Genomic DNA, 72089 nt, shown 5'->3' on the forward strand with positions numbered 1-72089 from the left:
GATGAACGCATCCATTTTTACTTTAATCAGGTCCTGATACAAGAGGAAACACACAGGTACTAACACATGCCCACAGGGGGAAAAAAAAAAAAAAAAAATATATATATATATATATATATATATATATATATATATATATATATATATATATATATATTTATTTTTATTTTTTTTCTCTGTTTACTTGCATTACACCACAAGATCTTCTTTCCTAAAATTACATATTTCAAACGGCACAGTTTGGCATTGCAGGTATTATGAAGATAGGAGATAGGTCTTCTATGGAATACTATAATAGTAGTGTAAACAAAACAGTTTGGTAAGTTGTGATCTCAAAAAAACAACATTTGCTATCTTAATATCAAAAGAAAATACTGTCAAAATCAAATTCATTTATATAGTGATTTTTACAAGAGCCATTGTCTTAAACCAGCTCTGCAGATGTCAGATTCCAAACCCCCAGTGAACAAGCCAAACAGCTTAATTTAAAGCTATGTAGTCATTTGGCCTACTCCAAGTTTCTGTTAGACAGAATACATTAAATATACGATCTGTGATAGTATAATGTATTTGGTATGGTATAATTAATTTGACTGGCAGTGGTAGCTCAGTGATTAAGGTACTTGCCTTGTAATCGGACAGTTGCTGGTTCAAGTTGCCACTGTTTGGCCCCTGTGCAAGGCCCTTCAATTGCTCAAGTTGTACTTGATCATAATTGTAATTTGCTTTGGATAAAGGCATCAGCTAAATGCTGTAAATATAAGCACTTTAAATGTTATGGATCTAATATTTAGTAATTGTAGCTTTAGATCAAATGTGCTGGCAGTGTTTTGTGTCATTTACGTTAATACTAACTAGGTTATTTAAACATTTTTTAAAAATATTTTCTATATTTCTGCTTATAACAGATCCATTGATCACATACAGTGTCAATATCGTGGCCCTTGGGTAAAGTATAGCAATCAGCAGACGATCAGTTTAGCCAGGTCATGAGCACCTGGACAGACCACAGGTACAGGGACAGACACAGAGGGAGACCCAAGGATAGAGAAGGGAACAACCATGGGTACAGAGGCAAACACAAACAGAGACACAGGGAGAGAAAGGGCAACCACCATGGGTACAGGGACAGACACAGTGGGAGACCCAGGGATAGATGGGGAACAACTATGGATACTGAGATAGTCACAGAGGGAGACACACGGACTGAGAGGGGAACAACAGAGGAGCAGGCTTGAAGGCCAAAGGGGCTGCCACAGGAGCAGACTTGAAGACTTAATCAATTTATTAATTAGGGGCATTTGCATTTGCTAGTGCTTGAATGTTACAGACATGAGCACATATCTCACACTTGATGTGCTTTCACATAGCAGCTTCACTCCATGACATGCAACAACATGGTCTGGTGACTGGACTGTAGTTACAACACTTTTGTCTACATTCCATATATTGCTCCCATCAAAGTTGTATCTTTTTATGATATGTCCAAGGCTATTCTAATTCATAAAGAATATGAACCAGTCATCTTCTTCTCATTCCATATTTGTTTGTATTTGATATTGTGTTACTGCCAGTTGATATGCAAACACTCTGAACTAAAAGAAAGTGGACTAGAAAACAAGTACATGGACATAATGTTTCTGAATTTGTGCCTACGCTAGTGTTGAATTCTACTCTGGCTCCCGGTGGCTTACCTGTCTTACCTCACATGTCAAATAGTCAACCAACACTTCCTCCTGCACCTCAGAGAAAACCTTGTTGCTGCTCTCGTAACCTACACTGGGAAAGTCACTGGACTTTTGGTCTCAATTTTTACAGTGATCTGTAGCATCTGCTCAGTGTTGCTTTGAAATTAGCAGGGAGAAAATTGCATCACATTAGTCCTGATAAACTACAACTTGATCTAAGTCATATAATTTTATCTGCACTAGTATAAGTACTAAACAAAATATAGTCTTGGTAAAAAACTACTTTCTTACCTCAAAATCTGTGTTTTATTTTGGTTTTTTTTGTTTTTTTGTCTAATCTGCATACTCCAGTTTCCAACCTTAACAACTGTCATATGGGACTGGGGAGGAAATGGGTAAGCAATGAAATGATCATGTGACTTCTATCTTATCCTTCACTGGTGGGATTGGTGACGTTACAACTCTCCTTATGTTACAACCATACCTAGTCTCCTCTACATTCTTGCAGTTCCACAAGATCTGTGTGACTAATTGTAGCTTAATATTTCATGTATTAAAATGTGCAAATAGCTTGATCCTTTTGTGTTACACTGGGCAGTATTTGGCTAACATCCTGGCAGGATGTATTACAATATCCAGGAGGTTCCATGCAACGGGACTGGCCCAGTCTCAATAACCAGCAAGGGGAATGCTTATACGGGTAAACTAACATGGAGAGGTGAAACAGCAATCTTATTATCAAACTTGAGTGAAGACAGCTTTTCAGACTCATCATGGTAATAAAATAGTTTATTTCATTTAAGTCAACTTAAATTTCATGAGTTTGCCAAAAATTCTTTGAAAAACATAGAATTAGAATTGGAAAAAGAATCAACAAGCCAAACTAACTAGAGTGAATGGTGAGAGAATATTTCATAGATTCTCTCAACAAACATAACTAGGCTTGTACCAATCATTTCATTTTAGCTGACCTTTTACTTTACTTTACTTTAGTTCCTATTTGAAGAAAGAGACAGCTCAAGCTAAAATAAATAACCAAATAAACTGAGAAGTTTTGTGAACACGGGCCCAGGTGTGGATGCAGGCAATTCCCGAAACTTTAAAAGACAGGGGGTCCCAACTCCCCAGGGCTGGAACACAAACACACACAAAAAAACACTAGCATACTCCAGGACCAATAGCGCTATTATTAGTTATATTCATTGTTTGGCATCCCTCTGGGGTTTGTTGTGATAACCCATCTCTCCTTTGATTCAGTTTTAATCATGACAAAGGTCTGACCTGTACCTCTGAGAGATAAGGGCAAAGAATGTTTTTTTCTGTATTTTCACAAATCAGTAAATAATGCTGTTAAATTTAATCAGGTTGGGTTTGAACTTATGGTTACTTATGTATGATTTTCCTTTTTTGCTTTGTTTATGTGAATCACTATGTGGGTTTATTTTTTTCCATGGTCACAGGTGATCTGCGTTATGCTATTAGTGTGAAATGCGATTATGCTGATTGGACAAAACCCCTTTTTAAAGCAGAGAGTAGGCATTTTTCTGGACTGGAAGTTGAGTGTGAATGAAGACGTCTTGGTTGAGACCGGCCTATTGATTCAATGCAGTGCACATACAATAAAAAGGAAAGTTATTTTTCTTGTGTGTGAAGCAGATGCCTTTATCAATTTCACTGGGGGTTTTTTTCTACTTAAGAGTAGTTCCATTTGCAAGGGAATTGGGAATTGTCAGTGTGAGGCTGTAGAATTGGAGCAGCTGTACGTATGATGTTATTATAAGGAGTGATAAATGGATTGTGTGAGTGTTGTGGTGTATACGTTTTTGTTTTTTGTTTTTTTATTGGTGTGGGAGGCGCCATTTGATTTTTGTTAGTATTAAAGATTGGCTGCGTTGAGACATTGGAAGGGTTGAGTGAATTCCATGTGTCTCAGGTAATACGTGTGCTTTTCTTTTGGGATTGATTATTGTTTTTACATATTGCTTGGTGGAAAGAAATTGTGATTTAGGGTGAAAGTGGAACCGGCTTAGGCTGTATAATCACTTTAATCTCTGCCTTTTATGTTGCTTTTACTTTTTTGGCTGTCCTATTGTGTCTTGATAAATTTACCCTGATAGACTGAAGTGAGATTAACATGTGTGTCTTGGCGGTCTGAATAGTCATAAGTATAGTAATAGACAAGCGACCACTATGTTTGTTGTCAAAACTGGCAGATAGAGCTAATTTTAATATAAAACAATGCTTTTAATGCTGTTGGGGGGGGGGGGGGGGGATTGTGTCATAGGTGAGGGAGAAGATTAAATGGACCTGAGGAGAAAGAAGCATCCAGCGACCCAAGGCTATACTTATCACTTATCTCCATTTATGAGCTTATTGTTACTTTTAGTCCAAGTAGTCACTTAAATGTAGATGTGGAGCCACAATTGCTCCAGTGGGTCTGTCTGGTAGACTGTTTTCTGGGATGACAGCATCAGCTCATCTACAGGCGAGACCGGGACATTTCTTAGATGCTTTGTCACCGATGAACAGGTCTAGTCCAAAATTTGCATCATCTCTATCTGGCACAAGATATCTGCTCAGGGAGATAGAGAAGTGGATGGCTTGGGGGTGGGCCACAGTATGGGGCATCAGGAGGAGGTGGTGGGAGGAGCCACTGCAGCAGAGATGGGTTGAGGCTCAGCACACCATGATACAGGACTAGATGTACCTTGGTAGAAAAAGAGGATAGATTATTAGGTATATCCAAATGCTAAAGTGTGCAAATTTAGTGTGCAAGGATGGACTCTGGCAGATCTAGCTATGGCACTACAACTTAAAGGATAAAGCCAGAGGGAAACACCAGCATGAGGGCTCCCTGAAACATCAGCACTCCACCTCTCTGTCAACAAACTTGAATAACAAAAAAAGGTGAAGTGACAGCATCATTACATCCCAGGCAACCATAACTCTTAATGCCCTTGAACCCCTAGAGCTATACCTTGCCTGAGAAGAAGGGTATTTAATGCAAAGCCTGACAATAAAAATAGATTTTCATCTTAATCTTTAATATTGCTCATCCCAGCACTGCCATGCCTATCCCTTCCCACAAATCTTTGATCTGGTTCGCCAGAGTACTAATTTGACACACCTGATGACTATTCTCTCCCTTACTAACCTTCTATTTAAGCTTCTCTCACTTGCACACTCTTTGCAAAGTATTGCCATTCTCATGCTGCATACCAAGTCTTCCATGTGGCCAAATCCTGCCTGTGTTACAGACCTCACCTTCTGAGAGAAATTATGATGTAGGAAACCGGGTTCTTCTTGTCATCAAACTAGCCCTGGAACAGTGGAGACACTGGTTGGAGGGAGCTGTGCATCCCTTCTTGTTTTATACGGAGCATAAAAACCTTGGATACCTTAAGTCAGATCAGTGACTCAACACAAGGCAAGCCAGGTGGTCAATGTTCTCTCTGTTTTATTTCACAGTCTCTTATAGATCTAATTCTAAGAATCAGAAGGCTGATGCTTTATCTCACATCCACTATAAGGGAGATACTAACTAAGATCCAGAGTCTATCCTACCTAACAGCTGCTTCCTAGCTCCAGTACAGTGAGGTTTTCAAATTGACCTAGAGGAGGATCTCGAGGATGACCCTAGCCCAGAGAACTGCCCCCCCCAGTCAACTGTGTGTGTCCACCTCTCTTAGAGGAACACTCCTGGAATGGGCTCACATGACCCTGTATAATGGTCTTCCAGGCATCACATGAAGTACACACATGCTGTCCCGAAAGATTGGGTGGCCTTCCCTTCCTGATGACGTGTGCTTACATCATGTACTGTGTTGTCTGTGCTCAGTCACATACCTTTCGTACTCTCCCCAATGGTGAATTGCAGCCGCTGCCTTTACCACGTTGCCCCTGAACCCACTTAGCAGTGGACTTCATCATGGACCTGCCTGCTTCTGAGGGATACACTGTCATAATGGTAGTGGATGACAGATTTTCTGAAATGTCGCCTCATTCCTTTTCCCTACCTACCTACTGCCCTAGAAACAGCTGAAACTGTATTTACCTATGTGTTTTGTGATCTGGATTCCTGTAGACACAGGGGGATATCAAGTAATATAAGCAAAGAGACAAAACCCTGGTTTGTAACAAAAAACAGGTCATTAACTACTTTAATCAGTGCTGTCTATATATTATGATGAGGCCTAAACCCTGACTGAAAGACTTTATGTATCTTGTTCAAGTGGGGGTGTGAGCTTAGCTGCTGAGCGACAGGATTCTTTTCTAGGATCTTAGAAATAAAAGGAAGGTTTTAGTTTGACAACTGACATGGATCGAGGTTAGCTTTCTTGATGAGTGGTTTGATTACTGCTAATTTGAACGATTTATATATGTAGCCAATGTTCAGGGAGGAGTTTATTATATATTTAGTATATTTATATTTGATTACTACAGGTAGAATTTCTTTAAAGAAATGTACAGGCAGTGAATCTGGTTAGCAGGTGGAAGGTGTTCATTCAGTAAATGTATCTCATGCCTTTTATTGACAAGGGTCTTTGTTCTCTATGTAACTGCTTGGTGCCACATTAATACTTATCTCTAATGTACTTAATTTTCTGACTGAAGTCTACTATTATGTGATGATGCAGTATGAGCTTTGGTGTCAGTTTTATTTCTAGTTAGTTGTGCAATTATACTAAATCTACTTTAGGATTATTTTTGTCGTTTTCTATTGGGGTACAGAGGTAAGTTGTTCTAACAGTAATAAGTGCCTTTCTCTAGTTAAGACAGCTCTCCTTCAATGTGAGTTGGAAGACTGCAATTTTAATGTGGCACCATTTGAGTTCTATCTTTCGGGTGTTCTGCTTCAAATTGCAGATGTGATCATTATACCATTTGTTTTACACGAATGTGTATTGCAGAGGAAACATGAGGCAGATGAAAACACTAAGAAGCGAGATTTATTTTGGATTTGCCCATAATAAATCTTGCTTTTCTCTGCACGTGTCCGCCTCCTCACCATTACAACTATGTTAAAAGTTGGATTTGGCTACTTAGCATTGAACATTTTAGCTATTGTTATAATGTCTGTCAAACATGCATTCTACAATTACAGATAAATATGACAGGATTTGGGAAAATCAAATAAATTCTAATAATGATTCATCCACCTGATGAGACTAAGTCTGTAATATATGCTGGAACTAGGTACCATATGAGCAATACCTAGACAATTTTTAAAAAAGTACAACTTCTGAAATCTGTGAAATTATATTGATGTAAGGGTTTCACCTACTAATTCTTATTGTCTATATTGTTACTATTGTGGTGTCTGTTGTCAGCCAGAGGAGGATGGGCCCCCCTTTGAGTCTTGGTTCCTCTCGAGGTTTCTTCCTCATGCTCTAGGGAGTTGTTCCTTGCCACTGGCACCCTTGGCTTCTCACTGGGGGCTTGGACTCACACATGTGTTAAGCTGCTTTGTGACATCTGTTGTGAAAAGCATTATATAAATAAATTTGACTTGACTAGACTAGTCCATGCATGGTTACAATGAACCATAATCGCAGCTATTTTAATAAAGTGTCAATTTAGTCATCACCATATGATTTGAATCTATTTTGAAATGCCATCGACATAATGGTTTTGTTCTTAAGTGCTTTTATGAGTCTGCATTGCTGCTGCATTGGGGGTGACTTGAATGAGTGGAAAAGTGTTCATTTCCCCTCTTAGAGCACTGAGAGAAAGAAATGAGAATGAGAGCACTGCAGGTAATGTGACTGATGGGCATTTAGCCATGTAGGAGATACATCACTTCTGTCCCACAGCTGAAAACGTTCCAGCACTGCTGCCCCTGGCATGTTAATAGGGAGGTATGAGGTGTGGAGATTGGGTGAGGTCTGGAAGGAATGTGTAGGTCTCATCAATTCAAAATATAAGTTGATACAATTAAAAAACTTTGAACAATCTCTTTGGGTTCTGTCCTGACCTACCCAATATTTGTTTTTTCCTTTACAAGTGTCACTGATCTTGCTAGGGTAATTCATGGATATTCTGATTCTGTTAAGACTCATGGGTAGCATGAGTCCAGTATGCATTGTGTGCTAAGTAAATCTGCTTTAGCCCTGTGGCCATCTGAAATGGTCCATGTGGTGCAGCTGTGGTCTTATTTCTTTTTGGATTTATGTATTCAAATAAAATAATGCAGCAGATGAGTATGCTGTCAAAGCAGAAACTGTCATATGAAATAAAACAGAATAGATGATAAATTTGAGTATGCAATGCAAACATTCATTTATTTATTTGTTTACTGAACCTTATTTTATCCTTAGAATCAATCATTTTAGCATAAGATTCTGAAGAAAATGTTTACACTTGTGTGGTGTTTGGGTCTGTGGCACACATTTTCAGTGTTTACCAAAAACAAATGCAATTATTTTTATTATTTGAACCTCAGACTCCTTGGCCTTGGTTCATTTTCTGTGAAGAACACAACACAAAATTTTCAGTGATTTCACACTGTACACCCCACCCACATATTTATATTACACATGCGATGTTCAGGTCCACTAAACCCTGCTGGTAATAAAAGTGTGGATATGCTGTGTCCCTTCATTCTGTCCTCCTCCTATGTGTCCCGCCATTAGTGTGTGTGTGCGTGCGTATGTATGTGTTCCCACACAAGGTTGCAACATTGCTACATTTCGAGCACCAAAACGGGTCTGTATTTCCATACATTTTACCCTCAATCTTGAAAGAACCTCTATATTTTCTCAAACTATCCCACCTGCAAATTTGCGGCATAGCACAACAAATAAATAGCATTGCCTGTGTGACTGCATTGCACTCGATCAAGATGATGAAGTATTGAGAAGGTTCTCTGCTGAGAAAAACTTATTGAGATGATTTTCAAAGTGAGAGAAGCTTGGGACAATAATGAAGACAACAATTTTTCAGAATTTGAAGATCACATTTTTGTCTGTTGCATCAGCTCCAAAATGAGGTGAAATTGAATGGTCTCCTTGCCCAAAGAGTGAGCCACCCCGCAAGGCTACCAATGTGATAAAGATGCAACCAACATGGATGGCAGTCACTCATGTGCAGAACTTATCCTGGGTACATTAAAAAAAAAAAAATGTAGAGAGAAGGTTTTTGGAGAGGGGTGGAAAGAGATGGATCAAACCCATTTATGTGCATACTTTGGGCTTCTTATTCTTGCTGGAGTTTTTGGATCCAAAGGGGAAACCACTAAATCCCTGTGGGATACAGAAACTGGCAGAGAACTTTTTCTCACGTCTCTAGAAAATGTTCACATTACTTCGAAGTTTGTCTGCTTTGATAACCGAGATGACAGACTATCTTATTGGAAGAGAGACAAGATAGCTGCCATCAGGACAGTATGGGACAAGTGGGTGCACTGCCTCAATGTTTTACAATACTGGCCCTAATGCCAATGTTGATGAGTAGCTGGTGCCATTTAGGGGCCGCAGATCCTTCAGGTAGTGTAAAGTATCTAAACCCACAAAATAGGGAATCAAGATCTAGGCTGCCTGTGATGCTGTGTCATCATATGCATGGAACCTGCAAGTGTATCCAGGGAAGCCAGATGAAGGAGCCCCTGAGAAGAACCAAGGAATGAGAGTTGTCTTGGACATGACACAGGAACTCAGTACACACATCACTTTTATACACAAGCTGGGACAGGAGCCCATAAAGGGGAAGTGGACAATGTAAGGATAGTACAGAAAAACAAGCCAGAGCTCCCACCTGGGGTGTTGAATACAAAGAACAGGCTCGTCAACTCTTCCAAATTTGTGTTCAGAGCCATATGTCCTTGCTCTGCTATGTGCATAAGGCATAAGGGTGACCAGGAGCAGAAAAAAGTTTCTTTTTCTGACTAGGAGCAACAAAAAACAGAATTCATGATGGACTATAACGTCATAAAAGTGGACAACATGGACAAACAAGTGATTAGCTACAGCTGCAAAAGGAGAACCCTACACTGGCCACTTGCAATATTTTTCAACATCCTAAACATCACAGAATACAATGAAAGCACATAAAAGCTCGATAGTAGACAGTTCTTTCTCAAGGAGCTGAGTAAGGCTTTGGTGAGACCTCAAATCCATTTGACTTTCTTACTTGATCAACTGTAGTGTGTGTGCGAGAGAGACTGACAAAAAGATAGAAAGAGAAAGATCTGAGTAAAAATTACTGATCTTTCATCATTCTAGGTTGCAGCCTGTAGAAACAAAAAGAAGTGCACTGAGGTGTTTGGACACAAGTTGGACAAAAAGTCTACATGCATAAAGTGTAAAAATACATATGTAACATACAATAAAGCTCTGCCCCTCATGTGTTGTATAGGCTGGCATGAACAGAGTTCAATGGTGCTGATGTTTTTTTAGACTGACAAATGTATCTAATTTCTTAACATTGTTTCATTTAGATATTTTTCACCTATATATTGATTTTTCTTTTTAACATTTAATCACAAAAAAACAGATTACACTATTTATAAATATGATCTAACAGAGGTAAATGGTAAATATTCTTTATTGCTTGTAACATCTGGTATTTTTATTACATAAATTGTTATGGCCCTACTGATTTAAAAACCCATTAATACGGTGGGTCTACCAGACCCATAAACCTTTAAAGAGTACAAAGTGGCACACACTTTTGTGTGGTGTTCATGTTTTTGTTAAATTTACATTCTAAGGGCAGCTTGGCTGTCATCTCAGCTGTTGCCATTTCAATTATTTTGGGTATGGAATCTTCATCTCCCATTTAACTCGCTGGACCTGTTCATAGTGACAACACTCAGCCAATATAGCATTATTTTTCCTACAAAATGGTTTTTTTAAATATTTAAAACAAATTAATCTGTAAAAAACTTTATTAAATGAACCCATTTCCCCAGTCTAGTATGAAATATCATATACAAGTACTTTACATCATACTTTCATTGAAAATAAAAGTGATAGCACATGAAACAGAAGATCATTTCATCCTAACACAATGCAAAATAAATTTCTTTTTCTGATAAGTTTCTTTTTCTGGCAGACATCAGTTAAATGTTTACAGTGATGGTTCAGGATGGTACAGAAATACCAACCACACACCCGGTTTAGTTCTAGCAAAGTATTCACTGTAAGCAGCTACCTTAACAGTTCATTTCTGACTATGTTGAAAATTTGAGTGCTATGACTGCTAACATTATTGGCATTTTTGAAGAAAGTATCACATGCATAAGCTTAATACCACAATAAAAACCAAAAGAGAAATCACAAAACATGCTACCAGAAACATTAGACAAATTCAGGCCTCTGAGTTTAACTTCCAGTGAGGATTCTGAACCTCTCAAAAACTCAGTCATAGAAAGCAAACGAGGGAGAGAACATGAGAGAGAAAACAAAAGTGCAGAAAAAAAGTAATAGAAGACCAAAAAATTCATGGAAAAATATAGCTGCTGGCCAAAAAAGGCCTTTTCTCACTCTTTGGCATTCGTGACCAAATGTTTTTTTTAATTCCATTTTTATACATTTATATGAAATTTGTATAGACAAAAGTCAAACAAAAAATGTAACCCTTCAAATATCTTTTAGCCCCCACTAAAACATTTATATACAAATCCACCTATCCCCCCCCCCAACCCCTTTTTCTGCGTACAATCATGCACACACATACATCTATACATTTATTCATATAGCTGAGGTACCATGTGTGAGCAAAGGCAGCATGAACCATGATAAATATTGCTCCTGTAGATGTAGATCCACTCCCAGGTCAAATGAAGTCATTTAACTCTGCCTCTAAAGCAGCAGCCATCTCATCTGCTTCTGAGCTGCTGCCTCCCTCATCCTCATTCGAGTCCTTGCTAGACTGCCTAGACAAGTCTTCATGTTGGTTAAAGTTGTCATCAGCAGCTTCATCATCATCATTTTCCTTAGCCTCCTCGAGTTTTCTCTTGCGGCTCCTATAGAACACAAAACGGACATTAGTGATGGTAGGAGTGAAGGAAAACATGTTGATTTGTTAAGATACACAGCAAAGGTTGCAAATGTTACGTATTGCAGTCTCGTTTTTGTAGCAGTGTTCAGCCGTAGACAGCTTTGCCACTAGTGAGGTTCATGTCAAGTCTCCTTCTGCGTATGACAACCTTATAACCTGTCTATATCTAGAGAACTGTTGTTGTATTGCCCCTAGCATCTCAAGAGAGTCATCAGATTTGCACCAAGTGTCACAATATAAGTACTGGTGAGGTCAAAACCACAAAAGCAGTGTCTGAGTCAAGACTGAGACCGGCACACATCAAGTCCGAGTCAAGACCAAGTCTTTTAGGGTGCATTCAGACTTTGTGGCTTTGGTTTGATTAAAATGAACCCTGGTACGATTGCTGTTAGTGTGGTTCATTAGAACAAGTGAGAACACTACCTTTGGAACTCTGGTGCACACCATATAAGCAGACCGAGACCCAAGTCGGTCTCGTTTCGCTTCCAAACGAACTCTGGTGTGGATCGCTTGAAGCATGAACACAGTACAGGCTAAAGGCACCAGACGGACCAATCGCTGGACGTGATGTCACCCCTAAATATCACGTGAAAGAACAGAGTGGTGGTAGCAAAAATGAGAGCAAATGTGAAGCGATGAGGAGGTAAAATGCCTTATTAACATTTGGCTAAACTCCCATATCTCTACTATACTGAATTACTAAATGCACAAAACTACCCACAAATTTAAAATGGACTTCCTACAGCAGAGGAATTCCTCACCCTGTTTTGCCTTCATAATGCATTTTTGCCAGCTCTTCCTGAGTTTTCAACCGGTAAAACTACCACCCCCTACATACACACAACCCACAAGCACATTTATCCCAGTGTAGAGCATTGTTCTAGTTCGGTTGGCATTATCGTAATTATTGTCACAAAATACATGTCATAAAAGGTGTTCAGTCAGGATGGGACATATCCATATGACTTTTGTTTACATCTTTAGGTTGCATGGTAAACGTCAATGCGATCGCTAAGAGTACCAGGACGAAAAAACAAGGTGTCATTTCCTGCTTTGGTCCAGACCAACCGAACTACAAATATAATCACAAACTTAGTACTCACGTCTGAGTCAAGACTGAGACCAGAAGTGGGCAAGACTGAAACAAATTTTTTTTCTCCAGAAAATAAAAATAAAATATATAAAATTAAAAAATTTACTTTTACTTTATAATTCATTGTACATTCATCGTACATTTTATAAATATTATTAATAAACAGTGTTATATTTAATCACATATTTTGTAAAATACACATTAAATAATAAGAAATAAATAAGTCTTATTATGATTGCATTATAATCCTAGTCAAACTAAGGCATTGCACCTTCTCAAAAACCTATTTAGTAGTCACCACAAAGTCAACTAAATACAACCATTTTTAGTATTAAATAAAAAAACATTCAATCTTCCCTCAAACAAAAACTACTCATTTAAACCATCATGGAAGGGAACAAATTGATCATTAGCCTGCAGGAAACAAACATTTGAGCTGCATAGTCACTAGGCAAATTGTCTCCGTCAGTGAATGAATATTCAAAAACAAACTATCAAACATTAAAAAACAAAAATAAAAACAAAACTGACGAGAGGCAGCAGTAACCACCTTGCACCAGTGTACCATGACTGACTGTTTTAAACAGCTTGAGCTGAGCTGTATAATAAAATGACAAATATCCCAAACCATCATTATTATTATTATTATTATTATTATTATTATTATTATTATTAACAATAATAGCAACAACAACAATAATAAATGCAGTTATATATTATATATTATATACAGTTATATATGCCACTGCACACTGGATATAGTGACTTGTATTGATGTATGGCAGCTTTCAACTTAATGTCATATTGAGACCGCAGAAAGTCATAATAGATGACTCCAATAGACGGTGTACGACTTTTGCGTGACTGTATACAAGGTATATATATTATTATCTATGTATGTGTGTGTGTGTGTATGTGTGTGTGTGTGTACACACACACACACACACACACACCTATATACAAGATATATATTTTTCGTTATAGTCACACACAGTCCATAACATGGTATTTTCCAAAACATTTAAAATATAATTTCAAGCCTAATTTTATATTTAAAATATAATGCAACAAAGCTGGAAGGAAAACTCCAAAAGCCCTTTCCCTGTATGTTCTGTACATTGTATCTGATTGTTGAAATTTGCTTTACTGGCATTATGTTACTATAATGTCAGCTAAATATTCTCCTTCTCTCTTGCTCTCAGTTTAACTTTATACATCTCAGCCAATGAATCTGTACCACTGGATGGATTTTTGAGCAGCAGACCACTCTTAAGCCAGGAGTGACATAGAAACTCCAGCAACACTGGTGTGCCTGCTTGTTCAGTAGTGGTCCAGGATCAATCATTGGGTTGCCAAGCGTGATGAGCAGACCAGGAATTTGACTAATATACAAAGTCATGTACAAACACAAAACATGCTTTCATTCTGACATTAATTCTTATTTCAGATATATTGTTTATAGGTGTGTTTATTAATCAATGCAGTACTAACAAGAAAAGTAAGCCCATACAAGATTCAGTAGATTGTTAGGATTGTAAGACTGTTTCCTTACAGGAATAACATCCCATGAGCAAATGTTAATAGACACACACCTTCATAGAATAACTTGATATTTGCATTTTTGAGTGTTTGATCTCATTTACTTCAAGTACTAAAATCTACACTAAAAACTTCACTTATCTTACTAAAAACCAAAACTTACATGTCATATTTCTGTCACACACATGCAATATATTTCAACATAGCTAGCCTATTTTGAATGATTTTAGACAAATCATTCAAAACACAGCCTGAACATATAGCTACAGGCCTACACTATGAAATATTATGATTCACAACAAGTACTTTCATAATGTCTGACACTGGGAAGCCTCATGACATCATCCCAATTTCTCCTTTTCTTGACACTAGCCATACATTTGGTACCGTAGTCATGTGGTACTGCAGCTTGAAAAGCTTTTCCTATGATAGCTACCCAGTAATTTGTAGTCTTTTGCAGTTTTTAGTGCAGGCATACCATTTACATTTTAGATTTGAAGCATTTCATGGACCTGGACAGTCATATACACACTGATGTTAGGCAGAAATTCTCCACAAAGTGACACTACTGGCACTAGTAATGTGCGTGTTGGCACAAGCAGGAGGTTATATGTTTTTAATTTAACAATGTATATAATAGAAATTTTACACCTTGCTAGTACCAGGCTGGACACCCCTTTTGCCTTCAGAACTGCCTTAATTATCCGTGGCATAGATTCAGCAAGGTGACTTTGATCCATATTGACACGATGGCATCATGCAGTTGCTGCACATCCATGATGTGAATCTCACATTCCACCATATCGCAAAAGTGTTCTTTTGGATTGAGGTCTGGTGACTCTGGATGCCATTTGAGTACAGTGAACTTGAAATTGTTATGCTCAAGAAACCAGTCTGAGATTACTTGGGCTGCGTGACATGGTGTGTTATCCTGCTGGAAGTAGCCATGAGAAGATGGGTACACTGTCATCGGCAATACTCAGGTAGGCTATGGTGTTTAAATGATTCTCAATTGGTATTAAAGGGCCCAAAGTGTTCCAAGAAAATACACATAATAATATAAAAAATATTCCCCCATACCATTACACCGCCACGACCAGCCTGAAAGGTTGATATAAGGCAGGACAAGGTATTTTTGCCCAGAGAGCTGCCACTAACTGGATATTTTCTCTTTTCCATATATTCTCTGTAAACCCTAGATATGGTTGTGTGTGAAAGTCCTAGCAGAGCAACATTTTCTGAAATACTCAGACCGGCCCAACTAGAATCACTAACCATGCCACGTTCAGTCACTTAAACCACTTTTCTTACCCTTTCTGATGCTCGGTTTGAACTTCAGCAGGTCGTGTTGACCATATCTACATGCCTAAATGCATTGAGTTGCTGCCATGTAATTCACTGATTAGATATTTGTGTTAACGAGCAGTTGAACAGGTTTACCTAATAAAGTGGCTGGTGAGTGTACATTATTAAATATTCTTAATAAGCATATCCCATATACACCTCCATATCTGCTGTTAAATGATCATTCTAATGCTCATTTAAATTGTGGTACAAGGAGAATTTGGTTGGATGGCTTTACTGCCACAAAGAAAATACTTTTATATAGGCAGTAGAAAAAAGAGCATGAAACAAGAACGCATGAAACAAAATTATGACAGGTTTTTGATAGTATGTACACCATAAGACCATTTGGAACTAACAAACTGGACAAACGCAGCATATTGCTCCCTTAGACAACATTAAACATGAAGAATCTGAAAGACGAATGGGATATGAAAAGTATTTTTGTGTGCATGTGTCTGAAATTATTAAGGCCCACAAAGACCCTCTGTCACTAGAGAGCTGCTATAGACATCTCCATGACAACCCCAGCTTTGACACGTGTACCATGCTGTTTTAATTTCCTCAAAGATCACTACACATCACACTGATGATTACACACCATGAAAGACAAGTCCTTCCTAAATTGCACCAGTAATTTCAGTTAGAGAAAATGTGCTTCCATTCCTGCCCTCTATTTCTTTCTTGCAGCAATAACTCCATATATTCTTATATGGAGTTTAGTTGTCGTAGATAAATCAACTTACCAAGGGTGCTTTGGGATGTAGCTATAAATCTTTTAAAATGTGGAAACTTTTATAAGATGAGAGAAATTTTCTCCAGACCACAATATGGTCAAAAAGCTTACATTTAAGCTTAAATTTAATTAATCACATTGGATGACCAGCCTATCGCTGTGGTAGAAAATACAGGCTTTCCTCGTCTTGTGGAGTTTGTTGAGCAACAGCACGTCATACCCTCTCAACACTACATTTCAGACTTGGTTTTACCGACACTTTACAACAAGGTTTGCAATCACTTACGAGGTCTTTTATCATATGTGACTGCTTTTAGCTTTACCACAGATATTTGGAGTTCTGATTTTTCCCTGATATCATTACTTAGTCTCACAGCACACTGGATTGACTCCATTTTTTTTATTTGAAGCGTGTGGTATTGCATGTAAAGCAGTTCTGTGGGTCTCATGGAGCAGAGCATGTAAAACAAGCAGTCAAAGAGATGTTCAACACTTGGGGAAAAAGACAAGCAACAGCTCCATGTCATTTTGTAGGACAATGCAAGAAATATGAAAAAAGCAATGGATGATTGTCAAGCATATACATTGGGTTGATTTTAATAACTAATGTACTTAAAGTGTGCACTGTGCAATAGTATTATCTAGGAAACTATAAGTTGAACATACTCAATTTTAAATGACTCGGATCGGTATCAGGGCAAAAACAAAAAAATGATTAAAACATCTCTACCCATAACCAAATCCAAAACGTTTTGTAATAGGCTAAAATGGATGGGTTCTGCACAAACAAGCAGTCAGCAATGATTTAACATTAACTTTATCCTCACATTTTTTCATATCATTAATGGTATTCACGCTTGGCATTAAATCTCCACACACAGTGTAGTAATTTACAGTGCTAAGTCACTCATAATAACTACTGAAGTTTCTGTCCATGCTAACTGATCTTTGGAAGAAGATGAATCTAGGACATAATGACAGCGTGGCCTGATTGTGCCTCATCTCTAGAAAACTGACAGCATCACTTTGAAACCCATTTCATCTCTACAACAAAAAACACATCCAATAAAACACTAACCTACACTAAAGTGGTTAATGTCACAGAATTTTAAATAAGAGAATAATCTTATACAAATCAGGAGAAACAAGTCAAACAAAATTACTTCCTGACTTCTACTAAAAAGACAACTGCAGGTACAGTACCTTTGCATGGTTCCAGTCAGACTGCTTTCTTCACTGGATGGCATCAGGATTGTACCCTGAACAAAAGTGCTCAGGGCCTGTTGGTGATCTGTTTTGGCACTCTGCTTACTGGTCTGTGTTTTTTCCTGTTCTTGTTCCTCCTCTTCATCCATTCTCTCTTCCTTCCCTTGTTCCTCATTCTCATTATCACTCTCCTCTCCAAGAATATCATCCACCTGCCAAAGAAAACAATGTATAAATGATATATGTAGAAAGCTCCACTATTTGAAAACATATCACATGGAATCTGGGCCAGGTTTTAGTTGTTAATATTCAGAATTCAAAACATTGCTGTCAACAGCCACAGCTGAGGAGTAGGACAAACATGAAATCATAGGATTGTTATTTTTTCTTTGAGTGAAAAACAAACAGCCAAGTTGATATTGCCTGAACACAGGGAGGAAAAATTTTATTAATTTGAAGGAAGGGAAAGTCACTCATAATTCAGAATTTCGCTTACTTGCACATTTTGTACCCAGTTCAACAGAAGTGTTCCCAGAAAAATAAATTCTACACATGTATGTATCCTTTTTAAAAAAACTTTTCTTCTCCCCACAGTAACTTCATCAAACCTGAACATAATAACAAGAAAACATGCATACTTGTGTTGTTGAATGACAAGCCAGCTTATTTTGAACTCCAAAGAAAACAATTTGAATGGATGTAGTAATACTATTTCGCAACTTTTTCAAAGAACACCATATTGCTTGCGCAGCTGATGGAGGCTATCTGTTTAAAACATCTGGTTTCTCTTTTACTTCTTCGCATGTTACTGGTCTGTGTGTGTATGTATATATATATATATATATATATATATATATATATATATATATATATATATAGAAAGAGAGAGAGAGAGAGAAAGACAGATGGCAGTGTTATCGACCCATCCATATTAAAGATATTTATAGCTGTCTACTTTTGTAATCTTTCATCCTGGTGGCATTATAAAGGGAACAATTCTCCACAACATAGGCACATAGACCAAAGTAGTGCTCTGCAACGGCTGAAATGAAAGACTGTAGTGGGTGCTGAATAGGGATCACAAAAACAGTTTGGTCTCATATCTTTGTTGTTCATCTATGGATAGGTAAGGGAAGCCACCAATTACAATGTAAAATATGCTCGAGACTAGGGAAAGTTGAAAAGGCAGTCGAAAGTAATGGAAGAACAGATGGAACGTTACAGAAAAAAAACACTTTTTGGGAAATTTGATTCCCAAAATGTAACTAAACAGAAAACAAAAATATATATTGATCAAATTTGAAAATTATAGTTTACAATATAATCTTGAACCATCTTAAAACATAGGTCTAATTTTACATGTGCACTTTGGAGATTTATACATTCAAACTTAATGACAATAGGTTCTGATACTTATACTTATATTCTAATACTCATACTTATACTCATACTTATATTCAACCTATTTACTTACTTAGTTTATTTAGCATCTTTATTTTTTTTAAACAACCCAAAAGTCCTTTCCACAATCAGTCGGTTGACAAACCTCTCACCCCATACCTTATTAAAACTCAATGACAAATGTGACATATTTGCCAAATTTTTTGATTATAAAATACTTTCCATTAGGGACACCTTTGCAAATGAAAGAAGCAAATAAAAGAGCTGAAATAACATGATTTCAAGAAAGTCAGACTGAAATGCAGGCCAGTCTGACTGAAATGGACAACAGAATGAATGGTGCAGCAGTTTGTCAAAAGAACTGAAACTGCTAAAAGAAGCTAAATGACCTGGAAAATTGACAGGTGTTGCAACCAGAGGTCTTGGAAGCAGCAACCGTCAGTTTTGGTTTTTTACTCATTTCTGAAACTTTTGCTTGGTGCCAAAAACTTTGGCTAATGGCACTGAAGTACCTTAAATAAACAATAAATGCAGCCAAGTTGCAGAATGTTTTGCCACTCAGTCTGACTGAGGGAGTATTCTGAAGTAAAAGTGACATTAATGCATACCCTCTAGAGACGCAACCGTTCTTCAAGTGCTCCAAATAACGCAGTAGTGTTCAAAATAGACCAAGCATTAGTATGATGACTTCAGTATAATAAGGAATTGCAACCAAAAAATCTTAGCAAATCCATGAGAGGACTGGAGTTGTCAGCTGAATGCTTACAGTGAATTAAGTGCCACAAAATATTTTCAGCTTATTTTTGTTGCTTACTTCTCTAAGCAAAGACAACAAAGTCAGTTGCCTTTTTTCTTCTATTTCCAAACCTGGCCATTAGCTAGCCCTCCAAATATGTGAGCACATTTACGTTTTTGGCATTTAGCACACTTATCCAGAGCGACTTAACAAAAGTGCTTTGCCATTGACTATGACATCATATTATGTATCCTAGAGCCAGTACAGCAGGTTAGAGTTCAAGATACCATTGAATTAGAATACTGTTGAAATACAGGGATCAGTGTAGATGCCTAGAAGTGCAAAACACATATAAGCTCCATCTTAGACTATGACGTGTAATAACAAACTATCAAATTACAAATAATCAAACTAAACTGAGTGAACCTGATTACACTAGGAATGGAGTTACCAAAGAAAATGAGCTAGATGGAGTTTTGGAATGGAGGTTACATACAAATAAGTATTACTAATAAAACATCACTTATTAATATTACTTATTTTATTTTATTTAAAAAAAAAAATACCACAGAGGTGCTGGAAACAAGTTCTGGAATACAGATACTCTGAATATGAGAGGCACCGGCTCCATCGTGCAATACAAAATATGGTTTCTGCCTCAAAAATCTAAATTCTGCATGTCATTGTGCTGTTTCTTAAACCTGGACGAAGGCATAAGGTTCAACACGATGTTAATGAGAAAATTACCGATTAGGCTAATTAATATAGTAGTGACACTGATCACTACGCAGCTATAGCAAATGCCACAACAGTCCACAAACCAATTTGGAGAAAAGACTGATGGATGGGAGCGTATCGTTCTGGAGATATCCTAGTCATGTAACATGCGCACTGTGATGTGCTGTATTGGGTGGAGTTTTAGTTGTTGAAGGTGGCTTGGAAAGAGCAACACTACAACAGCATTATGTTCACATGAAAAATTACATTTTCTATTCTTCAAAGGGATGCTATACATATTTGCATGCCAGCTCACATGGGGTGTGGCAGGTAAAACTGTGCAACTTGACAGCTCTCTGCTTATCTCCTTTCACAATGACCTACTACCAATGACCACCAGGCTAGGCACAGCTAATGTTGAACATGACTCTAAAGCCAACCAAACTAGAACAATGTTCTACGTTGGACTAAATGTGCTTGTGGATTGTGTGTATACGAACATGGTAGTTTTACCAGTTAAAAACGCAGGAAGAGTTGATGAATTGCATTAAGAAGGCAAAACATCATGAGGAATTACTCCGCTATACATGGACATTTTTTTCAGTACAATAAAGATATATTTGTTGAACCAAATGGTAGTGAAGGATTTTATGTTTTATGAGCAGGAGAGTCAAATTGAATAAAACTGCAGTGCAGTCTGGATCAAATTGGTAGTCAGAAGTACAGCATTTAATATGCAACCTGATTCTGTGAATTTTACCTATGAGAAAATGCTGAACACATCATAGCTGAGGCAAACTCTGGGGTTGGGTATTAAATAGCACCTTAGGTCTGTAACAATTCTTGGAAACAATATCAGATAAATCATTTCCCATAGCTCTTTTTACAGATTTCTAAAAGACAGTCAATTAATATTTTCCTCCTTTGCGATGTCCTGTGTCTATCTGATTTTATAAATGTGCTGCTGCCACACATCGGCTGACTGGATAATTACATGAATGAGCAAGTGTTCCTGAAAATTCCCATTGAATGTATATTTGTGATGTACATAAGGGTTGAATGGCCATCAGTTCTTACCTCTTTGTCCATGCTTTCTAGGTCCTCTTTGCAGAGTGTGTAGAGGGGCATGGTTTCAGACATGCTTGGCTGTCGTTTTCTGCGTGAGGGCCCAGGTTGTTCAAGATCTTGATCTGTGCCATCAATCTCCCCTTGCAGCTGACATCCCAGTCCTAACCTAAATGCAGAAACAGTCAACAAAACTTTTCATCTGGCAAGACAAGATGAATAGTTGCATTCCAATCAGAGATAATACCCATGAAAATGGACTATCCTTTAGAATTGTTTTCCCTTAGTGTTAATAGATTAATAGAGAAATTTATTTTTATAAAATGGGGTAAATTATCTGTGAAAAACAATTATCAGTAGTGTAGTGAAGATAAACCACAATTTATTCCCCTGATGAAACTGTGACCTGGTAAGGGTGAGCTTTCTCTCACCCATGGGTAAGGGACAGGACCCAGGACCCTTCTGGTGCATAGATGCTAAGCAATAAAGCCATAAACGGCCTAGCTTATCACGCTGGCCTGGCTTTCTGTCCATTACCCTTCTACATAGGTGCTATAAAATCCACAGATTGGAATGCGTGTAGTTCATGCCAGCCTGGTTATACTTCAAGGAACTATGACCATAAATTCCATCAGACTAATACCCTTACCAAGACAAACAACTTTTCACATCCCACAGAAATATGTTCACAGATATACATGTCTCTCTTTCCCACAGATTCACAGTAACAACTTGCCATTTCACCCTCTGAAATCTCAGGCGATTTTCTCTGTTTTAACATATTTTTTAAAAAAAATCACTTTAAGGGTATTTATAGCATGATAGCCATATGTTTCATATCAAAATGTTCAGAATGAGCGCAGCTCTCTTCCCCAGGGGCTATCATTTGACCTAAGGCTCTGCATAAAGAAATAATATGGCCCTAAAGCTGAAAATATGATATCAACTTCAAAAACTGCATATCTCATTTGAAAACATACTTTTACTCATGTGAACTAATTCTTTTGGTAGTGACCCAACACAAATGTAGAGCAAGTACTACTGAAATGTGTAATACACATCTAAAATGACATTTTGTATAATCATTTATTGAGTAAAAGTGTGATCTGTCACACCATTTTTTTCCAAATCTTAGAGGGACAGAGATGAAATGTGATTGAACAATGACTATATTAGATATCAAGCCTCAGAGAATATCAAAATATCAAGCTTTATGTGTGCAAGTGAAAAATGAGCATTATAACTATAATCAAAAATATGACAAAAGACAAAAGATTCAGTTGCACAGAACAGAACTTGGTATGTCCAAAACATCCATATACTATACTAGTTTTCACACAAACGTTTACTAACGGACAGTCAGTTTTTTCAAACAAAAGTCATGAATTCTGTATTAGAATTCCAGTTCACAAATTTTGCACAGTAAGAGCATTTAGCTTACTAGCTAGCAGCACAACATTTTAGCTAGGTAGCTAAAACGATGCCAACTGAATAAGGAAGGAAATGTTTTAAATTTCAATGGTAAATCCTTAGGGATTTCATGATTATTTATTGGTTAGTTTCACACAGATCGACACACAAAATCAATCACACTGTGAATACATGGATAAGACATGACTGACATACGAACACGCGAATCATACAGTGAGACGCAGATGATGTGCATCTTAACCTCTTAACCTATAACCTCTATATATCCTCTCTTAGGGTCTTTATTTTTTACTATTGACGAAATTAAAATGGCACATTCCACAAATTTAGGAAATGTCTGAAACATATTTGTACACAGTCTTATTGCAAAGATATTAATAAAAACAAAGAAACTTTGAAGGAGACACTCCACCGTGCCTGTTGACAACATTGGGTTAAACTGGAGTCCCACTGCTTTGGAACGGCCTGCCCACGAGGGCCTATGACTCTCTGTCCGAGCCAGCTCCAAAGGTCAAATCCCTCAGTCCGAGAATTCTGGTCTTTTCACGGCCATTGGTCTTCGTTGCTCGTGTACTGTCGATCCAGCAATGCTGGGAAAGGACACTCTCTGCGGCTTGATGAAAGACCCACTCTCTTATTGCGACACCCCGGCAGCTCGAAGGTAGATGGGACTTTCGCTCCCTCTTTCTCTCCGTGCCATGCAGGCAGATTCAATAGAACACACTCTCCCTCTGTGCCCTCCCCGGATCTACATGGTCGAGCGCCAGTGAGCCATAAGAACTGGCATTTCACTTTTTCACAGAGGGGGATTGGACTGGGTGTTAAATACCTTTTCTTAATAAGTAAATAAAATGTCTATCACACTGAACTTGGTTCTCTCAGGGCTTTTTTAAATGCATAATTAGATCTTGATTTAAGATGTAATGTCATTCAGCATTTTAAATGCACTTTAGGGCAGAAATACCAACATGGGGCAAACAATCTAGAGTCATTACATTTACATGCAGGCCAACCTAAAGACAAGTGTTACTTTGGAAAAGTTAGGGTAAATACACTGACATGCAATCAAGGCTTGAAAAAGCAACATATGTTCCCTTCATGTTAACATCTTAATAAGCAAATCTCTGGTAAAAAATAAAAAAATCTGAGAAATGAGACCAGTGATGCAATTATAGCAGGTTTTTATACAACCTTTTTGGAGATTAAAAAGGAATACCAGCACACAAAATATTATGCAAGAATGATGACATTTATTAATATGTTAGAGCATAAATCTTATTTTTCAAACTTCAAGTTATAACTATGCATAGCCACAAATGACTAGTTTAAAAAAAACTAACAAAAAAAATGTAATCTTTGATATTCAGCTAGAATTATCCAACAATGATGACAAGCAAAACTTCAGATCTATACGTGCTGCTGCTCTGCATTTTCATCTGCATTCCATATTATTTGCATGACAAATTCTTGAACAGTTGTATTTTTTGCAATCAGATGTGTTCCCTTTCCATGGTCTCTCTCTCCCTCACACTCTCTCTCTCTCCCTCACACTCTCTCTCTCTCCCTCACACTCTCTCTCTCTCCCTCACTCTCTCTCTCTCCCTCTCTCTCTCTCACACTCTCTCTCTCTCTCTCACACTCTCTCTCTCTCTCACACTCTCTCTCTCTCTCACACTCTCACTCTCACACTCTCTCACTCTCACACTCTCTCACTCTCTCATATTTTATATACATCTCTCAAATAACTTCTAGTCAGAGTTTATTTTCCCCACATGTTCAAGCTACTTTGAAACAGTGGAGATATATTGACATCACATACATATTTAGCCATGACTGGACTCATGGGTGAGGATGCTTTGTTTGCTGCATGCACAATTTTGGCTCACAAATAATTGTACTTATTTGTACTTAATCAAACAATAAAATAGGAAACAAAAAGTTCTCATTACACTATTACAGGAAAAGAGTATAAAGATATTAGTTCTCCATGATTTTGTGTACTGGAATTCCCCTTTATAGTATTCTTTTATTTTATAGGAAAAATAAACAGGGTGTACAAGACACACAAAGGGAACTTCATATACTGCATTTTCCAACCCAGATTTCATGTATTCATAAGTGTCTTTACCTCAACTGCTCCTGGGTACCAACAATTGTCTGTAGGTAGGCCTACCTGTAAATGTAAGAGAAAATATGATGGTTATAAGGCAGTTAAGTCATATTTCCAATATAATTACCCAAATAAAATGGTGGCACTCACAGACACACAATTCCAGAGAAACAGGATGTTTCAGACAGAGGTCCATCAGCTGTGCAAGTAAAGTGCTTCTGAATTAGTAGTAGGAGGAGACACACACAGTCACACGCACATGCCTACATACACACATACATCTGATGAAGGACCCAATTTCATTGCTGCTATAGCAACTGACAATACAAACAGATGTCATTATCGCAGTGTCCATTAGTATTAAAATGCCATTTCACTTCTCTGACTCTTGAGAAGCATGTCTTACAAAAACATCAGACATACTTGTCAAAAGTGAGATAAATTATCATTCAAATAAAGGCTGTGGTACTGTTGCCCGCAACTACTCCGTCATCACCCATCCCTCTTCATGCATGACTATGGGAGTTGTCTACTGTATTACTTGTAAGAGATCAGCTTTATATTGGAGAAACCAAAAGAAGGCTTGCTGATCGATTTGTTGTACACCTGGAAAAACTGTGTGTTCTTAGACGAATCAAGGTTCATATTGCATAAACTGGATGGACGTTGGCATAAACGTTGCCAAACACATAAGAACTACCTTCAACTTTAAGCCAAACACAGGACAGTGCTGGCAGGATACAAATCTGTGGGATGTTTTCCTGGTATGATTTAGGACCACTAACTAATACCACTGCATGAGTCTCTGAATGTCAACTGGTACTTGTCAATCCTAGCAGATCTTGTGCCTACTATGTTGCCTGACCTCAATCCAGTGATGCACAAATTGGGAGCCCTTAGATCATCATTAGGTTCACCATGCTGACCAACAACTACACAATCTGAGGGATGTCAGTGCTATGCTGCAGTTGGAATGGGCATCAGTGCCACCAGATACTTTCCATCATCTAATACAGTCACATACACACACAAACCTGATTCTGCACCCATGTCCACGCTGGCATACTAAAAGGAATCGCTTCATAGTATCGAATATTCTTAAAATACAGTCCATCCATCAACACAAAATGTTTAGAACCAGTATAACTACCTCAATATTCAACAAGTGGAACTCCCTTAGCTGAAAATGTAGAGAGCTCACCTGCTTTGCATGGTCACCCACTGAGTGAGGGAGGGCAATGCACAAAACAACAGAACACTGGTGTGGTTTTCCCCATACCATATCTATAGCTTTCACTGAGAGACTTTCATCTCAAACGTCTTTTGCATTTCCAGTGGTTACATAGTTTTCATTGCTTATTGCTTCGAAGAGAACTACAGTGGAGATTAATTCTAACAGAAGATTTTATTTAACTAAAGAGGAGGTACAGCTCAATAACAGATATATTAGACATTTATAAATGTAGTGACGAAATAGTGACGAACCAGAATATAAAAGGGTAAAAAAATACCTGAAGTTTAAATGTGCTTCAGGTGTAGGTGCTTTCACAACCATTTTGTGGGGATGTAGGTAGGAAGGGTGGCAAGGTGCCTGAAAACTCCTGCGAATCAACTTCCCAGTTACAGGATCATATGTGCGAACCTCCGGCACCAGTGTGAATTTGGGCTGAACGGGAGCATGGTGGATCACAGCTGATGAGAACACTTCTTGAATATCAGAAAATGTTGATGGGCTGTTACACCTACAGAAAAACCAACAAACCACAAAACACTGAGTTGTACATCATATAAACTTTGCAGTACATCAACCTCATACATGCAATACATTCAATAAAGCTGATAAATGAAATAAGTTTAGGAAACCAAGAAATAAATGTTTGAAGCCCATATGTAAGAAAAAAATACTAAAAAACTTACTAAAACATCTTAAGTTTAAAAGGAGTTGTCACAGGTGTAGTATATGATGAATAAAAGAACAAGAGAGAAGGAAATGCATGTCTACAACTGAAGCGTTTAATGAAATGAACAAAAATGAAACTAAACATTAAAGTGCACTAATGCAAAGAAAAGAGCCAACATAACATTGATGACTGACATCGGACATACTAAACAGCCTCAAATACTGACAACATAATGACAATAACCCCCAGGTGGTTTGGTTACTAATATCCAATACACCCCAGCTCAGACATGTGACAAGGTAAACAGAAATAACACTGGACAAAATATTTTTACAAAAGGCATGTTTGAGATAAAATTAGCCAATTTTAATTAAGTTGAAGGTGCTGAGCACAAATTTGACAATAGAAATGCTAACACGGCTACCATTTCTTAGAAATTCACAGTGTTTTTATGCATTTATGAAATAACACATACTGTAACAGAAGTCCCGTCTATTTGCGACTTTGCTTTGCCTGTCGTTTGTGAACCTGCTCAGGATCATCTCTGACTAGCATCCACCAGTAATCAGCCAACATAGAAGTGGACCACTTCCCCTGGTATCTTATCTCAAATGCTGAAATGTCCTGATGAAAGCGTTCGCCATGTTCAGCGCTTACCATGCCACAGCATTCAGAGAAAAATTCCTGAATGGGAATGAAGGTAATGGATCTTTAAGGACATTGTCGATCCAAGTTTGTGATACATTGACAACATGTCTTTAAACAGTTCCTTGCAGTTTCCAACCCTGACATTCCCGAGGAAGTTAGCTGACACCAAACGAAATGCATCCCAAGCCTTTTTCTCGTCACCCTTAAGCAGGTAGTCAAACTTCTCGTCTATGAAGAGTTGACTGATCTGAGGACCCACAAAAATTTCCTCTTTAATTTTTGCTTTGCTGATCTGAGGGAATTTCTCAAACAGGTATTTAAATGCTGATCCATTCTGATCCATGGCTTTTACCAAGTTCTTCATCAAACCAAGTTTGATGTGTAGGGGTGGTAGAAGTATTTTGTCTGGTTCTGCCAGTGCTGAATGCTACACATTCCTCTCTCCAATCTTCAGAGACTTCCTCTGGGGCCACTCTTTCTTCAAACGTGCTCTGCTGTCCCATTCACATAGGAACCAGCAGTACTTTGTATAGCCCAGCTGCAGACCCATCAACAGAGCTTAAGGTCAGAACAGATATGCCAGCCATACTTGCTGTATTCAAGACAATCCAGCAGCTGCTTCATTTTGTCATACGTCTCTTTCATATCCACAGCGTGTCCGACTGGAATAGGTGGAAGACGACTTCCATAATGAAGCAATACTGCCTTGAGACTCATTTTTGAAGTCTATAAACAATCGCCATTCTTGTGGGACATGTTGGATTCCGAGGGCATTCAACAAGCCGCTGATGTCAGAGCAGAACACAAGCTTATCTACCTTTCCGAAGAAAGGCTCTAACTGCAGATGCCGCTTTCGATACAATGTCCCTCGTACATTTACCTGAAGAAGATTCCATTGCTGAAGTCTTGAGCCTAGTAATTGGACAGCTCCAGATCACGAACGAGATCGTTCAGTTCTTCCTGCATTATTCTGTGTGGCACAGATGATGCACCTTGACTGAAGTCAAGATCAGTTTCCTGATGATCATCTGACATCGAAGGTCCAGGAAACTCAGGAGTCATTTCGTCTCCATCGCCATCATCTGAAGGATCATCAGAAACTTCTGTCGGAGGTTCGGGAACAGGAAGTCCTTCGCCATGCGGAATAGGTCGGCTAGCAGAAGGTATATTTGGATACGCTATTGCCCACTTCTTCTTTGTAATGCCTCCAGAAACAAGAGGCACCATGCAGAAGTAGCAGCCAGTTATGTGATTGCTGGGCTCCCTCCAAACCATCAGAACGGCAAAAGGGCATCAACTTTCTTTTTCCATTCATCCACTGTGACGTCACATACAACAACATATGTGTGGAGCCCTGGACTTGTCCTGGTCACCGATCTTGCACCCGAAATACAGATGATATGCCTTCTTCACTTTTGCATTTGAAGCAATATCCTTCATCTGATTTACAAAAGTCACATGCCGACAAATGTAACAAAAATTGTCCGCAATATTGATACAATTACGAGGCATTGATACTTGTTGACGGACACTATCTGAATCACTTCAGTAGTGTTTATAACGCAGCTGGAATTACATTTAACCTAACGCAGCTGAACTGACATCTAACATGACATTTAGCACAAGAAGTAACAGAAATAAATCGCTCATCCTATGGTGTTTTGCTTTATATATCTCGATATTGCGTAATCCTACGTCAGATAGTGATGCAATAGACCTTCCTGGGTATGATCATCATGATCTGATACAATATGATGCATTATTTCTCTGTATTTTGAAATAATAAAAAAGTTCATCTTATAGATGTACCTAATACAGTGTCTATTATGGATCACATAGAGTTATCGTTAAAACGAGAGCCAATAACAAATTTTCATGGTTATATCCGTGTTTAGGATGTTGAAATCATTAAGAATTGCACCTTATTAACTCAGAACCATTTCTGTTGTTGTCCAGTGTAATACAGTGTAATACAAAAGTTCACGTGTGCTACAAGTTGCCAGTAAATATCAGCAAGGAGGGGGTGGTACTATGACAGAATGCACTTGTAGTTGCAAGAAAAGTAATGAACCCTTTGGAATTACCTAGATTTCTGCATTTGTTTATGTCTATTGAGCACATTCAGTAATCATCCATTCTGCAGGCTGGAAAATAAGATTTACACAATGTTGAGAAATTTTGGACAATAAAATGTGTTTCAGTTCAACAACAGATTTCTCCAGGCCAAGCCAAAGCATCTTGATAGTATACAGACTCCTGACCTTAATCCTGTCTTGCTGAATCACACATCTCTTCATTTTGAGATCATGGACTGCTGCCAATACATTCTCCTGTAAAATGTTTTAATATACTTTTAAATTGACTGCTGTTGTGATTTAGGGATATACTGCACTTAGTTCTTTAAATGATGCTTATGTTTAGATGTGAATATGGCTAGGAGGTATTTTGTTCACAAATTATTTAAAGATTATGTTTTTTGTTTAAGCTTTAAAGCTAAATAGTTATAGCAGTAAGGAGGCTTAAAATGGGTACTAGAATACTGATCACTGATTTCCAAATCCCATAATTTAGGGTTTCCCCCTACATATAGCCAGGTTTTATATGCACAATTGTAAGAAGAATCTGTTCTAGAAGAAAGACAATTTTTTGTGACAGGTGTACAACCTCACTGGGACCATGTAAAAAAGAATAAGCTTACATATTCAAACTTGTGTACAATTTTTCAAACCATAGCAAAACTTTATATTTAGTGTAATATTAGGTGGTAGGTGAAAAATTGTACCCAAGGAATAAGATCTCTAGAGAAAAAGAAAAACTGCAGATGCTGCTGATGACGCAAAGACCTGTTTTCAAACTCTACATTCATTAGTTTACCCATGTTATATCCTGTATAGAATCCATTACCAAAGTATTTTTTCACGTAGCTAGCTAGAAAGCATGGGCTTTAGCCTCAGCTTCCCTTTCTACATCAAGAGGAGAGTCATTAGTATTTTATTGCAATTTGAGTAACTCCACCCATGGCTAGAGAATTTCCTTTGGGAAGGTGCATGATTTTTCTTCTAACATGCATTGCACTCACTATCATTATCTTGAAACTAAGAGCTAAGCATAGGAACTCCTCTGTTGTTGGCTGCAAAAGCCAGCACAAAATGTCACATTGGCTCTCACTCATTCCTTTAACTATGTCTGCTAACGACTTTTTCATGGCTGATTTTCCAAACTGGGTCAATACAACACAGGCAACAAAACATTTCCGAAAAGAGAAATCAATCCTAACGGTGTAAAGCTAAATTGTAGATGAGGGAAGTGCACGTGGATTTTTTTCACTGTTTAGCACGTTTTACTGCTAACATCTTAGGTAAACATAGTACGTGTAATTTTCTACATTTACATTTAAGGCATTTTCTAGAAAATGATTCACATTATTTGGGTCACTTGCTGCAGGACCCACAAAAACATTATGGCTATTAGTTTTTTTAGCTGACTTAACAACACAAAGTTCAGCTTAACAGCTGAAAGATGTGAATGCAGCACTATAGACAATCAATACTGTGACCGTCACTAAAACCAACCAGCTGATATACGCTACAGTAACAGCAACACTTAAGATGCTTGACATCAAGGAGCCGTCTCCTCCACGGAGAATGAGGTTGGAGGCCAAGTTGGAGGCAACATGGAGAGAAGTCAACCAACTATTAGAAATGTGGAAAGGCATGGTGAAAGTACCTGAGAAGTACACCAAGCTGTCCATACCTGAGGCCTTGGAGACTGCCAAGCAAAGAATAACAGTTCTGGATGCCTGACTGAAGAGGCAGACAAGAGAAGTAGAGAATAAACAGCATGAGAATAACCAGCAGGATGCAAGATGCTAATCGGCAGATAATACATGAAACGCCATAACCAAGTGGCTGGCTTAATATACAAAAACACCTGTGCAGAGTACAGACTGGAAGCTCCAATGTCAAAGGGGGATATTCCCCCAAAGATGACTGAGAATGACCACGCCAAGATCCTGTGGGACTTCCAGATACAGACAGACAATGATGGCGGCTAACCAACCAAACGCAGCCGTGGTGGATAAACAGCAGAAGAGGATCATAGTGATGGAGGTAGCCATAGAAACATCGGGAACAAGGAACACTAAAAGCTTGAGAAATACCAAGCACTGAGAGAAGAGCTGAAAAATATGTGCAAGGTGAAGGGAACAGTGGTTCCAGTAGTAATCAGAGCAATAGAGGCTCTGAGCCCAAACTAGGAGAATGGCATGGCTCCAGCAGGTCCCAGAAACAACAGCAGAGATCTCTGACCAGAAGACTGCAGTCGTGAGAAAATACTACACAGGACCCTCATGCTCCCAGGCCTCTGGTAGAGGTCAAAGATCGCCCAAAGGAAGGTGAGTGTTTGGGGGTGGGGGGGTGAATAAATAAATAAACAGATGTTACTACTATACATAAGATAGCTGGATGAAAAGCAATTTTAATCAACATAAGACAGAAATAACTGTAACTGATAGTGAATCAAAGAGAAAAAGGTGTATGAAAGGCATTAACAATATTATTAAAGCTGCATTCCATCATTTATGGAACAGAGCACACCTGAGACTGTATCTCTATCCAGGTGGTCTTGGGCAAACTTGAGACAAACTACTGTTTTGCTGTTTTTGACAACAGAGGCATCCAGTGTTCAGTATCTTTCTAATAGTGGCACATGAATAGAGATTTTTTAACTCTGTATAGACTTTTGTAGGTCTTTTGCTGATACTCTTGGCATCTTTGTCACCTCTAAAGATTGAGCTCTTAAGAGTGATCTTAAAAAGAGGACCACTCCTAAATCCTGAAATTTCTCGATTTGTAGACAGATTGTCTAAGTGTGTATTGATGTACAATGTTTTTGTAGCCTTATCCAGCTTCATATGCATCATGTCTGAAAATTGTTCGCATTAAGGCATGGTTCATACAAACCAATCTCTTGAGAAGAACAGATTTCAGTAACCAGGCTGCATGTGCCTTTACTTAAAAGTTCAAAATACCTGGGAAACCCAAACTCTTCAAACCTTCAAACCTCATCTCCTTAACTGAAACACCCTTTGCCAATCAGCTGTTGGAGAAGGTATTAATACCTAGGTTCATTTACTTTTTCTAGCCTGCACAGTGGATATTTACTCAATGTGCTCAAAAAATGACATGAACTGTTTGTGTTATTACTTTAGTTAGACTGTTTGACTATAATTGTAATGTTGATAACCATCAGACATTATCTATTTTATTAGCAATGAATGCAGAAGTCCAGAGGACCAAATGGTGCACTTACCTTTTCTTGCAACTGCATGTGTACAGAAAAGTGAATATGAGAAATGCAGACAGAATGAGGAAAAGGGGTGATAAAATGAAAAATACCTCTGTGACTTGGTGTAGTCCTCCTTAAGTGGGAAGAGCTTCTCCTCCACTCTTTCCCAGCGCTCCAGGCATCCCCAAAGCCAATCAGGATTTACCACATGCAGATGCTTAATGCCCTGGGCTTGACGAACCTTCTCTGTGCCTTAGAGAAAAGTAGATATATGTTGCTAAATACATAAATATTAAATATACAGAGCGGGATATGCTTCAAATCAATTTAAGCACAATGTAAATCCAGATTTAATCATCTGTAGCAGTGCTGAAACAGTGTGTAGAGTAAGAGAGCTTCTTCAAACCTATCAAATTTCAGTGTTTGGCCTATGGGGGATGCTATTACTGAATTCAACATGAGAAACAGTCTTACACAGTTTATCTTGTGGGTATGTAAAATCATGCATCCAAGAGACACTGACAACTTTGCAATTACAAGTGTTTACAGAAAGTTTACCAGCTGCTCTGGGTGACCGAAATCCATAGTTTTCAAACTAGTACTACAATTCTTACTGAACTATGTAAAAACTGGTCTTAATCTCAAGTTTCTTTATGCAGTGTTCTAGGTCAAATGGTATCTCCTTAGGAAGAGAGCCGAGATTGGTATGAACACTTTGATATGAAACATATGGGTATCATGCTATAAGAACCTTTAAAGCGAATTTAAGAAAATTTGCAACAACAGAAAATGCCCTTAGACAGAGGGTTAAAATAATTATTTCAATTCAGATTTGGTTATCTACAAAAATTGAGTTTTTTTAACAAATCATGGCTGCTTTAACGCAATCGTGGTGAGAGGGGGTTTAAGGGTGATGTTTTATCCATTATATCCCATTTCTGCATATTCATACAGCTTCCTGGCATCTTGATGAAATGTCTGTGACATGCTTTGGATGTAACACAAGAATAACACAACATAGCACCCATCTCACCCTATTCAGAACAGCCAATTTACACTGCCTGACCAAAAAAAAGGTCACCACCTGGATTTAACTAAGAAAATAGGCAAGAGCCTCCCATTGGATAATTACTGCATGGGTGATTATGTTTTGAAACTGAAAAATAATGGATCGGTAATCAGGCAGCTGGTGTCAGCAGCACCACTTCAGAACTCTAGCCATCTTCAATTCTACTATCTGGACACCCCTGGAATATTTGAAAATCTGCTCTGTATACTTCAGGTTCAAATTTAACACCATCATTCCAGAGTTGCTAAACAAGAAAAACATGGTTTAATCTTCCCAGCCCCAACTGCACATATGGGTAAGCATAAAATCCACAAAGTTTTCACCAGTGGTACAACTTTTCATCCTCACCACTGGTATTCCTAGGAGATATTGCCTCTACTCTCCTGCCTACAGACAACCAACTGCACACCTGATGACCAGTGTGTCAATCTGCTCAAGGTGGTCACTGCTTCCACTATAATAGGACCCCTACTTAAGTCCATATACAGACAGGAGCAGAACATGTGTCAATCTAGTACAGACTATTTTTTTTTTCTAACCAGCATTGCACTTGTTCCCGCTGACTCCAACTTGTTGGTGTACAGTGGTAATGTAGGTAGCTTAGTAGCTAAACTTAAATCATTAAAATGTTTAATACATTTCATTTTGACTACAAGCATATAACGTTTCTAATGAATCAGAAAACATTCATGCTTATATGTTGTCACACAAAGCTGAAATAAATGCAGCACAACTGACATTTCATGAAACAAAAATATGTTTTAAACCATCAGGCTTCACATACACAGTAGTAATACATCTTCCTTTCAGTCACAGAATGATTTCTTTTCAGTTATAGTGTACAGCTGAGGTCAGGGAACATGAAGTTGATGGGCAGTTAAATTGAATGCAGGAACCAATCCGCATTCTTGTCTCCAGCACTTTTCAAAGCAAAGTTACGCCTGTGAAAAGTAATAATTCATGTTACTGACAAGATGCAGTAAATTTATATGTTCAATGACATTGCAAGAGGGCCCTGTCAAATATAAATAGGAAAAAATACCATGCTTGATTTTACTCTAATCTCTTTGATATTTGTTAAAAGTGTTCATTAGTATTGCTTTTGTTGGATTTGGTTTAATGTTGAATATGGCACTTTTTATAAAATATATTCTATAAATTTTCTATGGTTATCCATCATCAGCCATCTATTCTATTACTACTGACACTCCTAAAGAGCTCCTAAAATATTTTTTGTCTATAAAATATTTATTCTGTTTTCTGCCCACATTGTATTGATCCTCTAGACATGTTGGTGGCACCTTTAAACAGATGTAATTTCCCCTTTTTCACACCATATTAATATTTACTTAGCTCCAAAACACAAGCCTTGCACACTTGCAGGCAATCGCACCCACCAGATCTACACTGTACTGTCAGGCTTCTGTAGTGCCAGTAACTTCTTTCTTTTAAATGTGAATGGTATTGTCATGCACAGATGCAATAACAGATTTTGAGCTGAGTAGTCTACCATTTTTACCAAGTATTAAGCATGAATACAAATGTGTTGAGAGATGCATGGAACTGAAAAAATAGCAAGAAGTTTGCTTGCACAGCTGATGAAGGACCCATGTCTGAACTCTGAAAACCGAAAATTTGTACCTACAACGACACTCACTAATGAATTTAAGCCCTTAACAGAGACTTAACATTTTTTAGTTTATGATTATATGGCTATTTTAATAAAAATGGCCCAGATACTCTATTCAGTCTTCCTGGACACCTCCTACAAGGGAATTTGAAGCAGTAGATGTTTATATTAATACCTGTGAAAGAGAAATTAGTAACATGCAATTAAAAAGGAAGAATACTCTGCACTTAAAAATGTAAATGAAATATGCAAACAAAATGAGTGACATTGTTATTAAGTCAGCTAATAAGGATGGAGCTGTTATCGTTTGGAGAAAAGACCTTCACAAGAAGGAAGCAATCAAGCAGCTTTCTGATACTAGTTTTTATAGGCAGAACAGCTTTGACATCACCCCAAAGTTACTAGGACCACGGTATGCAAACCTCATTGGATTCATGGAGAAATATCTTTTGAGCAATATACTGGACCTTTACCCTTACAATTTCTGAGATACATTGATGACATTTTTGATATTGTTACATGCACATTAGAAGACCTCCAACTGTCTATTTCTTCATTCTCCAAGTTCCACTCAGCTCTTGAATATCCATGGAGTATAGCACATCCTGGCTTGAAGATAGCAAACCTCTTTGAAACATCCAAAAAGGCCACCATCTATTAAAAACCTAGACTCTCATTCCTATTTGCAGTACAATTCTTCACATCCCAAGGCCTGTAAAAACATCCTTTTCTCACAGCTACATTTGTAGTGAGAATGAAGTCTTCCACCAGAAAAGAACGGAAATATGTGAATATCTTCAAAATTGGGTTTCCTGAGGACAACGTAGATGATGCCTTTGCTCCTGTTTTACCAGAGTGTAGACACACTGACCTATAAACAATCTGCTGTTAAGACTACAAGAATTCTCTTGGTGCAAACACATCATCCTACAAATAAAAGTGTTTTATACTTAAACACTTCAGAATCCTACAGGACTATGCAGAGACTGCATCCCTTTTTAGAAATCCTCCACTAATCTCCTATAGATGGGACAAAAACATAAAAGACATGCTTGTCAAGAGCAAGATAAGTGATCCTTCAAATAGTGGCTGCGGTAATGTAGCCTGCAAAACAAGAGAAGATCTGCTGTTCAGTTTGTTGAACATCTTCAGGCCTTTGGAGTTAAGCATTTGTTGTTTCCAGTGGTAAGGTATTTTAATACTAATGGACACTGCATTAATGACCTTTTTGCAATGAAGGTTGTTACTATGGCAGCAATGAAATTAGGAAATGCAAAGAAAAATAACTCATCTACATTCTTGGAGCTTTAGAACTCAATGGAATTAATATTATGATTTAAACATCTGCTTTTTCATGTACAAACTTCCCAACTACGATTTCAGAAGCACTTTGCTTGCATAGCTGATCTCTGTCCAATATATTTTGTTTCTCTGGAAAATCTGTGTACTACAACTTTAATATCCCTCACTCACTCACTTGGCCACTCACTCAGTCACACACAGAGAAACATACATAGACAGAAAGAGAAAGTGAGAGAGAACTGCATTATATAGAGCTGCATGAATATAAATAAAATGTTACAAAAAATATGATACAAATGGTGTATAGCACTGTTCAATGTCTAATCACAATTCTATTCAATTTTTGTGTGTAAGCCTATATTTTTCATGTGAGGACAAGTGATACTACGTTACCCATGTGCTACATGAATGAAAAAAGTAATTTTGACACTGGAATTTTGTGCAGTCCTGCATACCAGTCCATCATACCTTTTAACTTTTAACTGTTTTAAATCAGCACACAACTCATAAGAGCATAATGCCTAATGCAAAAAAGCAGAATCGGTAGGGCTCCTATTAAATGACAAATATGAGAAAAATAATGTCCTCATGCAGTTGACATATTCTGCCCTAAAAGCTTCAAACTCATTTATTAAACATTAACTGTTATGCAAAGTTTAATAAAACCCGTTTCATTCATATTGCTATTTTTTAACAGATTACTAACACTTTCTGCACTTATGTTATATAAAGTGTATAACTCACCTGCACGTGCTGCAATGAGGTGGGTTGCGTGATCAGGATCTTTGGCATTAAGCACCAGGCTCTTGCTGATCTTGGCACCAAGTGCCTTGGCATGGTAGAATTCCCGTGTTCGCTCCATGGGGTAATTTGTGGGGTACAAGCCACTGAACACAATGGTGGTGCCTAATAAGGACATGCTCTTCAGCTCAGGGACAATTTTGCGAATATCTGGCATCTCAAGATTATTCTCTCTGAGGTAAGTGTCGTAGCGTGAATAATACTCATTGTGAATACGGGTCAAGACCTCTTCTAGGTAAATCAAGTGATCATCTTGATCTACATCTTCTTCCTCCTCTTCATCATCATCTTCCAAACTGTGGTCTAAAGACTCTTCACCCGTAGCAATGCCTGACTGATCACTGTTTTGGGACTCTATTTCCTTCTTGTCAGTACATCCATTTAAAGCATCACTCAGACCCCCCTGATCCACATCTATGGTTTCCTCGGCCTCTATTTGTCTGTCATTTCCCCCTCCACCCCCATAGTCCTCATCAATTTTTGTTTTATTGATTTTTCTGGTTTCTGGGAGCTGTTCATTATCACTGAGTGGCAGTCCGGGTTTCTCTGATTCACCGTCACTCTCACTTGAAAGCTCAAAACCCATGTCATTACCAGTACCATCAGTTTCAGTCATATGCTCTTTGTCTACCGTTTCAGCTGAGGTACTCGTTCTAGCCAAACAACCTGCCTCCACCCCCTTAACAATATATCTGTCACTCAGCCGTGAGCTTTCTGTTGTCTGGATTTTCCCCATGATACGAGTTCTCTCTCTGGCTGATGCTGCTTGTGTATCAGAAACAAAGGTCAACACATCCTCATGTTCAGCCTTTTGTATCTTGTTGCATTTCCTGAGCATAGTACTCTGCTCTTCATATCCTGGTGTTCCAGAGCGGTCCAAGTTCTCTATATTCTGATTAGGCTGGTTTCCTACAACAGCACAAGCACACTGTTAATTATGGTGAATTCAATTCAAATGGTTAATTCAAGCAAAAATGGTTTAGGTCTCATTATTTCCAAAGAAATACTGTCTGGTTACTACAAGTATCCACGTAGCAGAGTTTTTATTATGCACTCTAAGCAAAAAAAAAGTGGGTTGATGAGTTCAGAAATTAAGTTTAATTTCTGAATTAAATTTACTTTAGTATACAAATCTCATATAGCTCAGATTTATCCCTTACTTTATCGGCTGGACAATTATGCAAAACCTCTGATCTTATTAAACTTTATTTATCAAGACCTCTATGAATGCTTTTATAAATGGTGAATAGAATGACTGAAGGTAGGTTCTGGTTTTTACAAATACAGATCTTTTCCAAATTTTATTTAAACTTTTAACAAGGCTAAAGTAAAGCATCCATCAGTAAAATCTTTTTTTTAATCTTTTTTTTTGTGTGAATATGAGATGAAGTGGGTATCTAAAATGTAGAGGTCTACACAATAGTCAATATGTTTATCATTACAGCAAAACATGCCTAAACATTAAATGTACAAAATATAATATAAATGTATTGTAATAGACTACCTTAAAAGTACTTAAAGAATTCAGTTGCCAAAAACTGAACACGCTACAAAAAAATAGCACTGTGACAAAATACACTGTTCCCAAGTTAAAAATCATACAATACAACAAACATGTTGTTGACTCAATGTACCCCTAAGTTTCCACCCAGGCTTTCAATCACATCACAAGCACAATGTATTCCAGCATCAGAATATGTATAACGAAGGTAATAACATTTTCCTCCACAAATAAAAGCGAAACTTTTGTTACCTGTACTTTTCTTTGCCAGCTGGGTCTCTCGCGACCCTGGTGGAGCATTGATGTCACCCGTTTCCTTGAAGTAGACATACTTTTTCACTGTGATAAGGTTGGGGGCAAACTTCCACACATCCTCTCTATCATCTATGATACATACCATGGAGTCGCCACATGGGAACAAATTTCTACAGGGGGCACAATACAGTATGACAACATATCAGCATTCTCATACTTCCAGAATGCATTGTGAGGATGCTATAGTATGTCCTTAGCAATCTGAATGAAAATTTGTCACATTACATTTAATTACAGATCATAAACAAAAATATCTCATTATATATGTGTGCATTGTGTGCATTGTGCCTAATAAGGACATGCTCTTCAGCTCAGGGACAATTTTTGCGAATATCTGGCATTATATATGTGTGCATTGTACACATCTGTTATTTGGTTGCCACAACAAAACATTTGTAATGAGAATCGAAAGTGTCAAACAAGTGACAAGAGTTATTCCCATGCTAAAGCTCCATCTACTGTAAACTTGAAACAAAAAAGTGATTATTTAATAATAATTTAAAAAATCTAACTTTTAAGATAAAACGGCAAAGGCCAAACTCTAATGTGAATTAATAGCATTAGTAACTATAAAGGTGCTTTGTAAATGTAAAGTCTGCTGCAAAGATGTATACTTTGATGATTGCCATTTTTTAATTCCCAAACCAATGAATGGAGAATGTTTAGCTAAAAGCACAAAGTCTCCTTTTCTCTTTTTCTTTCACAGGTGGGATTCTGCAGAAGCACAATCCAGGCTTGTCTCCATGTCAGTTATTGCATCAAACCGGACAACTAACAGGCATTCTGACTTGTAATAATACGTGGTGGACACTAGAAGAAAGCCTGGTTTGCCTTCTAACTGGGCATTCCTATAATGATGTGATGTCACCGGAAATCTGTGAATTAGTTGCTGAAAGCATGAAAGAGAAAAACAAATCATGTTTAGGGCACATTAAAGGCACTAGTTCAAACATAGTCACCTAAGATTCCCAGTCTTCGAGAACGGGTCAATACACTCATCTCTTGATAGAATCCGATGAGAAAAAAGGTTTTTTTCAGGATCCAGAAACCCTTTCCAGAAGGAAGCAAGGAAAAAAGAGAAAGGTTTTTTTTAAAGATCATTTAAAGACCACCTTTATACTACAGTCACAGGTGTGATGGAAGGGCATGTGTTCATTGTGTGTCTATGTCTCTGTTTCAGGTCCAACTTACTGACATCAGCCAATTACTTGTCTCACCTCTAGTCATGCTCCCAGTCATGCATTCCTGGTTCCTACTGGAACCAGCTCTTGATCAGAGATCCAAATCAAGCAAGACAAGCAAGCTCTTGGTTGTCTCACTTGATACACTTGGCTAACAAAATGATTACTGGACATGATGGCTGATGGAAATCTTTCTTAGACTCAATGGGGTGTTACAACAGTTCCCCCAAAAGAGCACAAATATACAGAAGAGGTTTAAGGATGCAGTCTTATCCCTCTCCTAACTATTGGCCAAAAGGTCTTTGGTATGACTTGCTAAATTGTTCAGCAGTTTCTGCAGTAATTTAAGGCAAATATGACTGGTTTACAGGTGATTTAGAACCAATTCCTGCTCGTTACACTATAATCTGCACATTTCTGACTAGTAATACATTGAGTGGTATATTCGATACAAAAAACCCTGCTTGTGAAACCTATAATGCCACCAATATGTTCATAGCTGAACAAGAGGCAAATCTATTTCCACGCATTATAAATTTGAAATGTTCGTGCAGTATGGCTCTTAAGGAGAGTAAGTTGGCAAATTTTGAGGTATCAAAAATCGGATCATTGGCTAAAATAATTGATGCAGAATCTTGATGAAACTTTATTTAAACCTCTTAGTATACACCTCTCCATCATGCAAGCTGTGCCTTACAAATAGCATCAAGTGACAAATGGTATGCAGTGCACATCATTCAGACCAGCATTTTTATAAATCAGATGCTCAAGTACAGTGTAATGGGCAAAACAAGTGATATCAGTAAATTTAAATGTGGCGAAAGCAACAAATCTGGACTGTTGAATGGAAAGAAAATTGTTAGGTTAGATGAATGCAGGTTCCTTTTCCAGTAAGGTAATGAAAGGGTCAGAATTTGGCATTCACACTCTTGTTCTTGCAGTTTTATTTCCATTTCCTTTTTATTTACTATATTAAATTCAATTTTGTCTTGTAAGATAATTCGAGGAATATGCTTAATCAAAGCCTGAAACCAAAACATGCATGAACAGATTAACTGAGTTCTCTGCCTTCCCAGATCAGTATTTAAAAATCAATTTTCAGCAACAAGCTTTTAGTTTGAACTTTCCAAATTATTTTCCAAGCAATTTCAAGTTTGGGATCTCTATTGACAACAATTAAGTACTTAGAATAGTGTCTTATTTTGTGTGTTTGTCTTATCCCCAGTTCTTTAGAATGTCTAAACTCGTTCAATTTGCCCTTCAGTATTCCAGCAATTTAAAGCCATCTCCTTTTTATCGTTGGTAAAATTAGGATTAGTTCTGTTTGTCCAACAGTAGTTAACTTAGTCAACTACAAATCTAGGTTTAAAGTAGTCTATGTCAGAGAACGCTCAGACGGCTATACACCTGTGAGCATCTCGGGGATAGTGGTGAAGTTCAAAACAGTCCAAACCAATTGGACCAGCTCATTTCACCATGTTGGAACAACTCAGGCAATGAATTAGGGTCACTGACAGTGCAGAAGAAGCTTTGGAATTACATGTGGCAAAGTAGACACGGCTTGTCCAGAATTCGGTCATGCTGAGCTCTTTCATCCTCTCATGCGGAATAATCATCTGGCCTTTCATTGAACCCAAAACGTAAGAGTTTCTAGATCATTCACATGCTAAGCTCTGGGGGCGCAAGCCGTGAGCCATCATTCTCGTAGATAATTTTGTACAGAATTATTTCCTCTTTTTTTAGCTCAGATAGTAACCGCAGGTCTAACTTCAGGATTCCCTGGATAGGTGTTCCTTCCTCTCAGGCGTTCTCCTTCATTCTAATTAACTTAGGCATAGCAGCTTCTAGCGTTATCTGAGTGTGTAGTTCACAGTCCTATGGTTTATTCAATCAGCTGTTAATTACAAATAATTTTTTTTCCTTTTTTCCCCCCTCCTTTATCATTTGTTAGGGATTCTGTAGATATGAGCCAAGTCCTACCTGTCTTATAATGTCTGTGACTTATTAATTAATCAATAAACTTTGCATTTATTCATCAATTTGGTCTTCGTGGCAATTACATTTTAAACAATGGTATTTGGTTCCTGCACAACACATGAACTAATTTCAGAATGAGACTGGTATAATGCTAATAAACTTTCAGTAATTAATCCACAATAATTAATAATCATTCCCCTACGTTTAGGGTGGTGCCCCCTGTTAATAATTCATAAAGTTATGCATTTTTGCTACATGACATTTTTGGCATGCTGTTTTCGAAACACTGACAGTGTTACAATGTTGACAGAAAGAGATTAGCATTGTGTAAAATTCACATGGGCACATTTATGCAGAACAGCCTAAGACGAGTGAATGTTAGAAAGATGCTGGAATCCCTGGTCTCTGTATTCCAGTAAGGAAATAGTATGTTTACTATAATTTCCTCTAAATATCCAGAACTGTCCAGTGGTGGCAAAACTACTACAACTTAGAACATGGATGGGAAAGCATGAATTGGTAGACAATGTCAAGTAATGTCTTGTCATTTAGTCCATTTTTGTTTTTGTACTGAGCTCTATTGTAAAACCATAGTTTTAGTTCATTCAGTTTTTAAAACCATCTCTTCCACTTGCTTATAGCAAAGACACGTGCCTTAAAATTGTGGTCACTTTTTTGGCCAACCCTTTTGGTTCTGCTGGCACAGATAAAGCTGACAGAGCTGCATGCTGACAAATGGCACATCTACTGAATATGTACTGTTTATGCATTGTTCATTCTTTACAGATCTAGCAGACAAACACCCCCCCCCCCCCCAATTATTTAGGTTCTATATGGGCTCATCTAATACAGAAGAAAATGTCAATAAACAGAAAGGTCCTTTTATTTTGGGGGTTTATAATGTGGATGTAGATGCTGGAGATGTAATTTCAGTCATCCGTTACATTTCCTTATTCACCAGGGTCTTGTCAGATAAAGTGAACAGTTTTGAATATATATATGAGAGTACTCAGGAACTACACAGTATGTTCCATGAGGTGTCCTAGACATCTACAAAGTGTGCAATTTTTTTCAAAATCAAAAGAAATTTCAACAACTTACTAAAAGACAACATTAGCTTTTGTTAATAGCGTCATTGCTGAAAGGCTAAACAATTTTAGCTTTGATGCTTCATTGTCTTGCGCATGCACTGCACCTTATCTGGCTAGAGCACACCAGAGGTCTATTGTTCTGCGCATTGCCCTCCGTCACTGATTAGGTGACCATTCAAGGCAAGTGAGTCGTTTACATTTTCATCTGAGGGAGCGACACTTGTTGGAACAGGTGTCAATCACTACAGATACGTCTGGTAAACATCCCATCCCCCACCCCCCACCCAGGTAATCACCTTGGTGAATGAGCGTAATTCAAAGAAAATGGGTCTTTATGCACCAATAGCAACCACAGAATCTAAGAGATGAGGGTTTAAGCTTTCTATTCAGTAACACTGCAACCTGACAAATGTGCATTGTTAGGGCATGAAGGGAATGAACGCTTTTTTTTTGTACAAAAACAGAGACAAGCAAATAACTTCATATTTTGTCATAAATTCAATTATCATCAAAGCAACTGCATGACACGGTTAAATAGTATATAGAATGTTAGTAAATTTATCTTATATGGGAAGCATATATTAAAGGACCATTTAAAGGGACAGGCATGATTGATGTGTAAACCAAGTGTCATAGAACGCTCCTCTCCCACTGACCACGTGTTACAGACCGCCACGTGCAGTGGGAATTCACTGAATGTCTTGTTTGTGACTCCACCCTCTTGCTGCTTCACACCTGCACCTTATTCTGTGTTTCATTTAGGTTGGTATTTAATCCCCTGCTTGTGTGTAGTTCAGAGTCGGTCATGTTAAATGTCCATGTTGTATGTTATTGTTAGATGTTTCTTGTGTTCACGCTGCCTGTCGTATGTTGTGCAATTGTGTTATTATTCATGTTTTGTCTAATAAATGTCTGTCTGTTAAATATGAGTATCATAAATAGATGCAAATAGAGTATCGTATGCAACTTTTAGTGACCAGTTGATTAAGTCTTCTTTGTCTTGGATGACCAATGAAGGGTGACGACACCCATGTAACGACCTTTGGACATGGCATATGCTATATAAATGCATGCTCCCCATCTGTGAGCAGTTAAACTTTACCAAGACTATGTTTCTTGATCAAGGCTAAAATGCACTGGTGCAAAATATGGGGGTATATGGAGGAATCATAACCCCACCCACTTTTGTCTCCTGCTCCCAGTTAATACATTTTGTAGTTTTCAAGCAGATATTTTCAACCAACCCAAATGGTTTCTGTTTTATGACAACATATTCCACTGGTTACCACACAAAATGACTTTCTTCTTTCCTCAAATCCAGCCCAGGAATTCCAAATTTTAAAAAAAGAAAATGAAAAGGCAGCTTAATTTGCTATTTTTCAGATCACCAAAGAGACAGAAAAATGCAATTCAATTAATTTTAGGATGTTCTGATAACCATACATTTGTGTACTGTTATCTCACTTAGAATAATTGTATCAATGATATTTGCAATATTAGCCAACTAATGTTACATTTTGAAGATAATGTGTCTAATGGGTCAGTTTCACAGCCTTAATCCTGGAAGTCTCCTGCACCATACATTTTAGAATGGACACATTCACTTCAGCTCAGAAAAAGGTTAATGAAGGTCTAAATTATTGTCTAAATGACCAAAATATCCCTGTTCACAAAGTTTCTCAGACAACCCCACACGCCATCACCAATTGTTCTATACCTAAATAAATCACAATTTGAATGATCCCTATCTATTAAATGTTAGGATACAGGATAAGTAACAACAGCATGTAAGTAAATATGGATTTACAAATCATTGTCATGATATGGAACCTAATTGACTGTGTAATTTGTTTGCATAGACTTACATTAAATTGTTGTATAACACTCCTACTAAAAGGACATCAATATCCACTACAAGGTAGATATTATTTTTCTCCTACAACTTCTGCATCTATTTCATGAACTTCCGATCTTCATAAATCCTTCTTTAACCATTTACAGTAAGCCTTTCTTGCAATTCTATAAAAAGTTATAAAAGTCACAAGATTAAGAAATTGTACCTTTGTAAACCAAACCAAGAAGAAGGTATGGCACTTCAAAGTATATGCCTCTATGATCAGGTCTATAATATTAAAAAACATTATGGCTGAATAGAGAGGAGTATGATATAACAACAGTGATCTTATTTTAGGTTTTTGTTGTTGCCGTTTTAGGGATTCAAGCAAGGTTGTAACCTTCTTTCTTTGTGCTAGAAGTATTGGAAACCCACTGTATTTCTTTGCAATTTTTCCACAGTCAAAATAGACATTCTCTGCATAGCAACAAAGTAGGGTAGCTGACAATGTACTACATGCTTACCTGCAATAGTGTGTGCATAAAGTCGACTCCCAAAGGTAAAGACATGCAATTCATACATCTTGGCAATCTTCTCCAAAAACTCTTTGCAATGAGGCCTAAGACGTGTGTGCAGCATGGGTTCACCCCTGCCAAGCTGGAAATGGAAGATTCCCTGTCATGACATCAGAGGAAGTTAATGAAGGAAGCCTGATTCACATGGTAATGTATACATGAAACAGGTAAGGCACAGAGATACAACTTTGAGAATCATTAACACATACACATCCCAGTGTGAAGAAAGACATTTGTATTAAATTCAGCAGTAATACTCAACAGTGAAAATGACTTAAAAACAAGTCTGCTGTGTTCCTTCTATATTTTACAGGCATGGCGATATATATCAGACATGGGTGCAACAAATCTAAGGCCATGATTAATCAGATCACTTAATTTGGGTCAATTAATTTCAATTTATACACAGTTTCAATCACCAAATGAAAAACAAGAAGTATTCCTGCTTTATAACAAATATTGACTATGTTCTGATTCATATTTGCAAAATATACCAAGAATACCATTTTTGACTTGACATTTTGAAAAAAGTGTTTTCTCCAAGATGCTGAAACCTAACAATCATAGCACTATGCCAGGTGAGGTTGGTTTTACACATCTTACAGGAAAAGGTTTTATAGATAATGTAATAGTAAAATGTTTCCATATTTTTTCTGTGTGGCTCAATGGCAAAAAACATTAAGCCATTAACTGGATAATGTTTTATTGGCAACTATTTATTACTGATGCTAACAATAATGTTGATTACTTGTTGCAGCCCTATAATAAACTGAATTTGACCGTTTACATCTGGTTGCTCATACGGAGTCAGAAAAGAGTGTATTAATATCCGCTATCATTGCTTGAGGAATGGGGACATAACTGTTCATGCCGTGGAATAGCTCTAGGTTCATCTAATATTTCTGCTGCAAGTGTTTTTTATGGGAACCCAACAATTGCTGAAAATTCTGTAGATTTACATTTGACATGATAGGAAAATAAGTTTATTGTACTAGCAGTCCCAATAGCCTAAAGGAGATTATATATATATATATATATATATATATATATATATATATATATATATATATATATATATATATATATATATTACACACACACACACACACACACACACACACACACACACACACACACACACACACACACACACACACACACACACACACGTACATTTTTGTGTCACCCAACAGTTGCCATAAAGGACCAGGCAAATGCAAGATATCCAGAACTTTACATTTGGATATGTAGCCCATCAGCAAGCAAACTGTTACCTGAGCTGAATTACAGTAGCCCCGTCCTATCCCCACTCCTATAATGGTGCTAAAGCTAGAAATCAGAACAATAAAAATGAAATCATTAATCTCAACAGGATCAAGTGAGATTACTACTGACCTGCTCCAATAGATGGAATACACGCTGCTCACTAGCACAATAGATATGATGGGGTGTGTGTGTGTGGGGGGGGGGGGTGTTCTTAGCCTCTAGAAGAATCACTTGACAAAAGAAACTGCAGGATGTTCATCGTCTGAACATCCCTGAAAATACAGCCAATGCAATTCCATTCTGGCTTGCATCATGTCAAAGTGTATATCTTTCAGCGGCGTGATCATACTGCAATCCCCCACGTTCTTCATTTGTAATAATTTTCAATATCCGTTATTCAGTTGTCATTAGTTTGAGATTCATTTTCTGCACCCCCCCGCCCCCAATGTCTCTCATCAAAGACTGATTAAATTAATAATAATTAAGTCAGCTGAATTCAGAATGTCTCTTTGTATTAGCATTAGCAATGCGAGTGAACCGTTTGTCACTCTTCACATTTCCATGCACTCTTCTTTATATCCCCCTGCCATTTCTTCCTATGTACTTTTATCCAATTTTGTGTTTATTAATTGAGGTATAAATAATAACAAATAATATGAACATGCTCGTTACACTGCTACTGCCGCTAGAAATATTTGTACTTTTAATCTTATTTAACTGCAAAGTTCAGATTTTTAGGTTTTTAGTGAGAAACATTGCTAAGAATATTGTAAAATCATTTAACAAAAAAAGTCGCACAGCCAGAATACATTTGTACAAATACATTATTTTTGCAACATCATATCTTATGTGCATCAATAAAGGGGTATGGTTACTCCAATAAAGCTCATTTTTCTAAACTGAATCACAACATCTACATTCTATATGTGAACCATCATTTACATTCTTACTTCAGCTGAACACGCATGGACATTGCATTGTGAAAGATGCCTTATAATTTGCACCCACCAGTCACTTGTAATTGTAGTCTATACCACCCTGTGCTAAAATACAATAGAGCATGGAAATTAGAGTATGCACGTTATGAGTAAATTATAAAAGACTATGCAGTCTAATGTGCCACTAGCCATTTTTACTCAGTGAGCTGCAGTGTAAATAATCACATTGTTACACTCCAATAATGGTTGCGTAACAGTTACCAAATACATCAACTAAAATGTGTAACATGCACATTTGCATAACTGCCTACAAATTAATATGGCACAAAAACTGTGCTGTGGTGCATTTTATCGAGCTCTTGCTTGGGGTATTCACTCAAACAATCTAAAATCACAGGAAAAATCAGCAATGATAAAGTCAAGTTTTTTGTGCACTGGGTGTGTTTAAAATGAGGGGAGTGTCTAACTAACTACACAATCTAGAAGACTCTACCGTTTTATGGCTGTAGTTTCTCTACTGTGGTAATCTGTTACATCATTGCTCATGTTCTTACCAGTTTGCTCATTATGCTTACCTTGTTGGACATGCGCTGGCAGCACTGCTCTGTTGTGTGGATCAGAGTCTGATCCAAATCCACCATGAGCACAAGCTTTCTGTTTCTGTGGAGTCTTTTCTGGTCCTCCCTGCCAAGCTGTTCCGCTTGCTACATTCAAACACACGTGCACAAATTTGGTGAGTCGGTTATGCCATTATGATCTCACTCCTTCACCACATTTAAACCAAGTAAAATTTTTAGATCCCGTCAAGCATTCCTCCTTAATGATCAAATACTTGCTGCCACTTCAAATAAGCAGGGATGTTTAAAAAAGAATAGGTTCACAGCAAATGAAAATTTACCTTTATTAGACCTTGGTCTAATAAAGACCTTAGACCTATTAGACCTTGGTCTAATAAAGCAATAAATGATTATTCCTAGGCAGGAGTTGTTTAGAAAAAAATCTTAGTTTCTAAATACAAAAACAGTTGTAATGTATAAATACAACCATTTACTTACTGGACCATGTTTCCCCAAGCCATGAAGTATCAAGTAGTCTACCCAACTTGTTTTTGAAAGTTTATTTGAAATGCATGTGCAATTATTCTAGTTATAATTATTAATTACATGCATCTTATTTGGTTGCTTATGAACATTGGTCTGTTGAACTGGTATGTCAGGGGATAGTATTCAATTTTGTCTTAGTGTTTTTCTTCTGGTTAGGTTAAAGTGAAGTCAGGGAAGGTCCTTTTTTTTGTTTTTTTGCTTTATTTTGTTGACTTACTTTTATTTTAGAATTGAGATTCTCATTTAGTTAGTCTTGTGTTTTATGTTGGCATGATGCACACCCTGAAGCCATTTACTTTGTAGTTATGCCCATGTCCCCTGAATGCACAAACATGCATAAAACCACTTTTCACATTTGACTTCGATTGGTTGCAATGTTGCTACGTTATACATTAGAAACTTGCCTAATAATACAACCTGTATGCTGAAGACAGTAACTGTTAAGCCAAGAAGCAGAGGGGGGGGGGGGGGAACAGCCTACACCCAAATATACAACCCAAACCAGATGTAGTCTTTGTAATTTAATTGCACCTTCAAGATTTGTCATTTGCAGTGATATTCCCTGTAATCTGTAGGCATATGGACAACAGGTATACCATTCTTTTTAAAATTATTTATTTTGACCAGAATGCATGCCAAAAGTGTGGAAAAGGATGTTGCTTGGCTAAGTAATACCATTTGTACATATACAAATACAAACAAATAATTTCTTTTTTTGCCACATTAGCCTCTTCAGTCCAGTAGAAAGCTAAATAAATAAATATTTATGCAGCCTATTAACATTTGCCAAACCAGACATCATATTAAACCAATGTAAAGAATGTTTTAGTCTATACTGCAAGTATACCAGGACATTTTAAGCAGGTGTGTTAACAATATTTACTTCTTTGGTAGTTGCTGAAGATGGGGACAGATGAAGGTTCTACAAACTGGCATATAAATACAATTGTAATGTCTGGGATTTTTAACAATATTATAAACAACTAACGTTTTTCACCGTTTTATAATAATAGAATAGATCCTAATGGAACAATGGTGTGAGCCTGCCATTTTACAGTGACTACATGAAATCTTGTGCTCATCCTGTGCTTCTTATTGAGACCTGTCATAATCTGTAGCCCTTTTCAAGAGCTCATAAAACAATTATCGCTCAGTGCATGCATTATCATCTCCCTCTATATAAATCCCCACTTGCCCCCTCCTCCAAGCAGTCCTTTTCCTTCAAGCTCTGGTCACAGAGGCCTGGGAGCTTGAGGGGCCTGTGTAGTATCTTAGCTTTTCTCAGGACTGCACATCTATGATGTGAATCTCCTATTCTACCACATCCACAAAGGTGCTCTATTGGATTGATATCTGGTGACTGTGGAGGCCATTTCAGTACAAGGAAAGTTAGAGTTAGAAACCAGTTGGAGATGATCTGAGCTTTGAAGCATTTATTCTGCTGGAACTAGCCAACAGAAGATGGGAACACGTTAGTTATAAAGGGAAGGGCATGGAATCTCCAGCATCCAAATACACACTATAAAACTCAAAAATAAAAGGAGTTTGTTTTGACATTTTCTTCTGTATGAGATGAGCTGAAATGGAACCTAAATGACGGGGAAAAAAACCTGGATGTGAATGAACGTCTAGAGCGCAATTTTCTACTTCCATTTCAATCCTGAATGATCATTGTAGAAATGTAAAGTGTAGAGGTACAAATCATTCAAAGCTTTAAAATGGAGGTGCACATAGAGGTTAATGAATGTAGCTATGGATTCTGGTGATCAGTGAACTGTTGAAGAGGTAAAGAAAAATGGATAGATCTGTCAGAAGAATGACTCAGTTCTGGTTAACAGCTCCTTAATTACATCAAAGTTTTCTCTACTAATTTTAGATTTCGCTACATGTTCTGCATCATTATAGACACTGGATTATATAACTTCCCAGTTAATACCAACAAAGCTCTAGTGCAGGTAAAGCATTTAGTTAGTGTTTGCCAATAAGTTATTAGTTGAAACAAATAAAACTGTTAGTACCAATTTGTGTCAGGTGAATACTGATCCCCCACAGAATAACGCCTCAGGCCTTTACCGTAATATAGGACATTATCTTTTAACCTTGACAATTTTACAATACTTGGTCATGGTCTTTGTCTGTCTGTCAGTCAGTCAGACAGACAGACAGACAGACAGACAACAGGTGGTGCACTGCTTCAAATGGTCCCTTTTGGTGTTATTTTCAGTTGATCATTATTTTCTTTTTGGAATTACTATAATGAGTAGATGCTCTCATACTCCTTATGTGTGTGCAGAACTTCATTCTTTTTATTGTTATGTTCTGCTGCTTGTTTTTTCCTGCTTCTGTTGTTTTCCTGCTCTGTTTTTCTTGCTCTAGGCCATTGCTGAATGGGAAATTGAATTTGTGGTAGTTTTCTTTTCCTATAGCTTATCTGGATACCATTCCCATAGCCAATGGGACCTTTGAGCAAGCCCACAAAGATGTTTGAAGAAAGAAGCTTGCCATTAGATCTCAAAAGAGCAAAACTGGGTATGTCTTTGTTAGCTTTATGCATTTTTCTGGGGGTTTAATTTTTTGCCCTTTTCTCAAGACCTCCATTTTCATCCTGGGTGTTATATCTTAGCACAGTTTTGTTAGCTATTTAGCACTTTACACAATAGTGGTTAACTTACCCACAAAATCACTAACCAGTATTACTTGTGTATTTTATCTATTCATTTTTCTTACACTTCCAGACTGATACAGTTTTACAAATTGATATGTTTTACTGCAAACTATATGGAAGTAATGCTAAGAAAGTGTGTGCATAGTCTGTCTTTGCAAGCTCAAAGATATGTATATTTGTATCTTTCTAGTAGGTTTATTTGACTTTCAAATTTAAAATATTTTAATACATTTCTAATATTTTCCTGAATTTTGTGTGAACGTAACAATCTGTTGTCACCATGGTAGCATAACTGAAAATGGATTCTTCTCAAACATCCCAAGATTTGTACAAGCGGTTTACGCAAGATTGTTTTTTTACTTAAATGAATCATTGCTACAGCCAGCACTTCTGAGCTTATCATATCACACTGTACACCACTGAAACAGTCATCATACAGATAGGTCACATTTTGAGATGCACTTTTCCTTTAAGACATCTCCAACATCATAAGATTACTACAAACGGCATCTAAAGACTTTTTGTGCATTTTTTTTCTTCCCTAGCACGACCATGGCTACAGCACTCACCTCTGAACTGACCATCAACTCTGGAACACTGTGTACCATGGAAACAGTTGCTGTAGAAATGTGTGCCTGCTGCTTTCCATTCTTGTTTTGCAGCCTTTAAGAGCATAAACAAAAGAGCTTTCATGTGATTTAAATATGCTGCCATAAATGCCTTAAAAATGCAAAGGTGACAGGTATGCATGTTTTCTTAAACAGTAGAACAGTAGCAGATAGACAATTAAAAAGAAAATGTGCATATACTCACTGTGTTAAGTCCTGGCCACATTCAGCACACAGACCTTTCATCACAATGGGATGGCTGCATTCTTCTATTCTCACTATAACATCCCTGTGACAAACAGCACATTAAAATATAATCTAAAACAAAATGGTGTGTACTAATGTCCAATACACCATAACATCTGATTATAGTATACGTCTCTTTTCCATTAAGGGGTCGCTTGTTTCAATCCTCAACGGCCCACATAATAGGTATGAAAAGGTACAGAAGCCTCCAAATCCAATAAGTAATTATTTTAAGAATATAAAGTAATATTTTTATTTACAAGATGAATAGTTTAAAAATAATATAACTTTTAAAAAAGGTAAAATATTTATAATGCAGCTATTCCCTATAATTTTAAATTTCTGTGTTACAAGAAAGTTAAGTCAAGCTGAACTTCTTTCATGTTACCCAGCTTAAAAATAACCATGTTGTAGCGTTATTATATGATCAAATAATAACTGTCATACTGTAAACTGCAACCACTAAAATAACTGCCACCCCCATCATCACCCATTCCTCCTTATGCATTACTGCAGGAGTTGTCTACTGTATTACTTGCAAGAGACCTTTACATTGGAGAAACCAAGAGAAGGCTTGCTGTTCGATTTGCTGAACACCATTGGACAATACGAATTAAGGATTTGTTGTTTCCAGTGGCAAGGTATTTAATACTAATAGACAATGCATTAATGACATGTTTGTTGCTATGACAGCAAAGATGTTAGGAAACTCAAAGGACTGAGCTACATCATTGGCCGAAGGAAGATGGGCACCAGAAGATGGGCCTTTGAGTCTTGGTTCCTCTTAACGTTTCTTCCTCATGCTCTAGAGTTTTTCCTTGCCACCGTCACCCTTGGCTTACTCACTTACTCAAAGTTGCTTTGTGACAACTGTTGTAAAAAGTGTTGTATAAATAAATTTGACTTGACTTAAACATATAAGGTAACATCCCTACTCCTGGAACTTTTTTGGGGGGGAAGCAGTATGAATCCATACTGCAGTGTTGGGGAATGTTTGGTAATGTATTTGGTATAATCCATATCGAATTGGCAGCACTGAGTATGCATTAACGATGCCAGTGATGCTGTGTATAGCATTAGTCACTTGGGAGGCAAATATAGATTTTACGGGTTAAGAAGTGACTGGCTGCATTGGGGCATAGTGAATAAAGTCCAAATGGAACTTTGAGCAGTGAGCATGAATTGATGGTGCCAGTGGGGCTGGAAACGGCCTGACTCACCAGGGAAGCCTGTTCAAATTTACTTAAAGATGAGGCTGAGATGCCAGACCTCACTGCTCAGCCTTCTGGTGGTATTGTGGTGATTCAGTGAAACATAGATGAAGGGAGGTGCCTAGCTCATGACCCCTGTGAAGAGTTTGCGATGTTGTGGTTGCTGATAGGAAGTGAGTGGGCTGGGCCCTATGTGAAGCTCGAATGGTTTGACATAGGATATTTGACATCTTACCATGTGCACCATTACAATATATAGGAAATAATATATTCTTTATCGCATTAAACCATTACATGCCGATGTACATTCCATGAGTGGAATGTTTTAATCGTGGTAAAAAATAATCGTAATTTCTAAATCACTTGACAAAAAGGGAATGAATTATTCCAAACATTAAAAAAAATTAAAAAAAAAAAAAAAACTTAGCTAAGATAAGTTCATACGTAGCGAGCTATATAGTTATAGGTCAAGGTTCAGAAAATAACCAGCTTAGCTAGCTAGCTAGCTAGCTAACTACTTCTTCTGATAGTTTGTATGAATTAAGCAGACGACTTCGTCGGAAAGCTATTTGTCACCTTTCCTTTCTCAACACCTGTGTTGTTTATTAAAGAAGGCCCCCAACCTACATTGTATCCAAATGTGTTTTAAAGTAAAATTATGCTAACCAGATTGTTGAAACCACGAATACAATTAGCCCATACTGTTTCTAAAACTGTTAATTTAAATAAAATATAGCCTTTTCTCATTCTATAAAGGATCATTTGTGCGTGGTGTGTTACGCGGCCTCTAAATGTTTAACGGTATTAAATATCTTAGCATAGCCAACATAAAGTCAGCTAGACTTATTGCCCCCAAGTCCAGGAAGGGATGAAGCTAACTAGCTAGCTAGCTAGCTACTGAGCAACAGATATACACGCAAAACACCATTGCTGTGGATATAACCTGTTAGCTAAAACAACACCGCAGTTAGCTGACGATTTTGCTGATGGCTTTGAAAGCGTTGCAGCTTACCCAGGGGATAGGAGCTGTCCGAGTTCACAGCACAGCTCCCTCACTACTCCTGCTCGATCTGATTTTACTTTCTTCTCTGGTAATATTAATCTGTTCTGCTGATTCCGCTCCTCTGACCCAAACTCTCCCATCGTGGGGACAGCTACACAGAGTGCAATAACAGAGTCAACATTAACCAACGCTCCGGGTTTCACTTTCCATTCCAACAAGCGCATGTGTCGCGCTCCGGAGGGGCAGCAGATGTCCGTCACTCGGACCGCTGATCCGAATGGAGCCGCACTGTCACCGCCGGAGTCAGCCGGACCCTCCATGCCTTTTAAAGCAACCTTTCTGAACCGCGTAGGGAAAATGACAAAAAAGACGGCAGCGCACTCTGCAAACTCCAAATAGAGAACAGCAACGCAACTACACGAAACCCAGTCAGTCAACCAGTATCTATAAAATGTATACAGACAAAGGTTTAGATCTGGTCGGTCTTCCCGCCCGTAAACAGGAAACAGAAAGCTGCAGCGAAAATGAACACGAACACGAACAACTTCCGATAGACTTCCGCAACAAAAGAGCCCCGTTAAATCAGCACCAAAAAGAAGTTAATGTCAAAGAACTTACATTAACTTCTATACTTACATTACATTGACTTCTGTAGTCTTTGCCCATGTAGTAAAGAAGTCAATGTGCGCTTTGTTATCAATAAATGTATTGTTATCTATAAATGTAAAGTAAACTGTTGTTTAAAAAAAAGGTAAGCCGTTTTTACATTTCGCTTATGTTTCGAAAAGGGTATCCCCAGACAGTTATTTTTAAAAACATTTTCACAAATATACATGTACAACAAATAAGGCTTAGTATACAACTTTAGTTAAAACAGCAAAATCAAACTGAGCAATTAGCAAAATAAAAGTTAAAAGACTAATACATTAAAAAATAAAAATAAAATAAAACACAATATATAGGTGCCATACACAATTATAGAAATTAAATAAAGTTTCAGTGCATGTTGACTCTTCATGAGTTTCAACTAATCCTGAAACAAATACAAATCTTTGAGGAATATAATAAACTTTGGTGAGGTGTTTAAGAATTTGCATTTATATATAAAAATTTGGCTACAATCCAAATTAAATTTGATACGTTATAAATCATTACAGAAATAAACCAAGTCAAGTCAAATTTATTTATATAGAGATTTTTACAACAGCAGTTGTCCAAAGCAGCTTTACACATGTCCGAGTCCAAGCCCCCAGTGAACAAGCCAAGGGTGACAGTGCCAAGGAAAAACTCCCTAGAGCACGAGGAAGAAACCTTGAGGAACCAAGACTGAAAGGGGGCCCCATCCTCCTCTGGCTGAGAATGGACACTACAGTAGCAACAATATAAACAATAAAGAGCAAAATAAGTAGTGAGATTAAATAATAATAATAAAAATAAAGAAATAAGCAATGAATGTCTATTCTGGTTTTCCAGAAGTCCTAGTCTGGGTTTCATACTGTACGCATCTCCAAAACCCATTTTGCATGAAAACGTCTGTCAAGGGCAATGGGAGAATTAGTTGGTTGTGGTGGAGGGGATTGGGCTACAGCGGGGAGGAAGGGGGGGGGGTAGCAGGGCGTGATGGGAGGAGTCATAGCAGTGAGACAGGCTGAGGATCAGTAACAACATGACATCAGAAGTAGGGGTACCTCAGCCAAAAGAGAAAATAGATTATTAGGCATGTACAAATACAAAGGTGTGTAAGTTAGGGAAGTATAATGTGCAAAGATGGACTATGCCAGATCTAGCTATGGCAGCACAGCTACAAGGAAAGAGCCAGAAGGAAACACAGGCATGAGGGCACCCTGGAACATCAGCACTCCACCACTCTTAGTCAACAAACTTAAGTGACAAAAAAGAGGTGAAGTGACAGCATCATAACATCCCAGTTTATCATAACTCTCAATGCCCATGGACCCCCAGATGAATAACTCTATCTTAGCCCCCTGTGGTAGATTTTCTTATTTTTGGTACTAGTAAAGAGCCTTCACCTTTTGATCTAAGCAGACATGGTGGCTCATAATGCACTAATAGTTCGAGTTAAGGTACTGTAGGCAAGACCATTCAGTGGTTTCTAGGTCATTTTATAATCAATATGAAATTTTACTGAGAGCCAATGTAAAGTAACTAAGATAGGAGTGATCAAATTTTTTAATTCTAGTAAGAACTCTAGCTGCTGCATTTTGAACTAGATGGAGCTTGTTTAGGCACTTAGTAGTACAGACAGATATTAAGGCATTACAATAGTCCAATCTGGAAGTTATAAATGCATGGACTATCTTTTCTACAGCATGTGAAGATAGTATGTTCCTAATCTTTGCAACCTCCCCAGTGTTGCGGTTCCCACAGCAATACTACTTGTTTGTTTACTTCTGGGTTTTGTTTCCCTGTGCTCTCTTGTTTTGGTTTCTTTCAGTTCCGCCACCCTGGTTAGTATGCATGCCTTTTACCTCTGTCTGAACTTGTAACCTGGCTAGGATACATTCTATGATTAAATGAACTGTAGGTGTGATTGGGAAACCATCAAGGTTTATTATATAATTAGAGAGCATACTCCTAGCTGTCTTTGGGCCTAATAGAAGCCCTTCTGTTAATCCTGATTAAAAGTGAGAGAACATTTCTCAACATCCAGTGTCTGACATCCTATAGGCATTCCTCAATAATACTAAGATGATATTTGTCCTCTGGGTTGGCAGAGACATAGAGCTGAGTATCATCAGCATAGCAGTGGAAACTAACACAGTGTTTGCATTTAATGTCACCTAGAAGTAGCATATATAAATAAAAAAGCAGAGGCCCTAGAACAGATAATTGTGGGACACCATAGTTAACCTTGTTGTATGCTGAAAAGTCTCCATTCATGTTGACAAACTGGTAGTGATCAGTAAGATTTAAACCAAGAAAGAATCCCAACCTAATCCCAACAACATTTTAAAGTCTATATATTAAAATGTTCTGATCTATAGTGTCAAATGCTGCACTCAGATCAAACAATATAAGCAAAGAGACATAATCCTGGTAAGAACCCAGTTATTAGGTTTTTGGGGGCAATCACTTTTTCACACAGAGCCATGTAGGTTTTAAATTTTTTCCCCTTAATAATAAAAACCTTCATTTAAAAACTGAATTTTGTGTTTCCTTGTGTTATCTTTGTCTAATATTTAAATTTGTTTGATGATCTGAAACATTTAAGTGTGACAAAATAAGATATCAGGAAGGGGGTAAACACTTTTTTCACACCACTGTATGTCCACCAGAGTATGTGGGTTTTCTTATACATTGGGTGAAACCAACTGATTCTAGTATAGAACTAAAGGCTCATCTCAGAGGGTCTTGGGCACTATCAAAGTAAATATTGAAATCACCAAGAAAATAGCTCTTTCTACTAGAGTGACTAGATTAGAGACGAAATCTGCTTCCGGGTCACAAGTACGCTATGAGCATTTGTCTGCTGCTTTGTTCCGGCTTCTACTTTTTTTTCTCTTGGTGTCTTCCCCTTTTTTGTCTAATTCTGCATTACTGTCCATGTGCCTTCAAACCTCACTTTTTGGTAACTCAACTTTATATGACTGCACTGCTGGATTTTTTGACTGCTGTGTGTTGCCACTTGCTGTACTGCTACCTGTTGCACACCCTGGAACAACCCAACGCAAGTTTCTCTTTTCACATTCCTGACTGGTGTTAACCTACTTCATTCAAGCATGTTACCACTCTCTCATACGTGTGTGATTATTTTGTCCTGACGAGTAGATAAAACTGCCTGTCTTGACATTTGCTAGTGGTTGTGGTCTGTAGGCCAACGTGATTTATCTAACCTGGCTGTGCTCTACTAGTCAGCTTTCAGCTGTGGCAGATGCAGTGTGTATCCTGAGGTTTATCAGGGAAGTTCATCACTGCATCACTGTTTCATCTTAAGCACAGATACAACAGGCTTCCTCTTGTAGTGTTTTTTTTACCCGTCTCAACCTTGAAATAGTTTGTTGTCTACGGTACTTACACCGTGCCACGCATCCTTCACCTTCTGTGAACTATATCTGTCCCGGGCCTGGGTGTATCCCTCACATATGGAGCCTAAATCGATGCTACTACTAGAACTAATGTCTGGCCTATCTCTGTTTCTTCCATGCACATGAACACGAAGTTTGCCTTATTCAACATTCTCTCTCTGAACAACAAATCAATATATATCATGGACATAATACTGGATAGTAATATTGACTTCATGTTGCTCTCTGAATCCTCTGAAACCAGGCCAATATCTGGTGCTGAATGAAGCCACACTTCATGGCTTTCAGTATTTGGATCAGCCACATATCACGGGTCATGGATGTGGACTAGCAGTTTTGTTCCTTTCTAGTTATAAGATCCATAGTGTCCACTTATCCAACAACTTCCTTTGAATGCCTTGCTCTGAAAATAGTGGGCTCAAAGCCGTTACTGATCTTGTTGGTCTACTGCCAACCTAAATCTAGCTCTGTACCTGCTTTTTTACCTGAGCTGTCTGAATTGCTAGTTGCACTTTGTCCATTATTACCTTCAATGTTACTGCTAGGTGACTTTAACATTCATATCGACTAAACTAAACGTGTTCACTCTGCTGATTTTCTCAACCTGTTGCACTGCTTTGATCTCACCAAACGTGTAGCCTCTGCCACCCAACTAAGAGTCATATCCTTGATCTTGTGTGTATGACCTTCTAACGTGCACATTACTGATTTTCACATCTCTGACCATGGAGTAGTACTTTTTAATCTATCCCTGTCTCTCCACTCCATGAGGATGCACACTCCTCATAGTGTCACCTTTCAGAATATTAGACATATCAGTCCTTCTGTATTTTGAACACCCTCGACCAGTTTACCAACCTACAGTCACATACATTACCTGAGGTCCTGGTCAATCATTACACTGATGCTGTCTCAATTGTACTTAACCAGCATGCTCATCTTCGTACACAAGTTGTGACTTTCCATCATCCTGCCTTGTGGTTTATGTCTGAACTTAGGTTAATGAAAGTAAGAGGCCATTAACTGGAGCGCCTTAGTAAGAAAACTAAATGGACAGTTCATGCAGTTGCTTATAATGAACACATTCTCTCCTATAAAACTACCCTGTATAAGGTCAAGGATGACTTCCACTCCACCAAAATGACCAACCTCTGTGGTAATTCAAGAGCCCTCTTCTCCACAAAGAACAGTTGCTACGGCCTGCTTGTAGTTTCCATTTAAACCCTCCAACTGCCCTCTGTAATGATTTTTTGACTTTCTTCAAAGAGGAGTTCAACAACATTTACTCATTTTTTTCACTTCTGCTGGCCCCTTAGATCTCACTATGTCCTGTCCTCCTGCTGTTAATCATCTTTCCTCTTTTCACAAAGTTAATGAGAGTTGTCATCAGGCTGATCATTGGCTCTAAAGAAACACCTTGCCCTCTGCCTTCCCCTCTGATTAAAGCTTTCAGCCTTCACTCAGCCTTCTTCTAGCTAGCTACCAGTGGTATGTTAAATACATCTCACGTACTTTGTGTTTAGCAACAACCACAGAATACATCGTTCTTGATATTTAGTTGACTATGCTAATGTTAGCTAGCTAGTTAACTAATGGTATGGTTTAGGGATTTCATATCTAATATTATCTACCTAGCTAACATTGGCCCAAACATGTGGCTAGCTTGCTAGTTAACAATGTTTTTATAGATGGTTATTTATGTACATTTACATTTATTGCATTTAGCAGACTCACTTAGAGCAACTTAAATAGTGCTTTGTCATTTAGTTATAGAATGCATCCTAGCTAGTACAGTGTCCAAGATACCATTGAACTACAATGCTGTTGAAATACAGGGATCAATGCTGATTCCTACAAGTGCAACACACATAAGCTCTATAACAGGGTCTATAAAATAGGGTTTACCCATGAAGTATAGAATGATGAATTACCAGGACTGAAATCTTCAGGGCTTTTTAGGTAGCAAGGGGCCATAGTCATATATGAACTCCTAATTAATTACATTGAAATAATGTCTTTGACTGGACCTATGTGGTAAAGCAGATATAACATGAGGTGTGTTGTAAGAATGCTCAATTAATGTATTAATTGTGCTCACAATGGTAGTAAAAAGTATTGTGTTACTTTTTACCTGTGTTAGCTGTGTTCTTTATGCTAAATAACTGTACAAGCTGTGTTTGTATTTTATAATGTTGGTAAAACCATATGAGGTGTGTTCATAATGCTGATTTACTACTTTGGGTTTTCTGCGGAAGAGTGCTAGAATGGCAAGTCATCTGCAAGCATCAAAAATATTATCAAGTGGATCACCATATTTTGAGACTGCTAAACCCCAAAGGCCCCATCTCCAGTAGCTGATCAAGAAGATGAGGAATAATATGTCAGTGATGATTCATTTAGTAATTTTACCCACAGCATTGATGTTGGGTCGGGATCAGATGATGATTCTATCCAGGCTGGTATTAGAACCCCATATGGCTCAGATAAAATGATCACAACATGCTCTAGGGTTCTAGGGTCTCTCTTTGTGCAGTACACCACTGCCTTTGCATAGTTTTCCTTAAAGTACAGAAGGAATGCTGTACAGGTGTTGCTAGGTCACAGATGATAGAACCATGGAGTAGCCATTTTACCTCAATGCAGAATGTGTGCTTGCACTTTTATCCACTGCAATTGGAGATTGTCTCGAGGATAGGATGGCCCTCCACAGTTCAGTCATCGAGGCTGTGTATGAAGAGCTCCTCAGAAGAATTGAGGCCAGGAACAATGTGAATGCAGTCCAAGCATTCAGCAGTAGAAGTCTGGTGCCTTCGGGTGTTTTTAGTAGTTCAACGGTAAGATCTGGTCTAGTTCCTGTACTGTCTCTCCACACACAGATCTTTGGCCATGGTCAGTAATGCCAGTCAAAATGTGGCCAAGAAAAACTGGGTGCCCTTTTAAGACCCCTGACTCTGGCACTTCAAATCAACACACGTCTTGTGTTTTTGCTAACTGTCAGACTTCGAGTTCCAGTAAATTCCAGTAAGCACGTCTTGACACATTTCAATTCAGGAGATTATCAGTGATCTGTTCATGGCTTGTTCAGATACTCCAGATGCATCCAGCACAAGTCCAAAGCCAAAGATTGATGTAATCTTTGAGAACGTGTTCAGTGACCTCAGTCAAAAATGTGGTGCAGAGAGGTTGCTTGGAATAGCATTGGCATGACATGATTACATTATTGAAAATGCTTTGGTTGGTTCACTGACCAAGCTAATTTTGAAATGCAAAAATAACTCCAGATCTGCAAATATGATTCTAACGACCATTGTTTTTGGTGCAGCAGAAGGTGGTATAAAGACCAAAAAGAAATGCTGGATACATCACTTATTGGGAATGATCTCCAGTACCGGCAGAAAGATAAAGTGTAATGTATATTATACATAATATATATTATGTTCTTAATAATGATTAAGAACAACAGGTGCCTTACCAGCTTTTCCAAGCATTACAAGTGCCTAAAACACTCTTTCAGTTCAAGACAACATGTTTTCAACCATCATGTACAGAATGATGAGACCATTTTCTGACATGTATTTCATGTAAAAACAGATTTTACAATTGAATATAAGATGTTTTGTCACATTTGCAATGTGAACAATACAATTAGTTGCAACTCTGTTCTTTTGCTTCGACACGTACTGAAATAGCATTTTTGCGCATTTTAAGCGCCTAAAACACTGCTTCAGTTCAAAACAATATGTTTTCAACTATCATGTACAAAATGATAAGAGAACACTTTCTAAAACGTATTTTATGTCAAAACAGGGTTTTCAAGTGAAAATAAACTCTTTTGCCACAATTGCAATGTGAACAATACAGTTAGTTGCAACTCTGTTTTTTGGCTTCTACATGGTATGAAACAGCATTTTATCAAAACATTGTAGAATGCTCAGACAAATCAAAACATTAAACATTCAAATAGAAAATAAAGGGGCAGACTTCAGAATTAGTGAAAGAGAATAGCTGGTCCCGTCCTTTGCAGGTCAACGTTAACAAGCATTGTTGAGGTGCCCTGCAGAAAATGTCTAACAATCAAAGAACCTACATTTTCATACATTTGTCAGGAGTGATTATGTATTCACCCCACCTTCTTTTACATATTAGTGTTTGCATTTGCTACCATTTTATCCAAACCATACATTAGTCAATATATGCAAACTGATATTCAATACCCACACCAATTGGAACATGTTACCACTACATTCCACGAGAAGACTTCTTTTGACCATATCCTAAAGAAAATTGTTTTTCTATATGGTCCTGAGTCTGGTGGGGAAGTAAGATATCTTACACTGAGGTCCACAGAGGTCTGTATGCAAATCATTCTGAAAGGACAATGACTCTCTATACTCCCTTATTTTTTATGTTATTAACACTTCTAATTCAACATTAACCTTCTTTTCCTTGTAAACACTCTTTTTATTACCTAATCCCAACAAAATAAGTGAACAAAAATAAATGAACAAAACCACTTGATAAAGCTCATCCCTCATTTCCCCCTGCTCCTCGGTATTAAACCCATCCACTGCATTCATGAGACTGCTGAATACGTGGCCTCTAAGACCGAGGCACAAAGGCACCCTTATTCTGATGAATAATTTGTTCTTGCCATACATCAAAGGATATGTGGACTTAGGCTCCCACTAGGAGGTCAAGCCAGTAGCGCAACAGTTTAGGTTGTCCCAGTTTATACCCAGGGTCTTACCAGTCCTCGGTCACCTTCCTCAACTGACCATCATCACTCATTCATCACTCAGGTGTTGTCTATAGTGGCTATATCTTCCATACTGTTTTGTCCACCAAGGAGGCACTCTCCAATCCAGTCCATCCACCAGCCACTAATGACCCATCCAGTTTCCTTGATCAAATAATTAAACCAGCAGTCTGTCATATGCAATGTGGAACAAAGCAAATTTTTGACCCTAACCATCTCGCAACTTTTGCTGTGACCCTAACCATCTCATGCCCCTGTCCCTGACCCTAACTGTGTCATACCTGTACCCCTGACCTGAACTGTCTTACACTCCTGGCCCCGACCCTAACAGTCTTACATCCCTGGCCCTGACCCTAACAGTCTTACGCCCCTGACCCTAACAGTCTTATGCCTCTGGCCCTGACCCTAAACATTTCACCATCTCCAAAATCTAACCATGTCATGCCTCGGGCCCTAACCATAAACCTAAAGCCATCTCCTAAATGCTCACCTCTGCCCTAAAACCTTAACCTTCTCCCACGTAACAGCCCTTGGGCCTAAAATCTAAAACTATCTCCCACTCCTTAACCCTAAACTTTAACCCTGATTGGACATATTAGGACAGACGCCTGGGACTGATCAACCAAAAGTGAGATGCCTCAGAGGAGGTGTCTAGTGTTTTTAAGGCTGAAACATCAGATGATTCTGAGGTACAATATTGATGATGTGTCCTACAAATTCCCAATGCAATAACTAAAATGACCCCTTCATTCAAACGCCCTAAAACACAATTCTCTACCTAACATTAAGCCAACCACACGCATATGGACAGAGACAACTGCCAAAGCTCGTATAGGGCAGTACAATTCTCTTGTCTCCCCATAATACACTCTGAGGCCCTCAAACAGATCATCTGTGCCACCTCTAGGCCCTAAGCAAAAGACCTGACCCCTGACCCCAACCCACCCTAAGCCTAATACACAAATAAATTCTAAATAAAATTATAACAAGTAAATAAGTAAGTAAATAAATAAACGAAGACCCAGACAAGTCCCAGATAAGTCCAGAGAACAGTCCCATGCCTACATTGCAGCCTAAGCCTGGTCTCAGCACAACTAGTTATTGTCTTATTCAGGGAAAACTGAAAAACAGTAATTGATGAAAACAATAGTAGTTCTTAACAAGCGCCAGCCAGAGATATACCCTTGGCTTCTTGTATGTCCACATCAACTGTGGTGAGGGTTGCTGTTGTAAATTCACAAAACCTGACCTATGTGCTACGCTTTTGTTCATCTTTCCCTGGTTTAGGTAGCAGAGTAATTGTCACTATCTATGGAGCCTCTGGCACTAAAGCCAGGATTTAGTGATGACCACTGCAGTAGTCTTTATACTTTTCCTCATCTTATGACACCCTACATCTTCAACACATCACCATCTGTAACATCTTAAATCAAAAGGCAAAAGAGGTCAACATTTAATGACATTCAACAGTTACACTTGCACATGTCAAGACTCAGTATTGCATTCAGATCACTCACAAATGGGATATTACTGTCAGGTGTATTACTGTCAGGTGTATTATCATAAAATCATTATTATAAGTACCTACAATAATTATGCTAAAAACTGCACCGATTACATAAGCAACCAAAAGACCAAGTTAGAATATTAGTAGTATTGTATAGCAGTACTAGCTTCTTTCTTCTTGGGAAATTTAAGTTGTGTCACTCAAGGGTATAAAGGCAAAAGCACTTTGCCTTTAATTTGTGGAATTTAGGGACCAACCAGTGTCAGGTGAGGAAGGTGCCAGGTATTGAACGCTGGAGACAATATCTTCATCTCATGATGGCTCCATCTTTACCAAGTTGCACTATCGATGGGAAAACACAGGAACAGATATGTTACCTAAGTGTCAATCAAATGGAACAAGACCGATTTTCTACTCCTGGCACAGGATGGACAGACAGCAAATGCCAGTATCTACTAGTGTGGACCACATGGGTGGCACCTTGCACTTCATCTCAGCAAAACAAACTGATATGGGAACATACAGATGCACAGTCAAGAACTTAGTAGGCAAACATATCTGCACTCTTAAACTATATGTTACAGAAGCCAATAACATTTAAAACATTGTGTTACCATGTGCTGTGGGAGGATCCTTTGCCTTGATTCTCCTGGCAGGACTCTTATTCTACTGTTGCCACAAAATAAACAAAAATGACACACAAGACATGGGTAATGACATTTGGGAGGTTGCTTTGCCTCCAAAAAGAAAGTCTGTGATCTTCAACATTGAAGATATAATTTTGCTGCTGCGAACACACAGACACGGCACGGTAATGCCTGGTAGGGAGTGGTACCTCATACCCAACACGAGGCGGGCCAGGAACCTCCCACCTGGGAGACCTCCCCGAACGAGGGAGAAAGGCAGACTTCCTGCCTCTCTCGGGTCTGTCTGGTAGGCTGGTATACACAACGCGCAGACATTTACAAACAATTAGTGCCAGTCCACAAACATATAAGGTGCCGTGCTGCCGTGCTAATTCCACAGGCACTGTAGACGTGTCCATGGCCTCTACAGACACGCAGGGGTGCGCACCTCCATCCATTCCCGGCATGCTTCTCCCCTAAATGGTCCTCCTCTCCTCCACCGCTCTTGGAGTGCCCCAGAGGCAGTTTGCCTCTGAGACTTTTGGCAGACCCCTCCAGATTTGATGGGGAGTTCACTGAAAGGAAGGGACTGGGGCTTCAGCCAACCACCCTCTTTATGGTCCTTGTGGGGCACATCAGTCCTCCTTGGCCCAGGCCCGGTAGCCTCAGGCCCCACCCAGGAAATTCCTGGGGGTGTTCCCCTCCACCTCCGGAGTGGACGCAAACACCGGTCGCACTCCTCTCCCCAATATCCTGGGATCCAGACAGCAGTGCGGTGCCTACACACCTCTCGCTAGGAAGTCCATCCTTCACCAATGGAGTCGGTGTCCTGTGGTGGTTGGTCATTCTGTAACGTTGCTTCTGGCCCGAGTGCCACAGGGCGAGGGGCAGGACACACAGACTCCCTTGACGTTGTGTAACATTTAATGACATAAAACACATACAGCAAGGGTAGCACTCACACTCAACACTAACAGAAAACATAACTGTACACTTAACGTTAAACATAGAACACTGATACATTACTAGACAATTACACAGAAACAATGTTATAGCTAGAATACTCAGGGTTGAAACATAAGTAGCGACAATGACCAGCAAAGGGAGCACACATGGACGGGTTTAAATAGACACGAGACATTTAACATTAAACCCTGCACACGTGTGTTCAATCCCGGGGGGGCATGGTTACAACACAAACAGTACATGTGGATCCCCCTGCATGTGGTGGGCTGTACCATACGACTTAAGGGGGAGGAGCAATCCGTGACAGAAGAGGATGACATATACTGCTCAATGAGGGACATTCGGTAGTGAGACGTGGATTGACAAAACCCCCCTGTATATACGGTATAATTGTCCTGCATGATTTTGTTCAACAGTCTGTTCCTGCACATTACACATCCATGATTAATCCGCTATAGAATGATGTACACGTTACCTCATAATATTCTAAATCAACCCTGAAAAAAGTAGAGAAATTGCAGAAAATTGTATGTGTATAAAACAAACAATAAAATCCTAAATGTACCTTACATAACAAATGTCTAAAGTATGAGAGTTTTGTTGTGTTCAATCCCATTTGATAGAATTAGTCATGGACAAGAGATGCCAGCTGCTCATGTCATGCAGCTCTATTCAAGCTTTCCTGGACTTCAGGCTCCTCTTAGTGCTTAAGGTGGTCACAACCAAGAATATAGGATTTATTATATCAGTAACACAACATTAAATATTTACATATCTATTTAAATGTGTAAGCTGTATACCAAATATGGATTTATAATGGTTAATTACATTTTAACATTTGAAGCATTTCAACATATGCTGGCAGTCAAAAAGAAGTGTTCATGCATGTCATACACTGATGTTTAGCAATAGATTTAATATTTCCATCCTGTCTGTTCATGGAAAAGGGGAAAACCACAACAAATGATGTATATTCTAGTAAGGCAATGCAAGATACCACACAGGTCATTGTGTGAAATTTAGGCATTTAAAAGCCATTGAAATTTTATGGAGTTATTTTTTCTCCACACATTTCCTAACTTAGTCCTGTAAGACCACAATGGGTTTGAAATCATGATTGAAATTCATTCAATAAACTGTGGGGCAGCTTGCATATTGTGGTAGATTGCACTAGTGTAAATAGAGCTGTTTTTCAAAATCCTGGATTTGTGCCCACTATAGGGTGTTTACATTTACACTTACATTTACGGCATTTAGCAGACACTCTTATCCAGAGCGACGTACAAAAGTGCTTTGTCATTTACTTATAGAATACATCATAGCCAGTACAGTAGGTTAGAGTCCAATATACCAATGAACTAGAATATTGCAGAAATACAGTAGGCTACAAATATATCTAATGCCAGTACAGAACACGATCTATGCAGAACAAGGGCGTGATTAATCAGAAAAGAACAGGTGGAGCACATTAGTACTCAGAAGAAGGTGATCTGGTTAGTCGGGGATTTGAAAAGTTGCATTTTCAGTGGAGGAAAACAACATTTTAGTGTGGACGAGTAGGCAAAAACATATGAAAACCTGTTTACCAATTGACCTGTTTTAGTGTGCACTAGTCCAGAAGTGAAAAACTACAGCACTGAGCAACAATACTACCCATTTTAAGGTGAACTTACTGTAGAATCACTTTATTAAAACCATAATGGCCATCCAACTCTACAACCCATGCAACCCATCCTAAATATTCCATACAGCACAACTGTTCCTGTTTCCTTTTTGATCAGAACCAAAATGTTTCTATTACTTAGTTTTTTCCTAAGTTAACTGTTTTCCTCAGTAACTGTCCATAACTACTACTATGTTGCTGGCTAGAGAGCTAATGTGTATGTATATATATATATATACACATATATCCCTATGTATGTATCGGCTATGTATGCATATATACATATATGTATCAACAATGAATATATGATCATTTATTATTCTTTTTTGCATGATGCAAAAACCCATATTAGTCAAAGTACAGCTGCCTATAAATGAAAGAAATTTATGGACACCCACAAGAAAGAAAGAAATGGACATCGGCCATTACATTTATCTAACATTTTATAGACATGCGTATGTACCGTGCCAGTCATTCTCTCAGCACAGAATCAAATAATGTTTTGTGTGCATACTGAGAAGTTCACCTCTACACACAGCCTCTCCACCTGGCCTCTGCCTGTTGCCTTTCACTTTTCTTTCATTCAGGGAAGGTAAAAAATGCCAGGTTTTTTTCTTTGGTTGTGTGATCTACTGTGAGTCTTTTCATATAGAAGCATTTCAAAACCATCCCAACTTTCAAAATTATGACCAAAATGACCCAAACAACAGAGATAAGCAGATAAGCAAAACAATCCTGCAAGATATCAACTCCACATTTCCTATATCTCATTAAATTAAGTGATTTAAAGTTATATAGAAATTATATTGAAAAGCATTGACAGTTTGACTTTGTGACATTTACTCTCAAGTCAGCAGCCGTTTCTGAAGCTGCAGTATATTTGTTTACTGTCGTGTCAATATATTTGGTGATATAAAAGCAGCTCTCTCATCTCACCGGCAGAGGGCGGCATAAACCAATCAGTTTTCCGCTGGGCTTTAAATGACCGCTAGCCGAACCAAGACAGAGACGTTTAAGACATTTCACCTAAAATATGATGTATAATTGATAAGAGGTAGACAAACAAACAAAAAACAACAACAACTGGAAAGTAGGTGGACAAATTAAGGAACGGAAGAAATTAATTTATGACTGATATCGTTATGTTTCTCTGGCTTTCTGACAACACAAAACTATTTCTACAACATTAATCATCTTTACAAATGTCTCCCTGCAACCACAAGACACTTGCAGAGAACAGAGCCTTTTTCTATAAAGCTCCCACACTATAGAATAACCTTCCTGTAAATCTCCAAGACTCAGACACAGTCTCAATATTTAAGGCTAGGCTGAAAACCTATCTGTACATTTAGGCATTTTATTAACTACTTCCCATCTTAGGTAAAGGTGTCGATCTGGGGGTCCATGGGCATTGAGAGTTGTGCTAAACTGGGATGTCATGATGCTGTTACTTCACCCCTCTTTTGTCACTCAAATTTGTTGACTGAGAGCGGTGGAGTGCTGATGTTCCAGGGAACCATCATGCCAGTGTTTCCTTCTGGCTCTTTCCTTGTAGCTGTGCCGCCGTAGCTGGACGTTCTTATGCAGGATGGGTTTTGGACACGAGCACACCATCGGGACCAGACTAGGACTTCTAGAATCCGGAATAGACATTGATTCCTTTTTTTATTATTATTTTTCTCTTTCATTATTTATTCTGCTCTTTATTGTTTATATTGTTAATATTGTAGTGTCCATTGTTGGCCAGAGAAGGATGGGCCCCGTCCTTGAGTGTTGGTTCCTGTCCAGGTTTCTTCCTCACTTCCTTGCCACTGTCACCCTTGGCTTTTCACTGAGGGCTTTTACTCGGACATTTGTAAAGCTGCTTCGTGACAACAACTGTTGTAAAAGGTATAAAGACATTTAACTTGACTTGACTGCTCGTTAACATTACATGAAGTAAACCGAGGTGGGAAACGCCGAACACACGGTTCTCGAAGCATTTATCAGAAACATGAAAACAAACGCGGGCCTGTCTAGCGAATGGCATTTACAGTCTTATAGCGCAAACATTACAGGATAGCCTGTCTGATCCTTATGGGGAAAATGAAGTAGATTCGCGATAACGGTGTAATGAAGCAAGCCCGCTCATAAATGCGAGTGTGTGGCCAACGTCTATTATGTCACGGAAAGCGTCTCATTTAGATGTTTATTAGCCAGTGGTTACTGCCGCTGCTCCATCCACTGAAGATATACCGTGTGACGCAGGTTGTACGCACATGGGCGGATGTTGTACACGTCGGACTCCTACTCCACCGGTAGACGAGGCTCGTTATTCTGCGCGCTGTTTGTCAGAAAGCAAGTGCATGCGGCCAGAGTGCTCCCAGAAGCTTCTCCAGCTTGAACTGTAGCACGCGGCCTGATTTTCAGCACCGCGGGGACGTAACAGCTCCACCGCGGCGCACAGCTCGCGTGCACTGAACCGAGGAGCTAGAACGCGCAAAGCGCTCATCCTACGGAGGTGGGCACAAGAGGAGTTAGACGACCAAAACCGCTAAGAAAAGGCTAAGGATAACCTCGAGAAGAAAATAACCAGGAGACGAACTATTGGACGTTTGCCTCATCATAATATCCGATAAACCCCGATCAGGATGGCGTCAAAGAGCGTGGCGTTTTTCCTCATGCTCCAGATTTCTGCTGTGCTTCTTTGCTTCATGGAAGCGTTTCCTACACCAGCCGGAATGAATGGTAAATACAAGTTGTCACCGGTTTTTACGGTTTTCAAAGATTATATAACTAGGTAATTCGGATAATTGAATACTTATATCACGTTTGTTGGGTTAGTTCGGCTGTATATTGGATGTGATGTAAGTAGCGGCTTTAAACCAGAGTGTTCTCAAAGCGAACGCGATTTTTAAGACAATATCATAATCATTTAAAAAAAAGTCTAGAATGATGATAAGATTTGTTTTGTTGTGTTGCTCACATTACATGTCGATGGCGCAGTTTAATCTTTTGTCCCGTAATCGGATTACCTCTATGATCAGATTGGTCATTCCAGATTGAAACTGATGGCTATGCAAAAGCAAGTGGACATTCAAGTAATGTGCCACTGATGTTCCGATATAAATTTCATTTCGTTACACATTTTTTAATCCATTAATTAATTTATATGATTATTTATATGCCCAGTAGCTGTAAAACCTAAAAGTATTAACTGCCCTAATTGTCTTTCAGATATAATTTACTTGTGTTTGTACATTCAAGGTATCGGATGCCTGCATTAATGCGAATTCTTTGTATTAAAGAAAACTCTGTGTATTCGACTCT

General features: G+C 38.2%; 2 protein-coding genes across 5 annotated transcripts in view; one reads left to right on the forward strand and one right to left on the reverse strand.

Moving 5' to 3' along the window:
- Window positions 1–11338: 11338 nt before the first annotated feature.
- ctdp1 (CTD (carboxy-terminal domain, RNA polymerase II, polypeptide A) phosphatase, subunit 1) lies at window positions 11339–55703 on the reverse strand. Of its 3 annotated transcripts, XM_027006698.2 has the most exons (13): window positions 55226–55703; window positions 52962–53045; window positions 52718–52811; window positions 48956–49084; window positions 46126–46276; window positions 40478–40568; window positions 39456–39628; window positions 37646–38611; window positions 33011–33152; window positions 26577–26807; window positions 21537–21693; window positions 17603–17817; window positions 11339–11652 (listed from the first exon to the last, which is right to left on the reverse strand). In XM_027006698.2, the coding sequence occupies exons 1-13, from the start codon at window positions 55534–55536 to the stop codon at window positions 11463–11465; spliced, it is 2934 nt and encodes a 977-aa protein (XP_026862499.2). In that variant the 5' UTR covers window positions 55537–55703; the 3' UTR covers window positions 11339–11462. The 3 variants fall into 3 exon arrangements, with proteins under 3 accessions (XP_026862499.2, XP_026862501.2, XP_026862500.2); XM_027006700.2 differs by lacking the exons at window positions 11339–11652; window positions 17603–17817 and adding an exon at window positions 25084–25128 and having other exon boundaries at window positions 21613–21693; XM_027006699.2 differs by lacking the exons at window positions 11339–11652; window positions 17603–17817; window positions 21537–21693 and adding an exon at window positions 25139–25283.
- A 15322-nt stretch (window positions 55704–71025) lies between these two features.
- Window positions 71026–72089, forward strand: part of scg3 (secretogranin III) — a 17846-nt gene continuing 16782 nt past the window's right edge. The window contains exon 1 of one of the 2 annotated variants that reach the window (XM_027006673.2): window positions 71026–71507. In XM_027006673.2, the coding sequence (XP_026862474.2) occupies window positions 71411–71507 (97 nt within the window). In that variant the 5' untranslated portion in view covers window positions 71026–71410. The remainder of the gene's footprint in view (window positions 71508–72089) is intronic. The other variant, XM_027006672.2, reaches the window with a different exon arrangement.

This window comes from Electrophorus electricus, chromosome 4, assembly GCF_013358815.1.
Source record: "Electrophorus electricus isolate fEleEle1 chromosome 4, fEleEle1.pri, whole genome shotgun sequence".
Taxonomy (NCBI): Eukaryota; Metazoa; Chordata; class Actinopteri; order Gymnotiformes; family Gymnotidae; genus Electrophorus; species Electrophorus electricus.

What these genes read in the sequence shown, in the direction of transcription:
- ctdp1 (XM_027006698.2), bottom strand. Translation starts at nt 55,536, where the DNA reads ATGGAGGGTCCGGCTGACTCCGGCGGTGACAGTGCGGCTCCATTCGGA. An exon ending in TTATGCACACACTATTGCAG is followed by an intron (nt 40,569 to 46,125) that starts GTAAGCATGTAG and finishes CCTTCTGGAAAG; the next exon opens with GGTTTCTGGATCCTGAAAAA. An exon ending in TCGAAGACTGGGAATCTTAG is followed by an intron (nt 39,629 to 40,477) that starts GTGACTATGTTT and finishes TGCCCCCTGTAG; the next exon opens with AAATTTGTTCCCATGTGGCG.